This window comes from Tursiops truncatus, chromosome 3, assembly GCF_011762595.2.
Source record: "Tursiops truncatus isolate mTurTru1 chromosome 3, mTurTru1.mat.Y, whole genome shotgun sequence".
Classification (NCBI taxonomy): Eukaryota; Metazoa; Chordata; class Mammalia; order Artiodactyla; family Delphinidae; genus Tursiops; species Tursiops truncatus.
In genome coordinates this window covers 57965775-58037863 of record NC_047036.1, presented here as the reverse complement: position 1 = coordinate 58037863, position 72089 = coordinate 57965775, and the positions used below count along the sequence as shown (strand labels likewise).

The following is a 72089-nucleotide window of genomic DNA, read 5'->3' as shown; positions in this document are numbered from 1 at the left end:
AACCCATTTTAAAATTGGGTTATTTGTATTTTTATTAGTGAATTATAAGAGGTTTTAATATATTCTAGACACAAGCCCATTATTAAATATATGATTTGCAAATATTTTCTCCCATTCAGTGGAGTTCTCTTAATTTTCATGATGGTATCTCTTGAAGCACAAAAGTCTTAAATTTTGATGTAGTACAATTTATCTAATTTTTCTTTTTGCCACTGGTGCTTTTGATATCATATCTAAGAAGGCTTTGCCTAACCCAAGGTCACAGAGATCTTCTCCAATATTTCCTTCTAAGAGTTTTATAGTTTTAGCTTTTAAATTTAGGTCTGTGATCCATTTTGAGTTAATTTTTTGTGTATGGTATGAGGAAGGGGATTTAACATCATTCTTTTGCATACGAATATCCAGTTTTCTCAGCAATATTTGTTGAAAAGACTGTTCTTTTCCCAGTGAATCATCTTGGCACTCTTGTCAAAAGATAATTGACTGTAAATGTGAAGGTGTTATTTCTTGACTCTCAATTCTGTCCCACTGATGAGTATGTCTATCTTTATGCCATAACCACACTGTTTTGTAGCTTTGTAGTGAGTTTCAGAATCAGAAAGTATGAGTCTTTCCACTTTGTTCTTCTTTTTCAAGATTGTTTTGGCTATTCTGAGTCCCTTGAATTTCCATGTGAATTTTAAGACTGGCTTGTCAATTTCTGCACAGAAGCCAGCTGGGATTTTGATAGAGGCTGCCTTGAATTTGTAGATTGATTTGGGGAGTATTGCCATTTTAATGATATTAAGTTTTCAGGTCCTTCAACGTGTGATGTCTTTCCATTTATTTAGTTCTTTAATTTCTTTCAGTAATGTGTAGTTTTCAGAGTATAAGTTTTGTACTTTTGTTAAATTTATTATTAAGTATTTTATTTTGTTTTAAGATGCTATATAACTGGGTCAAGGATTTTCTTTAAAAAGCAATGGAAGTCATTGAAGGGTTTTAAGCAGGAATGGGCATGACCATGATTGAATTTTTAAAGATCCCTCTGGCCTCTGTGTTGAAAATTCATTTAAGGGGGTAAGAGTAGATGAAGGAAGACCAATTAAGAGGCTGCTGCAGTGGTCCAAGTGAGAGATGGTGGTAGCTAGACAAGGATGGTGAATCAGACATGGTAAAATGTAGACAGACTCAAGATGCCTTTAAAGGAAATTCAATAGAATATAGTGATGGATTGGATTTGAGGGCATGAGAAAGGGAAGTATCAAGGCTTTTATCTTGTGTAACAGAATGGGTGGTGGGGCCATTCATTATGATAAGGAAAACAGGAAAAGAACCAATATATGGTCTTTAAATACCACCTTACCTTAGAGATAATTCAATCCAACCCACATATTATCTCAGTTGATTTTTCTAAGACTTTTATGAGGTAGGTAGGATAAGCATTAATGTCCTCAAGTGCTGAGTGATAAAACTGAGGCCACCATGGGAAAGAGCACTGATTAGAAGTCAGAAAGCATGGGATTTGGCCCAGGCTATGTTCAATATTGCTGGGTTCCCTTGGTCATAACAGTTAACTCCTGGAACGGTTGGCTTCTTTATCTATCAAACGTGGGACTTGGTGAAGTTATCCCTAAACTCCCTTCTGATCTGCCTTCGTTCACTGTTACCATTCATTCAGAAATACATGTGGGGTTGAGGTACACGGGCAGAAACACATCTGATGATGGAATTGGGATGTGAACTCATCTCCCAATTTCTAGTCCTCTCATTTATTTTTTTCCCCCACTCATATTTTATGAGAAAAATGGATGTCTCCACCTTGCTCTGGGCAAGATACTGGGCAGTGTGGTTTATACTTGGGTCAATACATCTAATTTTAAGCTTTGGCAACAGGGACACATTAGTTAAGAATCCCTTGAAGCTGTGATTGTGTTTATGATTGTCTTTAATATGTTTGTAAGACTTGTGCTTCAGGCATTTACACTTCTAGTCCCACTGTGACTTTAAGCCCTTGCCAAATTTAGAAGTACTCTCTTTTCTCTCCTCCTGTGGTGCCCACTCAGAAACTTTCTCAATCAAGAATGACTCATGGGTTGCTGCCCACAGACCAGACCTTAGGTATTCACTCTGGAGTGTGTCAGGAGTAGTTCTTAATCTCTTATGAAATCTGGTACACGGTAGCAGAAGTCCACCTATGGGGTGGGAAAAGTAAATACCAAAAAAGTGTTGCTGTACTTGAAAAAGGATCCGTGAGTTTTCCCAGGTGATGAAGAGGGAGATTATTGCCCCCAAACCCAGGCCCTCACCACCAAGCACCACCCGCTCAGGACTCTGAGAGGGTGAGGAGAAGACTCGCTCTGTGCTCAGCTGGTTCTAGGCTCAGGCTTCCTCCTCGGTGGCCTTTGTAACCTGAATAAGGAAGAGGGAGGAGGGATTCTCTTCAGGACGAGCCTTTGAATTGGCCGCCTGGATGAAGGCCCAGGACACACCTGATCTAGTCAGTTTCCAGCAGCTTCTTTCAAACAACAAACAAGCTCAGCATTTACGCAGTGTATATACATTTCCATCACAATAGCTGCCCTGCTTTTATGGAACCAGGAACAATTTGATAGTGCAGATAAAGGGGGAACGCTTTGAAAGAGGATACCCACTGAAATAACACCTCTGTCAAAGGGGCATGTTTCCTCCACACATGATCCCTTTGGACGAGTGTCACGTCGCAGAGAAACAGGATAGCGACTCCAAACGGTCATTTCTGCACATTTGATGATGACTTTTACAGAGTTGACTGCAGAGCTGTCGGGCTGACAGAACTTGCCCACCAGCTGGGCGATGAGCCCCGTCCTTGGCTGTGAACAGGAACGCGGAGGTGGAACGTGTGCAGCCGAGCGGGGGAGACATCTCAACGTGTCACTTCCCTTCGGAGGGAAAACAAGGCTTCCAGAGAGTCTGAGAGTCCACAAGTTTTAAGAAAACCAGCTCATGTCTGAAATGGGAAGAAAAGCTAATTATATGCTCTGGAGCGATGAGTCCCCAGTGTGACTACGTAGCAGAATTGCCAGGAACACTTGGAGAAAGATAAATTCCTAAGCACCTGCCTGGACTTATTGAATCAGAGTCACCCTCCTTCCCCTACTCCCCCATGAGGGAATGGGGGAGCAGGAATCTGAATACGTTCACACCCCAAACCATTCGGACGAGATGACTGACGAAACTCCACTCTGAGAGCATTCATCCACAGGGCAACCTTGAATCACTGCTCTCGCCACAGTCAGAGGAGGACCATAGCCAGCACTTTGCTGTCTGTGAGGCGAATATGTTAACAGGACAATAAAGGTCACGATTTCAGAGGAATTGAGAGGACAATCTGAATGAGAGAGGATTTTGAAAAATAAAATGAGTAAAAGTACAGCTTCCTGTTTTTTTAAAATTATTTAACATCTTTATTGGAGTATAATTGCTTTACAACGGTGTGTTAGTTTCTGCTTTATAACAAAGTGAATCAGCTGTACATATACATATATCCCCATATCTCCTCCCTCTTGCGTCTCCCTCCCACCTTCCCTATCCCACCCCTCTAGGTGGTCACAAAGCACCGAGCTGACCTCCCTGTGCCATGCGGCTGCTTCCCACTAGCTATCGATTTTACATTTGGTAGTGTATATATGTCCATGCCACTCTCTTACTTCCTCCCAGCTTACCCTTCCCCCTCCCTGTGTTCTCAAGTCCATTCTCTAGTAGGTCTGTGTCTTTATTCCTGTCCTGCCCCTAGGTTCTTCAGAACCCCTTTTTTTTTTTTTTAGGTTCCATATATATGTTTTAGCATACGGTATTTATTTTTCTCTTTCTGACTTACTTCACTCTAGAACAGTCTCTAGGTCCATCCACCTCGCTACAAATAACTCAATTTTGTTTCTTTTTATGGCTGAGTAATATTCCATCGTATATATGTGCCACGTCTTCTTTATCCATTCATCTGTCGGTGGACACTTAGGTTGCTTCCATGTCCTGCTATTGTAAATAGAGCTGCAGTGAACACTGTGGTATGTCTCATTATATGTATATGTGCCACATCTTCTTTATCCATTCATCTGTCGGTGGACACTGAGGTTGCCTCCACGTCCTGGCTACTGTAAATAGAGCTGCAATGAACTGGAACTGCTTGCCAGCTCTTCGCAGCTGAGCAATACCAAGCCTGCTGGGTGAGTCACTAACATTTGAGGTCCTGCATTCCCAGAGGAGAAGTGATGGGACCAATAAAGTGGACCACCAGAGTAAACTGGAAGCACTCTCCCCTCTCCTGGTGGGGCTTCTGCCATCTTTGCCGCTGCTGCTTCTGCTGCTTTTCTAATGTTTCCGTGTCAGGCGGGGATTGGGGAGGAGGCTGAGATGGGTACAGGCAGGGGACTCCAAGCTTTGGGTGAGGGGAATGGAGAGGGCAGGAGTTGTGGGGTGGGGTGGAAGGACGAAGAAACCTTATAGAAGATCAGTTCACCAAGAAGGGAAAAGAGTTGGTGATTTACTCTGTTCTGAAGGTTCTCTTCTGAGATCCGAGGGCAGAGCTCACATACAAGGGACAAGGATGCACGCCGGCCCCCGTGTCGGCCTCCCAGCCCCTCGAGCTTTACAGCAGCTTTCAGCCACCGGAGGCTAGGGCTCAGAGTTTGCCTCCGCTGGGTCTGTATGGAGACTGGTACACAGTTCTGCTTCCTTCAACAAGGTCTCTCACCCTTGAGCTCCCACCCAGAGCTCCTTTGCCTCTTGTCTAAATGTATGTTTCTACTGTACCTTAGAAGAAGGTCTCTCCTTTAGAGTTAGGAATTTCCATTTCCCTTAGTACCTTAGGTGGTTGAGATGATAATTCTATGTGATCTCTTTATAAAGCTGGCCGAATTGGGCTTCCCTCTAGCCTGAGGGTCCTCTGTGACCTATTGTTAACCTCTAGGTCTACCCCTCTGCCCCCCACCTCTACTTCACATGTATGGACTGTTTACCCCACTGGACCATAACCTTCCGGAGGGCAGGGAATAGGGATCGTTCATCTTCGGATCCCAGCACCTAGCATGCGGCTCGGCACTCAGGGGCTAGTGGCTCATGCTGGATAAAATTGAAGTTAAGTTAATCTGATAATGTGTTATGTGTCCCGTAACATATACACCACCTTGCCAGCCCGTGTCAGAAAGATCTAGGTCAAAAGATCTTGTTCTGCCGATATTAGGGATGTGTTAAAAAATTCTTTTTTGGACAGTTCAGATATTCAGCAAAAGTCTGCAGATCATTGCCATAAACAATGTCAAGTGCACGCTTGCATTCCCCTCAAAATGCCCGGCCCCCTCAGCCTCTGAGGACTGAGGCAGCTCCCCATGAGGTGGGCGTGAAGAGTGAGGCCCACAGCCCTGGCCATGCTGCTGGGGCGTCCCAAGCTGGAGGTTCCCAGGCTGCTGCAGGATGGGCTCCGTGCTGGCTTCCAACCTCCAGCAGCTCAGGTTGCCGGCTCAACCCCTCCAGATTCAAAGGCCTTTGGCCTCATCTGGAACTGTCCCCTATGGCCCATGGGTCTTTAGGATGCTTTATCATTTCATTTCCTGAGTGAGTGGTACCTTCCTGCACTTCCAGTCTGCCTCCTGAGGAGTGTATGGTTGGTGGTCATTTGCATACACGGGGGACATCCTTCTTCTGAGCCTGACATCTTGGTGGCTTTTTTTCTCTGTCCAGGAAGGTGGCTGCCCCACTGCTGTGTGTCACCACTGCTTCTCTGGCAGCTCATTCAGGGTCTGAGAGGCTCAGCCTCCCTCTTATATCAAGGTTTCCAATATATTAAATAAAAATGCCGAAACAGGCTAACAAGAATTGTGACTTTCTTTTTATAGTTATGTTCAAGAAAATGATGCTTTTAATATGAAATGTCACATTTTGTTCATTTTTATACATGACAAAAGTATAGTTTAAAAATATCTGACTGGGGCTTCCCTGGTGGCGCAGTGGTTGAGAGTCCGCCTGCCGATGCAGGGGACACGGGTTCGTGCCCCGGTCCGTGAGGATCCCACGTGCCGCGGAGCGGCTGGGCCCGTGGGCCATGGCAGCTGGGCCTGTGCATCCGGAAAAAAAAAAAAAGATACAAAAATATCTGACTGATGTGAAATATCAAAAGTTTTATAGCAAAACAATGTAACTTTAAACATTGATAATCATGACTATTAGAAGGATGTCGTGACTTATGAGAATGTCATGACTGTCATGATTTAAATCATTGCTACATTCTATTCATAATCTATTGATTACATTCTAAAAAGAGACAAAAATGTCCCATCACAGAAGGAAGTGTCACATAATATAAAGTTGCTAATTACAAGATAATTATAGGAAATATAGAAAATATTAATTTATAGTGCCTTAGAGACAGCCTGGGTCTGGGAAATTAAAATTAAATGATGATATCTTTCCGCTCTCTCACTTTATATTTGCTAGCAGCAAAAGTTTAAAATTGAGGCTCTTTATGACTGTGTGACATAAGATAAATGCACTCCCCGACTCCCCTCTCCTCCTCTGCCAGCACCCTGCCTGGTCCCCTACAGTGCTGCAGCCGAGGCCCAGTTGGGCAGTCCCGGGATGCAGAAGGCCTATAGCTTTATGACTGTGTCTGTGGCAGGGGTACGTCCCAGTGGAGAAGCCTGGGCACCACATCGTCTCTGGGTCCCCACCATTTGCAGGCACGTGGCTCTCAGTCTGCTTTCTTCCCAGCAGCCAATCCCTGTTTCTCTTTGCTTTCCCTCAGACTAATGGAACAATTTGCCAGCAGAGTGGGGGGGTGGGGGGGGTGGGGGGTGGGGAATAGCTGGGAATTTACATCTCCCTGGGGGGCAATCCCTGGGGGGCCAATGAACTGACTGGTTCAGAGGTATAAATACCCCAGCTCTCTTGCCCCTGATTGGATCAACTCTGAGACTAATATTGTCTTCAGGGCTTACTTTCCTTGACATCGCACCTTTACTTGGCCTACTTTCCTTCCTGGTCCCACTTCTCTACTCTATTACCACTTTGCCTAAGAATCTCTCCTAATAAAGTACTTTCACCTGCATCTTCTCACTGCTTCTGGAGATCTCAATCTATGACAGGAACTTACCTCATAAATGACTGTGTGACTTTGGACAAGTTACTCGTCCCATATGAATCTGTTTCTTTATCTGCAAAATTGAGATAGACACACCAACCTTATAGTGCCATTGGAAGCATTAGAGACCATGTATATAAAGTATCTGGCACAGAGGCAGTTCCAGTAGATGCCAGCACTATCATGGCCTATTTTCTCAAGGCCATTAGGCTCGTTCCCCCCGGACACTGACAATATTCTCTATGGTTGGAGCAAGCTGGGACTATAAGAAGTGAGTCCAGTTAATTATTGTCCTAGGACTGAGCCCACGTCCCCCGTCAGCTTAAATGGGTCTGAGCAATTCAACTGTATGCTTTTAAAACCCTTAGCACAAAAGAACATGATTTGGAGTGTGGATGCTGGGAGAGGATTCAGGGTTTGATCTTAATCCCTCTCAGGGTTGTATCCTGACCATGGAAATCTTGAGGGGTTTTGATACAGGGTTTACTCTGATGAGAGAGACCCTGCCTCATTTAGGTCTACTGCTGTGTTTTGGAGCCCGTTTGGAGCTGGGCGTTGGTGCCAGGCTGTCTGGGCAGGGTTCCCTCCGGGGAGGCTAGGCCAGAATGAGAATCAAATGATCCCATATACAGGAAGTTACCAGCACTTCCATGTTATGTGCACTATCAGGTAGGCAAATCCGAGTAAGTCATTTCCTTTGTCAAGCCAGAGAGTTGTAGGGACCTAATACTGTGACATCCACTCTCATGCTCCTGTCCCCTGCTGTTTCGTTTTCTCTACTTCATTTCCCTCACCTCATTCTTCCTAAACATAGACTATAATTCTCGCAGGTTAACTGCCCGGAAGCGTCTATTCCCTGAGGTCTTACACATCCGCTTTGGGTGGCTGCCCCAACTCCCAAAGAAGACCCCTTTGCTGTTAACTGTAAACGCACGTGACATACACAACAATTTAAATGGGACTTCCCGGGCAGTCTAGCGGTTAAGACGCCACGTTTCCACGGCAAAGGGCGTGGGTTCAATCCCTAGTAGGGGAACTAAGACCCTGTATGCCGTGTGGCATGGCCAAAAAATTAAATAAAATGAAATGAGTCAGAGATGGCCTGATAAAATCATATGCACTGGCCCGAGGAGATGGTGCTCAGGAAGGAGGCTGGCTGGGGTGGGGAGGGTTCCCTGGGCGTGAGAGGTGAGGACGGCAGGGCGGTGTGCCTGAGCGTAGAGAGTTGTCTCAGCGACGGTCCTGGCTGGATTCTGGGGGCAGAGCCTGGAGAGCACACGCACACTTTGTGGCCTTGCACGCAAAGCTTAGGGGAGATGACCCTTGCTGGCCTGCGAGTGAGCAGTGAGAAGCAGCAGTAGTGGGAAGTGGGGTCTGACTCCAAGACTGTCACCGTGAACAAGGGGTCCTCTGCCAGCACAGCTTCCTCTTGGGAACAAAGTTCCATGTTTTAGAAGTCTCCTGGGAGGAAGTCTCCAGGTAAACAGGAGTTGGCAGGGATGGTACAGCGAACTCCTCCCACCTAGAATTCTCCTTTTAGGAAGTGCTCTGTGAGAAGTTGTAAGGACTCTATCGTGAGCCCCCCAAATTCCCCTCACCCTAGTAAGGTAGGTTTGTCCTCCAAGGAGGGGTATGCCGGATGATGCCCTGTGGCAAAGGGAACCTGCAGATGAGTGTAGGGATAGAGCTTCAGTCACAAGTCTAAGCAGAGCATGCCGAGGACCAACGCACCGGGAGCCATTTGTTTAGAGCAGCGAGGACGTGCCCCCATCCCCCAGACCTCGACATCTGAGGCTCCGCCTCCCGAGACAGGTTACAACCCGCGGCGTGCGTCTCCTTCCTGCGCTCCGCGAAGATGAAGCATTCAGTTTCAGGTCATAACTGCGAAAGTGCACCCGAGATACGCACCACCTTGCCATGATTGACTTGGGGCAAAGGGTCAATGAAAGCAGTCAAAACCAGGAGAGGACTCCTATTTCCTCCAGGGACATTAATAAAGGGAGCGCTGTTGCCAAAGGATATAATAATGAACGCCAATCAGTCCTGGAAGCACATCTCAGGTCACTAAGCCTGAAGCGGATGGAGGCCATCACAGCCCCGTCCACACAACACGCACCACACCTGTCCAGTCACCCTGTTTGCCCAAAACACTAACTGGCCCTTCCTTGGTTCCTCTTCCTCATGCCTAATCCTGTGCATTGCACATGTACAGTCAGGCCCTGCCCTGCTTTATCTCCAGGGGCACGTGTTTGTTGTTACTAAATCATGTTTTTCATGGAAACATGGGCAGGCACGGATTACTTCCTGTTTCCCAAACTTCCATGCATCCACCTGGCAGTGCTGGTTCTGCTCTGAGCCCCCTTCTTCTCACTCACATGAAGCCACCAGATTGGTTAACAGCATGTCTGGGCAAATCATTCTTCTCCATTAGCTGAGTGTTTTCAGACGCACCCTTGTTGTCCTCAGACTGAGGGACTGGTTACCTTTAGGAGGGAGGTACAGCTGCCGAACAACAGGGTCTCTACAAAGAGGCCCCAGTGTTTATTTTATGCCCAGGTCCACAGTGAGCAGAAAGTTGACAGAGTACAGGGCTGCGAAATCAGTGTCTCCGTTAGTTACCCTGGGGCGGAGGCTGCTACTGGGCAGAGTTCTTTCCTTCGGCATCCTCTGGAGAAGGCCTGGGCTCTCTCCAACGCTTGCTGGGATGTGGCCCTCAGGGCAGGAAGTGGACAGCCCTGCTCCAGCATCCACTCCATGAGCACTCGTCCTACAGCTGCTGGTGGAGGCCAAGGCGATGGGATGGGTTCCATGGGATGCTGTTCAGGGAAAATCTTCGGGGATGAGCTGGTCTGTATTCTGAGGTGTCCGCATGAGCTCAGTTCAGGGCAAAGACAGTCTCAAAATGACTTGGCGTCCCTTTTTAAGTCTCTCCATCGTGGACTCTCCCGGTGATGCTGTGTTGGATTGGCTGACTGTGGCCTTTTCCCAACTCTGTTCTGCTGGGGCTGCTGGCCGTCTTTGAGGACGGGGTTTGGGGAGTTGTCCAGGGGCCTCCATGGCCCTTCCTTGGCCACTTTGTGATAGTCCTATGCTGGGTTTACAGAAACCAGACGGGGAAAGATGAAGGAATCTGCTGTGCGAGCATCTCCCAGGCCAGGCCTTTGTGGCTACTGCTGCTTCCTGGGAACTTGCAGCTCTGGCAATGGTGTCTGCAAGAGCGGGTGCTGAGGGACCCCTACAGCATCTTATCAAACCCATGCTAGATTCTATAGGGTCCCTTTATGAGATGGGAAAATGGGTGGGAAATATATACAGTGTGTGCTTTACACCTAAACTGACTCCTAGAAATGGCATCCTAAGACATCCTGGCACCAACTGATGGAATGGAAATTCGCTCCCCACGAGAGCAGCGTTATCTTTGAGAGGTATAGCCCTGAATAAAGACTTGGATAAAGTGCAGCTCTAGTGACCTGTGTGTCTTGCAACACCCTTTGAAATCAGCACTCACTTGTTCCTAGTGCCATCTTCCTACTTTGCTCTGTTGTTCCTTACACCAGCACCTGGCCTGACTCCCCTTTTCTTTATCCTACAGATTCTGCTTACTGATGACTTTCATTTACTCTGGTGTCCATCTCAGATGGTTCTTACTATCTCAGGACTTCTATGTATTGTTTTCCCTGTGTGTCTTTACATATTTACCAACTACTGTCAACTCCCAAGTCTTCTCTCTCTTTCTCTCTCTCTTGAGTCTAGATGTTCCCAGAGAATCTCCTGGGACCAGTTAGCCATCATCTTTCTTCTTGACATGTCTAGTTTAGAGACTTTCAGCCAATTTAAAGTTTGCTGTTAGCTATTCTTAGGTCAGGTTCCTGATTTATTACTATTGGTTAAAACAGTGGAACTCATTTGGGGTGATTTTGGCTGAAGTAACCCATTAGAAGGATACTGTGGGTTTGTCAGGCCTCTGAGGTTTGGTGTGACCAATACACTAATTCCTCCTTTCAACAGGCTGACTCAAAGCCTTATTAACATGCTTCTAGCACAGTACACACTTCACTGGAAACTGATGCAATCAAATTGCCCTTTGAGAGGATTGTTACATGAGACAATGGCCAGGACAGGCACAGTTGACTAGGACCCGAAAAAATTAATAGGGCAGAGAGAATGCAAAACTTGGGAAACTAGAGGAAGGCAGGTAACTAAATCATGTGTGTAACCCAACTGTTCTGGTTATATATTGCTACCACGCAAATCATCCCAAAAGTCAGTGGCATCCAGCAACCCCCATTTTATGATACTCACAGATTCTGTGGGGCAGGAATTTGGATAGGAGACAGTGGGGCATGGCTTGTGTCTGCTCTATAATATCTGGGGCCTCATCGGAGATTGATTAACACAGCTGGGGATAGGAATCACCTGGAGATTTCATGTAAATGACTGGTGCCTGGGCTGGGATGACTGGAAGGATGGGCTCAGCTGGGACTGTCAACCAGAGCACTTATGCAAGGCTTGCCTGTCTGCAAGGCTCAGGATTCCAAGAGTAAGCCAGCAAGCAAGGCAGAATCCCATGACATTGCATGACCTAACCTTGGAAGTCATGTAACATCCCTTCCACCATACTCCATTGGTCAGAGCAGCACAAGCCCACTCAGATTCATGGGGAGCAGACATAAACCCCACTTCTCAATGGGAGGAATGTCAAGAAATTGGTGGCCTTGTCTTAAGAAGGCCACACCAAGGATCGATTTTCTCTTTCCCTTAAGGATTGCCTCCCTCTGGTATTCTTGAGAAAGGGAAGTTCTCTCAATTCAGGTCCCAAATCGTCCACAAAACAACCAGCTGCTCCTCCATAAAGTGTGTCTTTTCCAGCTCCCCTGAAGGTCACTGCTCCCCTTGCTGAGGATCTTGGTGTCCAATAATGGATTGTGGTTTCAATGTTGTAATTCCGCTACCTCCACAACGGCCTACGTGGAGAGGGAAGGCAACATAGGGTAGGCCCTGTCTCTTACATCCCTTGGCAAAAGCATGATCCGCATTTGTGTGGATTCATCATATTTTGTGAAACACTGAGAGAACCAAAAGGAACGACAATATATGAAGAAAGTCATTTAAAACTACATTATGGGCCTGACTCAGCCCAGATTACAAAGGAAAAGTCTCCAAAGGGATAACAGGGAGTAGATCACATGTGTCTGCCCTCCTGTCTTCCCTCATCTCTCTGAGAACCTCCTTTATAAAATCTGTGTTATAATCTTCATTTGCTTTTTGAGAAATTCCAACTCTACCCATGAAGTTGTTTTGAGTTTGAACTCGAACTGAAGAGATTGAGTTCTCTTTCTCTAATAGTATATTTCCTTAAGTTGGAGTTATTCAGTCCATAGTGATACCCCAGGGAACTCCAGAGGGCTAGTCCACCACTATCACCAGAGTGGGCTTGGGCTCTCCAGATTCTTTCCATTGGTGTTCTGAGTCTCAGAGACACATTCGGGAGTGATTCATCCAGTCTACATGGAGGCATCCCCCATCAGTGTGAGTTAGAGAGCCATCTCGTATTTTTCTTATTGTCTTGCTGGTAATTGTTTGAACACACACATAGGTCTTTCAAGAATAAATAGTTATTCTTAAAGGCATTTGAGGTTAAAAGCCTAAGAAGAGGAAATATTGCCCTAATTGTCCCAGAATTTGCATGACCTCTCTGAGTATAGGGATTAGATTTCATTTCCTATCCTTTCCTCACTCTCCTATCCAAGTTGTGTTCTCCGAGCCTCCAGGAAATTAGAAATTGACCTGTTGCTGACCATGTACAGTTTTATACATAAGACTTGGCTGAAACTTTGAAATTATGCTTTTAAAGTCTCAAATAAACCCTCAGAAAAGGGCAAATTCTCAGTCAGCTTCTGTTAGGGAGCAGGGAGTGGAGAAGGTTCGAGGTGAGGCTGGCTTCATTCCTTAGAGTCTGAAGGAGTTAGCTCGCAGCAGTGCCAGGGGCCTCGCAGTTCAGCTCTGTAGCATGAAGCTGGCTGGTGGCAACAGATCTCGGCCCAGATTCATAGCCTGACCTGAAAAGCCAGTTGTGCTCTAGGCAAGAAGGCCATTCATGAGCAGATTCAAGAGCCCTGTTCTTCCAGAAATATTGACTTTATATGTCACCAAACCAGGAACCCAACCCTACAGAGTCTAGTGTTGAGGAGAGTAGTATAGGTTCTCCTAACCCTGCTCTTTGTTCCCCTTAGGCACAGCAGACCCCGGCCTCCCCAGTGAGAATTCCTCTCCTTTCTCAGTGCTTTTATTTCTCTCTGTCTGCCTGGAGACAGTCCCTGACCAGAGCAGCTGGGTTTGAGCCTCCCCATGTCTGCGTCCTCCCGAGTCACCTCCCTCTGTGGTCTTGTCAATTCAGTTCTGATTTCCCATTTGTCTCCTCCCTTTCCACTTCCTAAAACATAACTTCTGTATTTGCTGCTTGCTTCAACTCTGTTCTTCTAGTACTTAAGCCAATACTTTGAGTTCCATTCCAAGTCTCCAAACTCCTTTCCTTCCATCCAAGTCTCCAGAGTCACATGTCCTCCGGCTTTTAGAATGTTTTTAGCACATAATCAGTGTTATCATTCATTTATTAGATTTTGAAGTTTCTAGTTGGCTATTGAACCAGCATGAACATTAATGGTCAAAAGCAACTATAATTACTGAGATTCCCACTATGGTCCTAGCAAGATGTCCCAAGTTGTTAGGTTGTAAGAACCATACTGACTTTTAATGAATTGAATACATTACAGTATGTTCAAGGTAAACCTCCTGAGATTAATTTACTCATTAACTTATTTTCATTTCATGCTTAAACCATAAATAATGTCAATCTTAGAGAACCACATTTTGATAGTTAGAGCTTTTGTTGGAAATGAAAGAGCTTTCATCTTCAGTAAATGGGATAGACTTCCATGTGAATATAAAATGTGATAATCATATTTATATATATTTTTGACATGCTAACACTCTCAATCATTTTTATTATAGCTTAGGTGTAGTAAAAAAAATAAACATTCCCCAAAATGAGCTTGAAGAAACATTCTTCGGTGACTCTCTTCTGAAATCTGAATCATGCTGCACTCCTGCTTGTTTTCCAGCTTCTGGAAGAGTCTGTTCCCCTTTGGAGACTGCTTTTTTCCATCTCTCTTTGCCTGGCCAACTCCTGGCCATCTCCTGGGACTCAAGATACCTGACATTCTCAGGTAGACTTTTCTGACGTACCCCACTCCTCCCCTAAGGCTTGATATCATAATACCTTGTACGTTATAGCAACGATTATGGTTGTGATTGAACATGAGGGCAAGGACTGTGCCCGCTGCTGCTGCTCAGCCCTGTATTCCCAGTGCCTAGACCAGCACCTGGAAAAGAGCACAAACAAATATATATTGAATGATTTAGATGAATAATTAAATGACCCAGCTGATATTTGAATGAATGAGTGCATAGACGGGAACTGTAAGAAATGATTATAAGAAAGGTCATGGCTTAAACCAATTCTCATTGAAAACAAGCTTATCTCATTTGCTGCACATAATCATTATAATGAACATCATTTGATTTCTTTTTTTTTAAAATAAGGTATTTGGTTGATAACTTATGTAACTTTCAATTTGTAACCATGAAATTGGGTCTTCAACTTTAGGCTACGTAACAGTGTCCCATACAAAAACCACAAATAATACTGAACTTCCCTACTGACCTTTAACAGTCCAGATTTCTACTTTTATTTCTACCTATGTGGGTGCAAATCTCTGTCATCCATGTGGGCAGTAGCAGAGGTCCTAGGTGAGGTTGCAGGCCTCGTCACCTAGAGCTGACTTAACTGCTGCTCTTGCTTGGGTCAATGGCATTTCTGCTAATGGATTCCCTGTTGACCCAACCTCATTCCCAAGACCCTTCTCTCCCACCCATCTCCATGCTAAAGAATGGAAAAGTTATCTACCTGCTTTCTCAGCCTCCCTCAAAGCCAGTCTTTGCTTTGAGGCTGAGCTGGGAGAATGAGATACAAGAAGACCTTTTGTTGGTTGTTAGCATTCCTGACAAAAGGGACCAATGTTTCTAATGGCAACATCTTTTTTTTTTTTTTTGCCTTGAATGTGGACATGACGGGTAGAGACGTAGCAAACATCTTGCAATAGTGGGGCAATAAGCTAATGCTCTAAGGATAGTGGAGCAGATGGTAAAAAGAGCCTGGGTTCTTAACATAGTGATCAGCTCTGGACATTATCACATAATAAGAAATCCTAAGGTAGGCAAGGTAAATCCCTGCTTGTTTAAGCCTGCATTAGTTGGTCTTGCTATTAATTGCAGCCCAAAGCATACCTCACTGATAGAGCTAAATAGGCTATTTTTAGTCTGCTTCTTAATCTAAATCTAACTATACCCTTTATCTAAATCTAATCTTAGTCTAAATCTAAACTTAATTTAAATATAAATGCTTTAAGAAGGGGCCCTTCTGATGAGATCACAAACAGCCATTTATGAAGACACTATTCGAGATATTTATAAATCTAAGAATGACTTGGCCCTTTCATCTTACTTCGTGGCAAAAAAATAAGCCTCCTGCTATGTCTCTCAGATTTTATCACATAAAAAACTTTCAGGAATGTGACTCATTTTTCAGAAAAGGAGAAATAACTCTTTTCTCAACTTCTAGTTGGTCTAAAACCTAGGCACTACCTCCACTTTAATGTCAAAGTTATTTTGGAATTAACTAATTAATAACATATATATCAGCAAACAATGTTTAACATTCAGGCACCTATGCTGGGATTATATAACACGTGGGATGTGTAGAACAGCAAATCTTTTGGCCCATTATACAACTTTAAATGAACTCATTCAGACTATGGTTATTAAATACTAAATGAAAATGCAGAAATACTTCCAAATTCACTTTATGCAAAGCCTCCGAAACGCTTAGCTCTTTTCATCTCTAGGAATTAGGGGAGCCTAAAGCTTAGACTCAAACTCACGGAGTGAGTCCTTCCTCCTCAGCCTCTTCTCTCTCCTTGCCTTTTCCCTCAAAGCCCAATGTTAATAGGTTGCACATGCCATTAACTGAGCCTCTGTTCCTACCCAGTCAGCACTGCCAAGATGCCTTGACTTTCAGCGTGTCTCCCCAGTTCCTGGCTTTGGTTTCACGTGCTCTGCTCTGAAGCACTCTCACATGAAACCAGGATGATCTGCAGGGCAGCACTGTGGAAAATGTGAAACATCAGGCATACGATAGATTTTTCAAATCTGGACTCAAATCAAAACTTGGCTTGTTTGCTGTCTGGCTGATAAGGATGGATGAGAGATGAAGACTTTGCTTTGCTGTTTCCACCGCAGAATCTGAGCATTCATCTTAAAAGGGACATTTCAGATGAAAGAGGTAATTAAGCTGGACAGTCTTTTGTTTTCTACCCTGCTGGGAATCACTGCTAACGTAGGAGCTGCCTGGATGATTAGATGGGCCGGGGGCTGGAGATGGGGAGGAGGCAGGCGCAGAGCAGCTGGATCTCAGTCTCCAAACCTGTCAAGGCCTTGGGAAAGTACTGACTGCACTCTGTCTGTGGCAGGGAAACCGTGCCTGTCAGTGGTGGCTGCCTCCCTCGAGAGGGAAGGGAGTGATTCAGCTGAAAACTGGCCTCATCTGTCTTGAGCAAGCCTACTGTTCTTAGGCCGCTCACAGCTGGTTTTTTGGTCAGAAAAATTCTTGCATTTGAACTTTCAAGATGTGTAGGGTTGTATAGGGTATTTTCATGAGTTTGTGGTGTGTCTGCTTTGCCTCTGCAGAGGCAAGATGTCACATCTGTCATGTCTGTTTAGGGTTTTACAGTCTCTTATTGATTATTCTTTACAGACCCCAGGAGGGAACTGGGCTCTCTAAGCATGAACTGGCAAGCTCACGCTCATTTAGCTCACCTGAGTGCATTGGGGCTTTTTTGATTCTGACATTCTTTCCTTTGTATAGTTTGGGGGTGACTGATTTTACCAGATTCTGTTTTGGTGGCCCATTCATATCTAACAGTATTTTGGAAATCACTAATTCTGACCATGACCCTTAAAAAGAGATACAATTTATATCACAACCTAGAACCTCTTCTAAACCTTTTTACGTGCAGTGTACTCTGATAGTTTCTGCTTTATTCCATTTTATTTTTTTAAAATGCCGATCGTGACTACTAAATTTATTTCATGATTAAGTTACACGTTGCAGTTTATTTATTTTAATTTTTGTTGGCTTAGAGTTGATTTACAGTGCTGTGTTACTTTCAGCTGTACAGCAAAGTGAATCAGTCATACATCTCCACATCTCCACTCTTTTTGAGATTCTTTTCCCATGTAGGTCATTACACAGTATTGAGTAGAGTTCCCTGTGCTCTACCGTAGGTCCTTATTAGTTATCTATTTTATATATAGTAGCAACTTGCAGTTTAAAAAACGTTGGGATATCATAACCAATTTCAAAGGACAAACGGCGTCTACCATGCTGAAAGGAACGGTGTAACTCTAAATTCATTGGTGTTAAAAATTATCCATGCTACCTGTGGTAGACAAAGCTCTAGGATGGCCCCCAGTGATTCCTGCCTCCTGGTAGTCTGAATATAGACTGGGCCCACTGACTTGAAACTGCTTAATAGAATACGGTAAAAGTGACGGGATGTCATTTTTGTGGTTGGCTTACAGAAGACTGCGACTACCTTCTTGCTCACCCTTACTCTCGTGCTAGCACTCTCTCTCTGGCTCTTCCCACAGGCTTTCTCTAATCAATTAATTTGGAGAGGTCCATGCGGCAAGGAACTGAGGTGGCTTCTGACCAGTTGCAGATCATGCCCCAGTTGAACCTTTAGATGAGACCACAGTCCCAACCCACACCTTGATTGCAGTCTTGTGTGAGACCCAGCTAAAAGTACCTGAATTCCTGGCCTGCAGGAACTGTAAGATAATGAATAGTTGTTGTAAGCAACTAAGTTTGGGGGGCAATTTGTTAGGCAGCTATAGATAACTAATACACTATCTCTTAGTGAAACATAAGATTGGCATCTGCACTCTTGGTTTTGTAACAGTGTCCACTTGCCATCATGTACACAATGAAAAAGACATTTAGAGCTCTGTCTTTGCTTTGATATACAACACTAGCCTAGTCATTGACAAAGAAGCTTTTGAAACTTGCTTCTGAAAGCCAGTGATTAAAGACTCCTTCAGCACCAACAAGATGGAAAACTTTAGAGTTATTGTCATCTTAGTGTTAAGCACTATTTTATTACAGGAGCACTCTAGTTGAGAATATTTGGAGAAAGACCATGTTAAATTGCTTGATTTGACAAGAGAGGGTTTTCTGAACTATGCAGGACGAGACATTTACAAATAACCCCTTTGTCCAGAGTTGTATCGTGTACATACTTCCAAATGCTAAAAAATGCCACAGGGCTCAGTCCTCAGGTACCTTCTCTTTTCCACCTACGTTCACTACCTGAGTGATCTCAGTCAGTCTCATGGGTCTAAATATCATCGAAATGCTGATAAAAACCTAAAAATATGTCTCAAGCTTCAACTTTTCCCTTGAATCCCAGATTTCTCTCTCCAACTGCCTACTCAACATCTCCATTTGGACGTCTAATAGGCATCTCACACTTAACACATCCATCTTCAAATCCTCACCCCCTTCTCACTTTCTTTCCTCTCAAAAAATGACAGTTCCACCCTTTGGTTCTTATGCCAAAAAATCTTAGAGTTATTCTTGTCTCTTGTCTTTCTCTCACAACCTACATCTAATCCTTTAGCAAGTTCCATTAGTTCTTCCTTGAAAATAATCCAGGACCTGGCTGCTTCTCAGACCTCCGGTCCAAGTCTTTAAAGAGCCTTCCTAGATGGTTTTCCCACTTCTGCCTTTGCCCCATATAGCCCGTTCTTAACATGGCATCCAAGGGGATGTAATTAAAACAGAAGTTGGGTCCTGCACCCCTGCTCAAAACATGGCAATGGCTCTATCTCACTTGGAGTAGAAGCCCAAGTCCTTACAAATGGCCCGTGGTGCCTGATTTAAACTGCCCCTCCTTTCTCTCAGGCCTTAACTGCTGCCACTCTGCCCTCTCCCTAGCTGCAGTCATGCTGGCCTCTTCTTTGCAAGTTTCCATTGTTGCCGTGAATGCTTTTTTCTTCAGATATCCACATGGATCGTATTTTCAGTTCTTTCGGGTCTTTGCTCAAATACTAGTAGGTCTACCTTGACCACCTTTTTATAAATTGTAGTCACCTGTCCTGTGCTCCCAGAATCCGCTATCCATCTTCCTCATTGTATTTTATTTTTCCATATCACGTCCACCTGCCATAACACACACTTTACCTTCAAACGCCACACACACCTACATTATTGTCTGTTTCCCAGCACTACAACCTGAGCTCCATGCGGGCAAACATTGTCTGTATCCTCAGAGCCTAGAAGAGTACTTGGTTCAGACTAGACATCACTAACTGTTCGCTGAATGGATGGATGAAGCTCTTTTCTCCCAGCCATTCTTTGCTTTTCTATTCACATTACAGGTATTCATCTGGTACTCCGCGAGCACCAAATGCTCAAGGGAATCCAGCGTAGAGACTGGTCATGGAGAGAAGAGTTACACATTTTGTCTTTAATTGCACATCACACTTGTGTGAAGTCTGATTTCCTGTAGGCATGGCCTTATTTCTTTCAGCTTTGGCCTTATGCACTGGTGATAGTTTAAGCAACTGTAAGGGGAAAAAAACCACATCTGGGGTCGCAATGGTCTAAAAGAAGAATATTGAATTCAATGGAGATCTAGTCCGTGATTAATAAGAGCAATATTTCTGCATGCAGGAGGCATGAATACACATTAGAAGCAAGTTAGTCAGAATAAGGAATAATAAACCGTTGAGAACTGGGATTTAGAATCTTTTTCGTTTCTGACTCATCCTTAGACTTTGAACAAAAATCTCATGACACCCCATCATTAGCACATAGTGACAGTCTTAAAATATGTATATGCCTTTTCCCCCTAGACAGGACTGTTTATAAATACTAGAATTGATTAATATCAAAAGACCTGCCCACATAATGGAAAGGAATGCTGCAGAGAGAAGCCAGAAGCCATGGACACTGCAGCTTGCATTCTTTTCTGAAGGCATCATGCTTTAGGGGAGGAACAAAGGCCCGTTTGCTGAATTAGGGTTGGGGTGGCAGTCAGAACTTCAAATTTCTTGGCATTCGCTAGTTTGAGGCGTAACTTTCTGAATACTTGAACGCAATTACATGTGGTTTCTTAAAAGAGCTTCAAACAAAGCAAATTATTTAAGGAATGTCTGTCCTAAAGGACATATCATTTAGACAAACTATGCTTTAGTCCCTCCAGACCTGAATATACCTGATGCTTTAGTCCCTCCAGACCTGAATATGCCATGAAAGAGACTTTTTCATGAATTGCTGGAATTTTCAACAACACAAAAGACAATAATCCTGGGAACTCAAATTTCTGCTGACTCATGGTATCCAAACTGCCCCAAATGTTCCTTACTAATAGTTCTCTTAAATGCATCATTTCAAAGCAAAAATCGGCTTTGAAAACATGCAACCAGACCTCATTTACCAGGGAGTCTGCAAGAAAGCACGTGGGGCCAGTGTGCAGGCGTGGTGAGCATATTTTAGGACATTTTCGTAAAAGGAGATGTGTAATAGTACAGTATTTCATGTATGTAATCACTTGGAAAGGGGCTAATTTGGGTGTTTAGAAATGTATAGATTTTCTTTTCCAACCTGTGCCTCATTCTTAATAATATTAATATCTAATATCTATTGAGCACTTTATACATCTAGGTAAAGTGCTTTAGACAGATTACCTCACTAATTCTTACGGCAGCTCTATGAGATAGAAATATTATTATTCCTATTTTGCATGAGGAAAATGGGGAGTAGAAGATTAAGTCATTGCCCAATTTAGTCTACTTTGTAGTCTGTGGGACCAGTTCGTACTCTGGTCTATATGACTGGAGTCCCTGCTGCTCAAGTCCCAGCAAGCCCCCTTGGGCCCACTGCCCTCTCTGTCATCCAAGATAATTGCGTTGAGCTACTTAATGGCACTGCTGCAGCCCCCTCTCTCCCAGGAGGGTCTGGCTGGAGCCAATTCTGTGAGGTTCCACCGTCAGGAAATTGTTGGTGGTCCATCTCCAAGTGCACCTCTTTGCTGTACCTTTAACCTGATGATATGGCCGGCAGCCGGCTTTAAAAAGTGGGGCCGGAGCCAACACTTGTCAGAGGCCTATATGGTTTGGGAATACTGTTTCTGAGGATGAGATTAGATCCTTAAGGATTTATTCTAATACTTTGCTTTCCCAAAGCACAGTCCTGTGGTTTCATACCCCTTTCTACTTCCCCAGAGGTCATTCCTTTTCTACTGTTTGTGGCCCACATGGGTTATGGGCTGACTCGGGGGCTTAGAACAGTAGTGGAAGGCCGGCTGGGTGGGTCCACGTGGCTGGACGGAGTGTGGCCTGAACCTCTCTGACTACAGGAAGGAGGAACAGAGGAGAGAGTGGCTTTCTACCTCTAGCTCCACCCTCTTGGCCCACACCCTCTCCAGAGCTGTCATTGCTGTGGCTTTTCTCTCCCCTCTGAAGTTGTGGTCACTCTGACGCGCAGTTAAGGGCAGCCAACAAGAGCCCCAAAATTTAGCCAAACCAATTCTGTCTCCTTCAGAAAATTAGCTACTGGCAGTTTCAAAGCTGCACTCCTGCTCTTACAGAGCTCTGATTTATTCCCGAGTGTCTCTTCCAACCAGCTATAGGAAATACCTCTTCTTTCAAGTCATGGTCTGCGTGGAGGACAAGAGGCCAGGGATGCCCTCCGGGAGAATTGGAGGGCTCCGGCAAGGGGTCAGCCTCTTTCCCTGTGACACAGAGGGCTGCCGAGGCATTTACACAGTTCTCTGGGGTGGTTCCATCTGAGTTAGAATGCCTTGACAGGGCAGGTGGCAAAAGCATTTCTTGCTTCAAGAAATATTCAATCCAGATAAGGTAGAAGGAACTACCCCCAGAAGCAAAATATAAGCAGGTGAAAAAATGCAGTGCCTCTTCCCAATCTATCCCACGTGGGAGCCAGGGAGCAGAGGACACTCTCTCCCCTCATTTACAAGGCTTCAGACGCACAAGGATTAAAGTCCTGGCTGACAAAAGCAGCGGGATTAGGTGCTTCCTCGGGAATCCTTCTTTGAGCATTTAACAGCCAATCTGGTTTTATTTTCCCATGATGGGGCTTAAATGCAATACAGAAGGCAAGGCTGCAGTCCACAGACCTCCACCTATGGCTCCTCTCACATCTGAGGCATTACTTGCTTGTGTGTTACACCTAATCTCACGTCAGCAGAAGAAAGTACATCTCTGAGGCAAGACTCAGATGGTGCACTGAATGACTGAGCCGGCCCCGCACCCATCAACGTCACCCTTATCCTCTCTCAGCCTGGGTGACCACACTTCGAGCAGAGCCAGCCCTCGCAGACACGGAAGCATGAGGAGCTTAAGGCCAGCTGGGTGGGGCAGTCCTCAGAAAGGGCATGGCCAATGACAAAGAAACGCCACACGCCTCCACTTCCAGAAGAGAGAAACAACACAGCCTGCAACTGATGTCCTAGTAGAACCGTATGCAAAAACATCAACGTCAAAGGGGGAAATAATGTCCTTCTATGTCTTCTTTAGGTGGGAAAGAAGACCACCATTACTGTACCCTTGTGACTTGTGACCTGCCCCTCACTGAGTGGTGGTGCTGGGACGTGAGGGAAGGTCCGCAGCATGGCACTCTCTTGCCGCCGCACAGATTCCTGGCTTCAGGTTCAAACTCTGGAACATCCACCTCGACCTTCCTCTTTTTTGGCAGAAACAATTGGGCCTCTCTTTTCTGGCATAACAAGTTCCACGCTCCCCTTTTCACCCCAATCCCTGCCCTTGGAGGGAGTCCCTGCAGACTTCCTGACTCCAGTGGTACCAGGACTGGACTAAAGGGCCCCTCCCTTGGCAGCCTCAGGGACTCCCTCAGCTAGGCGGGGTCCCTTCATTTCTCGAAGCGTCTCCATCAGTGAGGGCCAACTGGGCTGGAGCTGCACTGAGGGGTGGAGATCCAGTCTTTCTGGGTCATTACCTCATTGCTTCAGGTGAGGAGTTACTTCATGGGTCTGCAACCCAAGGCTGCACATTGGAGTAGCCTGGGGAGCTTTTCAAAGCTACCATTGCCTGAGCCCCGGCCAGCCCTTTTCAATCAGAATATCTGGAGCTCCAGCTGGGAAAGGTGGTTTGTAAATGCTCTCCAGGTGATTCTAAAGTTCAGCCAGCGTTGAGAACCAATGATTTACTCTCTTCTCATCCACACCATCTTGTTCAATCTGTTAGGACACAGGGGTTGAGCTTACTCATCCACTCTCTGGCTTCAGATGCTAAAATAAGTAATAAATTTACCAAGGGGGAGCCCAGCCAGGAGACACAGTAAGGTGGGAAGGGAGGAAGAGTTATGCTCCCACAGCTTCACCCTCCCGTGGCCAGACCTACTTAACTGAGAGGGTCTGCTCCTGTAGGCATTTTCTTTTATCCTGGAAATATCTGACGTTTGCAGGATATCCTCCAACCTCATGCATTCAGTTCTCCCTGCAAACCCTTTGAAAAATCAATCTTCTTAAAAAGAAAAAAGCCACCCCACTTGGACTAGCTTCTTACCCCGTGACTCATCCAGAGGGACAGGCACCCATCAGTTCAGGAGACTGGGCAGGAGCTGCCACGGGTAAAGTGACATCAGGGCCGCCTCTTCCTTTGCTCACAAGCTGCTTGGATCGAACAGATTCTCCCAGAAGACATCCAGAGGGGTGGGCCATGGTCCCCGGAGTGGTTCTAGCCTTAACCTCTGCTGTGACATCTCCAGGAGTGTCTCCAATCTACCGCAGGGGAGGAAAGCATCCTTCTTTTAAACGGTATAAGAGGCACAGTGAGAACCCGATTCCAATAACGCAAAGAATCAAATTGGTTGAAACTCGGATCGGTGCTCATTAAACTTGCTCCGACTCTTAGACAACCACAGATAATATCAGACCAATGTTACTCTGTTTTTCTTTATCCTCCTCAACCCCAAGTCTCTTCGCTGAGACAACTGTTCCCAAGAAATAAGGTCATGCTGAATTTCAGTGGAGCATTTAGATTCTGTGGGCTTTAAAAGTGCCCCCAGATCTCTTGAATGAATCCAGTTTATCTGGCCACATGTTTTCGGGCTGAGTTCGTGAAATCACAGCAAACTTCATCCTGAATTCTGTAATCTCGTTGTCTGGAGCTTCCAATTCTGATAAAGCTCATCACTGTCATTCGCTAGCAATGCTGGTGCCGGGTCACAGCAATTATGGGCAAATGTCAGTTTCCAAGTCTGCCAGCGCGGGTTAAATTGTACGTGGTTGAAAATAACAGCAAGGCACCTGTTCTTTCCCTTGGGGTGGGGACCCACCCACGGGGGCATGTGTGGCTGCAGGGAAGTGGGTGCTGCCTGATGGGGTCTGACCCCAGAAACGCTCACCCGGCTAAAGATGCTGGAAGAGCCGCAGTCCCTTGAAGCCAGGGACTGAGGCACCCACCTCTGGCAGGTGTTCTCACTCAAAACTTCGTCAGAAAGGACTAGTTTCAGAATTTAAGAATGGACTGTGTGTTCGTTTGCTAGGGCTGCCATAACAAAGTACCGCGGATTGGGTGGCTTCAACAACAGAAACAGTCTTGCAGTTCTAGAGGCCAGAGGTCCAAGTTCTAGGTCTCCACGGGCTCGTTTCCTTCTGAGGGCTGTGAGGGGGCATCTGTTCCAGGTCACTCTCCTTGGCCTTAGATGGACGCTTCCTCCTATGTTTCTTCACATCCCTTTTCTCTATGGGTGTCTGTCCCTGTGTCCAGATTTCCCCTTTTTATAAGGACACCAGTCGTATTGGACTAGGGCCCGCCCTCATGACCTCATTTTAACTTGATGACCTCTGTAAGGACTATCTCCAAATAGGGTCTTATTCTGAGGTGCTGGGATTAAGGCTACAACACATCTTTTTGGTGTGTGTAAGGGGGGGGCACAATTCAACCCATCACAGACAACGACTAAACTGGAATCCAATAAGAAAAGCTCACATTCCCTGAGCATTTCTGCTCTGCATGCGGCATTGCTCCGAGCGCTTTATGCCGATTAATTATAGGGCCGTGAGAATTCAATTCAGTACCATTTGAATCCAAATTTTAGAACTGAAGAAACTGAGTCATGACAGAGTTCAGCACTGTGCCCAAGCTGGCACTGCTCAAAGCAGAGGCAGAACTCAAAAACTGGTTCCAGGCTGGGTCCTGGCAACTACTCCTGTGCAGCCACCGTGTTTGGTGTTCGTGGTGGCCAGGAGAACGTGCCTCACTGACCTCCCTCTGGAGGGAATGTAACTGACCAAGGGCCCAGCTGCTGCCCTCTGAGATCCTGCCCCACCTTTGCACTGAGGTCACGCTTCCCCCTGGCGCCCTGGTCAGTGCCCATTCCCTGGCGTCGTTTGACTCCGGTGGCAGCCAGAGTGGGGCTTGTGGCCTCCCCACCAGACCTTCCTTATGCCACCTGCCCCCTGCCTGCCCCTCTCCTGCCCTCAGGGTCAGGCCTGCATCATCGTCTGACCGCGGTGTTCCCAGCTGTCTCCAGCTACCCCCTCATAGGTCCTGGCGTGTCTGGTCCTGTCTTGGAGGTCCTGGATGAACACAATATCTAATTCAAAAGCTTCAGAAAGTATAGCTTCAAATTCATTTAGCTCGTCTGTGGTTTTAAAACTATAACATTAATTATGTATAGCTGATTCACTTTGTTATACAGCAGAAACTAACACACCATTGGAAAGCAATTATACTCAATAAAGATGTTAAAAAAATAAAAATAATCCAATAGAGGGACTTCCCTGTGGTGCAGTGGATTAGACCCCGTGCTCCCAATGCAGGGGGCCCGGGTTTGATCCCTGGTCGGGGAACTAGATCCCACATGCATGCTGCAACTAAGAGTCCACACACGACAACTAAGAGTTCACATGCCACAACTAAGGAGCCAGTGAGCCACAACTAAGGAGCCCGCCTGCTGTGACTAAGACCCAGCACAACCAAATAAATATTAAAAAAAAAAACTATAACACAAAAAAATCAATAAACCCACTGTGTTTTTCACAGTTAGTGATGCTGTCAGATGCATTTCTGTTTAGGGTTCAGGAAATTGATGTCATTTATGCAGTTTTAATGTGGTTCCATTTTGTCCTTGCCGAAACACAGAGTCCCCAGGACCCAGCACAGAGTAAGCCCTCAGCAGTGGACTGACTGACTGACCTCGGGGGTTGAAGACCTTTTTGTCCCCTGACGTTCTCTACAATGAGCTTGGCTGCAGGAGGGAAGCAGACCCTCCAAGGCAGGAGGTGGGAGGAGAAAGCAGACCAGGGTGACGGTGAGGCCCTGGCTGTGTTACCTGCACACCTGCCCCTTCCTGAAAGCCGGGCACCAGCCCAATGCGTCTGGTTGCACTTGGAGACGGCAGAGGTTCTTGTGGATTCAGAAGGAGGTCGGTTAAGTCTTAGAGGCAGGAACACTGGTCCCTGGTAACCTTTTAGCCTGGGTGGTTATATTATTAAATAATGAATCACACCCCTTTTCTCTTTTCTTTTTACCAGCTGAACCATTCACCTTGCTAGTAACCCCCTCATGCTAGGTCAGGGCCTTTGGTTAGCTAGTTAGCTGTCCAGCGGGCATTGAATTTCTCTAGGCCTCAGGCTCCCCTTTTGCAGTTAAACTGAACTGAATTCCAGATGAGAAGGTAGGGATGAGTGATCTCTAGGGTCCTTCTCTGGGCGAATGGTCTCTGAAGTGCCCATCTTGGCACGAATACTGATCAGCCCAGATAAATCTATAGGGTGTCCACAGGATAGAGAATGTCTTCCAGCAGTGCATCATTTCTGCTATTTTCTACCCCAGAAAAACCACACAGTGAACCCCTTACTCTCTGGGCTATTCCCACCACAAGTGGGGATATTTGACCCAGAGAAGAGAGGTAATATCCATTTCTTTATGAGCTTCGTGGCGGATCTCACCTTACTGGCTGGTTGGGCTAATGCAGGTGTTTATCATAAATACTGTTGTTTAAAATTTCAGAAGGAATACCTTGAGGAGCAGTATATCTGAAACTCTAGATTCATATAATCTGTTATTATAGTGTCCTGTTGAATCTTCCCTCTGTGTGTTTTTTTTTTTTTTTTTTGCGGTACGCGGGCCTCTCGCTGTTGTGGCCTCTCCCGTTGCAGAACACAGGCTCCAGACGCGCAGGCTCAGCGGCCATGGCTCACGGGCCCAGCCGCTCCGCGGCATGTGGGATCTTCCCAGACCGGGACACGAACCCGTGTCCCCTGCATCAGCAGGTGGACTCTCAACCACTGCGCCACCAGGGAAGCCCTTCCCTCTGTGTTTAAAAACTTAATCTAGCAGTGGCTTTTTGAGTTCATGAGACCATGAGACCATCTCAGGAGTTTTTAAAGCAGGGCACGAAGCTGCTAGAAACTGGCTCCCTGACCACCATGAACATATGTGGGGCAGCTTTGATGTGACTGATGGGATAGTGTTTGCTGATAGGGCCTGCTAATGTTCCAGAGAGATGATGTCATTCTTGGCAGGGCCCAGAAAGAGCAACAAGAGGCCAACAGCTCCCCTTGGCTGCGAAAAGCCCCTTTAGGGCTCCTTGACTTCGCTGTTGCTGAGCAGATGAGATTGCAAAGTTCTGTGAGCCCAGCTGAGACACCTTACAGCCTGGGGATGGGAGTTTTTGTCAGGAAAGCTTGGGTCACTAGCTGGTTTACATAAATCCCTGAGAAAGGTTTACACTGCCTTTGAAACTACTCCCTGGAGTGGAGGTTTAGCATAGAGCTCGGAGAGAATTAACTCCTGGGGAGACAGTCCTTTGAGCTAGAATTGCCTCACCCCCGTGGGGAGAGATTGAAGCTCTTCTAACTCTTCAAGTCTCTCCTGATTTTGGATGGCCAAGGAAGGGGTAGGCACAGCACTCGGGGAGGGGAAGAGGAAACGTCATGGTACTTTCTAGAACTATAAAACAAACTCTACGCTCTTTCATAGAATGCATCCTTTTTTCCCCCTTTAATTTCTTGGATTCGCTTAAGCCAACCACCCAGGGAATCCTCATGTTTCCAAGTGAAGTTACTAACCAGTGGTCTCCCCTAACACAGTCTGGTCCTGGTGATACATGCCACCAGGGTCAGCAGACAACCCCCCAACTGGTCTGGCACCTCCCGTGTGCCTGCAGCCCAAACTCTTTGACCCTTTAAGGCAGATGCTTGCCCTGCTGTAATAACCCCATAGAGCCCTATCTGTGCTTGCTGGGGAAGCCCCGAGGAAAATTTGGTTCCTTGGTGAACAGCATTCACCACAGAATGGAGGACCCAGGCTGCAAGGAACTTGGTGAAAGCTGGGCTACTTTGACCATGATATTGCAAGTTGTTGGACTTTCTTCGAGGGGGTAGTAGTCTCTATGTTGGCTCCAAAAAGTGACTTATTTACCAAATTGCCTAGGAATGCAGGCCACTTGTACAATGACAAAACACACTCTTTACAGAATCGCTGGAGCATAAGAGGCTTTTATGTAGCTGGCGACATGCTTAGTGATCATTCTGCAGAAATTTTGCCAGTAAGGATACTTTTTTTTTTTTTTTTTTTGCCGTATGCGGGCCTCTCACTATTGTGGCCTCTCCTGTTGTGGAGCACAGGCTCCGGACGCGCAGGCTCAGCGGCCATGGCTCACGGGCCCAGCTGCTCCACGGCATGTGGGATCCTCCCGGACCGGGGCACGAACCCGTGTCCCCTGCATCGGCAGGCAGACTCTCAACCACTGCGCCACCAGAGAAGCCCAAGGATACTTCTTGACTGATGGAATAGATGCTGTTTAGCAGGCTTGGAAGTAGAGCAAATGCTGGTAAAGCAGATAATGTTTTCCAGTTGACTTTTATGATAATCAAGGCTCTGTTGCCATGGAAAAAATTCACCGGGATGCTGCCGTTGAATACCTTTGGGGAGAAGACTGATGGTTAGTTCCAGCTCCATAGAGAGCAGCATTCATCCAGTCCCCAGATACTCAGGGAGAGGCTACCGTGTGCCCCACAGTGTCTTAGGAGCAGTGAGCACAGAGAACACAATTCTCTACTCTCACATTTTGGGAGGGAGAGATAGGCAATGACAGAAAATAGATAAACTATAGACTATGTCAGTTGGTGACAAATGCTACGGGGAAAACTAAAGCAGGGAATGGGGAGAGGGAGAGCTGAGGGGAGGTAGGAGAGGGCAGGGAAGTCTTCTCTGAAGGTGCCATTCAGACAAGGACCTGAAGGAAGGGAGGGCATATCCTCGTGGATACTGGGGATGGATAATCTGGGAAGAGATAGCAGCAAGTGCAAAGGCCCTGAGACAAACGTCTGGGGAGGGGGAGAAAGTATATAGGCCGGTGGGGCTGGCCTGTGATAAGCAATGGAGAGACGGGTGGGGAAGAGGTCAGAGGCAGCCAGACGCCAGGCTCTACAGGCCTCCTAGGGCCAGGCACCATCTACTTCCCCTTCCCTTCCCTTTGTGGTACAAACATCCATAATCCACCATCCTATAGACCCAGCTTCTCTTTCAAGCCATTGCTGACTCCTTTGGCCACAGCCATTCCTGAAGCCCCTTCCTGACATGGAGCCCTCATTACTTCCTAATTCTTCTGGTGCCGCCGCAATGAATTGTATCGTTTCCTGTGTATGTCTTCACCTCCCATCTAGATTCTTGCTCAGTCATGGTAAAGCCATGGGTAGCATTTTCCTTTATTTCCTATAACAGTTGGCACAGTCTTAGGTACCTTGGCAAGTGCAAAGAAAATACTTGTGACATGGAAACTCTGGCTCTACATTCAGAGCTTCAAGAACTTAAGTAGTGTTTTTCCTTTTTCCTGTCTGACTCAGAGAATGCTGTTTAGGGATTGTTTCTTCTTGTCTCCTAATCAATATTCTTGTTTTAAGTACAGTGGTCTAACACAAGGAATATTTCACCCTTAAATCCCAATATTACAGAGTTTTCGAAGTTTGCTACATTTGCCCTTCCTTGCTAAGTTATCATTGGAAAACAGTGCAAGTTTTTTCAAATAGTTCTCAATTTTCTCTGTGCTTAAAATATGAAATAGATTTTTACTCTACAAGTAGCTTTCCAACCAAAAAGATAATATTCTAAAGTTCTTGGGTACTGACTCTTAGTTTAGTGCAAGAGTGGGCAACTTTTCTGACGTGGAGTACCACATTCTGTACAGAGACCTCTTTTTTTTTTTTTTACATCTTTATTGGAGTATAATTGCTTTCCAATGGTGTGTTAGTTTCTGCTTTATAACAAAGTGAATCAGCTATACGTATACATATATCCCGATATCCCCTCCCTCTTGCGTCTCCCTCCCACCCTCCCTATCCCACCCCTCTAGGTGGTCACAAAGCACCGAGCTGATCTCCCTGTGCTATGCGGCAGCTTCCCTCTAGCTATCTATTTTACGTTTGGTAGTGTATATATGTCCATGCCTCTCTCTAGCTTTGTCACAGGTTACCCTTCCCCCTCCCCATATCCTCAAGTCCATTCTCTAGTAGGTGTACGGAGACCTCTTGACAAGCTTCCTGAAGGCAAGCATCTCACCTTGTTCACTGGGGATCCCCACTGTTCAGAGACCCAGGAAGGGCCCAGTAAATGTCACTCTATACGTTCTTATTATCACCCCCATTTTGTAGGTGAGAAAGTTATAATTTAAGGTGGTAATTTGCTGAAGGTCACACAGATAATTAGTGGCAGATTCGAGACAATGGGTGCCAAAAGTTGATTTGAATCAGTGTTCAGATTTACTGTTGGCAATCAGCATTTTGAACTGCAGAACAGGAGGTAAGACATTGTATCTAAACAACACGGCTCTTTGCCCTTTGTAAATTTGTCACATAACTCTGAGGGGGCAAATGGGGAAGCTTTGTGGCTCCCTGTCTGGTGGAGATCCTGAGCAGAGAGCAAGAGGGAGCGTACTGGACCGGATCTGGTACTGGGAAAGCACAGTAATGGCAATTAGAGAAAGTGCCTGGGAGGAGGGCAGGTGATGCGGGGCAGGGGGCTTATTTTTCCTGTGGTCAACAAAGTTGCCAGTTACTTCTTTCCTGAGTCCTATAATTTACAAGTATTTGGATGAATCCTGCTAGATGGTAGGATAAAATCTGGATACAAATCAGCCACTTTGGGCTTCCCTGGTGGCGCAGTGGTTGAGAGTCCGCCTGCCGATGCAGGGGACACGGGTTCGTGCCCCGGTCCGGGAAGATCCCACATGCCGCGGAGTGGCTGGGCCTGTGAGCCATGGCCGCTGGGCCTGCGCGTCCGGAGCCTGTGCTCCGCAACGGGAGAGGCCACAGCAGTGAGAGGTCCGCGTACCACAAAAAAAAAAAAAAAAAAAAAAAAAAAAAAAAAATCAGGCATTTTGGTCGAGGCGTAAGTGATTTCTGGTTACTGAGCACTAGGAGAGCACATCGTTACCCAGTCAGGAGCCAGGAGGAGAGATGAGTAGGGAGAAATAGTCCAGAAAGTCCTGCTTCGGGAGCAGCCTTCTCCCGGGAGAGAAGCTGTGTGATCTGGTCTTTGACTGAGGATGGGTAGGTAAGTGATCTTGGTCTTCCTCTCCTAGGAATGGTGACTGGGAAGAGAGGAGGTTTAACATTGGGGTGGTGAGCTCAGCCTGCCATATCCAGTTCCCACCCTGACAAGCCAGTGCCTCACTTTTGGCTGTGCCCTCCTGGGTAGACCATAGGGAAGCTGGAGTATGCAGAGCTGAGTTCTAGCCCTAACTCGGATGCCCTTTTTATGGCCTTGGGCAAACTTTCTACTTCTCTTGCCTTCCGCTTTGTAAAAAGTGGTTTCTTAACAAATGGTTGCTCAGATCTTTCAGCTGAACGCTATGATGCTCTTCCCTAGGGTCACTAATCTTTGTTTGCTGAAGATGAATTTGGATAGCGGAGTAAGAAAGGATGCGTAATTTTGGAAAAGCTGGCATGGGAGGCCAAGGAGTGGGGCTCAAGGTAACTTTAGCATCTCTGCCACAGCAGGTGTTGGATCAGGTAATTTGGGAGCATCTCTTCCTTTAGACCTAGATCCACTGGGGAGAGAAATCTCTCCCCATGGCTTGGAAAGGGATCCAAGCCATGCTGGGAAATGAAGTTCTCTTCCCTTGCCACTAATTAAAACCTACATCCAGGTGACATTTGGTTGTACTTGCACAGCTAACTCGGGCCTCCAACCCACATACCCTTGCCCAGCCTAGAGTGTCCCAATCTTTCACCCCCATTTTAAGGACGAATGGTCCAAGCACTCAGCTGGAATTATCCTGCCCAATACTGCCCACTCTTTGACTCAGAAACCACAATCAAACAAAAGCAACCCAGAATGATGGAAAGGCAAACACACCAGTGGAAAAGTCATGGCCTCCTCCTTAAATAACCTTTTTGAAACCTCTTCAGCTTATAAATAGACTAATTTAACTCCATAAAAAAATTAATTGGCTCTGGGTCAGATCATGTGTGTGTGTCTGCCTGCTGAAGATGAATTGCATAACAGATCCAGCCAAATATTTTAGCCTAGGTATTGGCCCTATTAGAACTGTTGAGCTGAATTTTTCAGAACACAATTCATAACATTCCCCCCACTCCTCTGCTTCTTTTACTGTACAGAACGTGTCTTTTTTTTTTTTTTTCCTGTTTCTTAAAATCCAGACAGGAGCCCCCAGAGTGACCTAACCCTCTTTGTCATATGCAGTTTTCTGATTTATGGGAATCATGAAAGATTACTGTACTCCCTCTGAATGAAGGTCCTCACTGTGAAAGCCTCACAAAGACCACAGGCACGGACACTTGTCTGCTGCAGCTGGACCTCCTGGCCTTTGCAAGGAGCCATGCAATGTGCAGGCAGCAGGCAGCTTGGGCACACCTGGAACTCAGTGGGCTTTTTTTTTGCTAGGACACTTTTCTGGATTAGGGAGCTTTTCTGGGCTCTGTGTAAAGTTCACTGTAAACATTTGCTCTGTCTGTGTATGGTAAACATTTACAAACTCTTAGAGCTGGAGCATGGGAACTGAACAGAGATAGTCCAGAGATGAAGCAGCAGGACGCTCTTGGCAGCCCCCAGTAACTAGGGAGGGGCTGCAACCAACGCTAGGACTTTAACAGCTCAGCTGGAGCCGACTGGGCTCCATGCAGTTCATACGAGAGACACCAGAGCCAGACTCGGTCTGAACCCCCAGTCTGACCACGGCTGGAGTCGAGGCAAATAAAGGTCCAGGCAGAGACCTAATGAGTGTGTACAGGCATGGGGTGTGTTCCCTTGGATGCAATGTTTGCTTCTCCTGGGGGAAGAGAATTTCCTCCTCAGCTTTCTTTTGTTGTCTCTCCATTTCCCTGCTGAGCTTGGAGAGGGAGGGAAAGGAAGCAAGCAGTATGGGGTAGTGGTTCAGAGCACACGCTGTGAGTCCGGCAAGACAGGTGCTTTATTCCACGTCCACCATGGCGTTAACGAGCTTTCGTGGTCACAGGCAATGAGTACTCCTGGCCTCCCTGGGCTAGAGCCTAGCCCAGGTTGAACCAGAGGACTTAATTGTTTTCCTTACTACACTTACAGAACCTTGGCTTTTTTAGGCAGCCCAGAACAAGTGACAAAGCAGAATGGAGAAGAAGGTTCTCAGGAGAGAGAAGCTTTAGGACAGGGAGGCTGAGCTGAAAAACAGTGTGGTTCACTTGAGGTCTCTTGTGTTTGACATTTTTTTCTTGGACTTTTTTTTCTGCATTGTAATTCCCTTCTCCCCCCACCCACCCCCAGAACTTTAGCAGTGTCTGCTTTTCAGGATACCTTAGTGAGTGGTGTCTTGAGGGATGAAGGAAGAGTAGATGGGTTCAGAGTTGGCAGAAGTGGTACCGAGTGAGGACAGCAGCTTCAGGAGACAAGAATGATGCCTGGGAGCCAGGAGACAGCAAAGAACGAGGGCACGGTGTGAACTATCTCAGGACCGAGTGGGATATCAACCCCCTTCTAGAAAGGATACTGGAGAAAATAAGGAAGGGGTTACGGGGTGGATCTGGGCTGCCACAGTAAGTTAGGTGTGGAAAGATCAAGCCAATGCATCTGAACATTAAGGACCTCAGAAAACTAGACGACCTGGCAGTTATCAGGGAGGCAGATACTTGGGTTGCATTATTAGCGCATGACCTGGTGATTAGATGTTCTTAGAGCTTCTCCTTAGGATGTTGGGTCAAAGGTTATGGAAATTCCTTGCATCTTTTTCGTGCCTGCCCAAGGAAGGGCGTGGCCCCCGAGATCCGTGTAGTCTTTTCAAGGTCCTCAGGGGCAGTCACGCTGTCAGAGTCCATTCTGAGCCATTCCCAGCCACTCCTCCCGGGCCTCCCCCAACTACTCAACCACTGTCATCTCTTCCTCAAGCCACTATACCTGGTTCTAGAACACGTTAAGTGGAGCATATGGTGTATCCCAGGGAACCCCCATTCCCACATCCTGGTCCAGCTCCCAAGTTTGCCCCGTGGCATTTTGAAACTCCAACCACTCTATGTCTGCACTCTCCGAGACAGAGCATGAAGTGGATCAAGGGAGAGGTATGCGAGGACCAAATAAAAGGCTCCCTGAGGAGAGCTTGCCTCCACACCCTGCCTGTGTCATTCTGATCGCTTCACCTGGAGAGAGAAGAAAAATCCAGTTCCGGGGACCTCTGGATGCTGGTTCCTTTCACAATCCTCCTTGGGAGCTAGGAGAGTTAGCAACTGCCAGGTAACGGACCTTATGCAGCCTTGTGCTCTAGTGCGCAGCAGCAGCAGAGGTCAGCAGCGGCAAGGAAAGGCGAGGTGGTCCCCAGGAGCTACTCACTTCACTCTGCAGTCCCATGGCTTAGATCTGCTCCTGGAACATATGGTAATTGCCCAGAGGGGAGGCGTGTGTACAATCACCCAGAGGAAAAAAATCAAGGCCAGCTGGGACAATCGACCTTGGTCTAGTCTAAGTGATTAGCATACAGGACGCACCTCGAAGGTGCTCCAGGCTACTTGCTTGAGTGAAAATGGACAACAAGCCTCTAACCCGGCTTAAGGTGTAGACAAGCACTGGCAAAGGTGTTCACCTCTTCTTCCTTCGGCTCGTGTGTTGTTTAACACATGGAAAAGCAGTGCCGTTCCCTGGAGAAACAAAAGCAGCTCAGCTTGCTGGGTTGACACCCAAATGGACAATTTTGTAAATTCGCTTGAAAATTGGCTCGCTCTTTCCTGACTTTTTCATAGGGATAGTGTTACAACAGGGCCATTCAACACAGAGTCAACCCTTTAAAAGGGCTTCAGGGAAGAGCCACTCATTTTCGTTTTTAATCATTACTTTATGGAGACTTAAAAGGGACAGGCCTCCTAGGGATGCTCCGGAACAACCTGTGATGAGAGCTCAGCTCCAGCACAGCCCCGTTGATTCATACTCTGGGCTCCAATCACCCTGTTGATGGACTGAAATGCGCGCAAAATACAACACAGAATGGGCTGTCAGCTGGGGTATACCCATCTTCGTGTTGTAGGCAATACATTGTATTTGCAAAGCTTGTAGCTGTAACCAAAGTTCCCCCCAAAATAAAAAGGTGAAATTATCTGAATTTCCCTCACACGCAACATCTTATCTATCCGTAGACTCTGTAGCCTTGCCTTCAAAACAGCCCCAGTCACTGTCATCGTTAGGCTGACTTTTGCAAAAGCCTCCCCGCCTCCACACTTGCCCCAACCAAATCAGTAGATTCTCCAACAGGAGCCAGAATAAACTTCGACAATGTAAGTCAGCCCGCGTCCCTCTTCTGTTCAGAACCCACCAATAGCTTCGCATCTCACTCAGTAAAATCCAAAGCCCTTAGTTGGGCCCATGAGGCCTAGCTAACTCTGACCTTCTCTCTTACTGGTCTGGCCTCATTGGCTTCCTGACAAGTCCTTGAATATGAACAAGTCTACCCCAGGGCCTTGGCACTTGCCGTGCTTTCTCACTAGCATGGCTCCATTATTTCCTTGTAGTCTCTGGTAAAATGGCATTTTTGTCATGGAGGCCTTTGATACCCCCAGTCACTCCTTATCCATCCTGCCCTGTTTTCTTTATATTATTTATCATCACTTGACATATTGCATGAGTTTGTTCATTTGTTTATTGTCAGCCTTTCTGTGTGAGCAGGGAGTTTTCTTTTGCCCACAGTGTCCCTAGTACCTAAAACAATTCCTGGCCCAGAGCTGGAGCTCACCAAATATTGATTGGATGGAGTAAATTCCTGGGTCTTCCTGTCCTTACCATCAGCTGGAAACAATGCCCAGTAAGGCGGTAAGTGATGAAGGGTTTGCTATTAAGAAGAAATGATCAAGACGGTCAGAGGTTTTTACAGAATAAACAAACCTAAGAGAAACATTAATAAAAAATTAAGGAAAAAAGAAAATAAGCAGAAAGAGATCCTGGATCTGGTGCACCCATTGACTGGGCCAGAGCCAGGCCAGATTTGTTCACTTCAGTTGCTGAAATCTGGTTCATGTCACAAGCCAACCTAGACATCTATTTTGATACACATATTATATGTCTCTTGGCATGCAGAGTACTCATATCACTTACCAGATTTATTATGGAAAGTAGTGTGAAATGCCTCCTGCCATATGGGAAAAGAGGTGAAAATGCTGACATTTGTCTCTGAGCCAATTTCACAAAAGTTTAGAGTTTCAGACTTTTTTTTCCTCCTGGGCGTGGTGGCTCTCTCTTATCAAACTTCTATTCCCCGAGTAGCCGTAAAGACACGTCTGTGTATCTGGAGGTATTTTAATACTCAAAGCACCATATTCTGATGTGTATAAAACTTGACATTTTGGTCCAGCTGTGACGAGAAGAATTGAAAAGGCTCTCTTTGCCCTGTTAATTGCCTGTCTTCCATAGTTCGCTTTATTTAGCTTCAGTGGGCTTAGGGATGGGCTTGGGGGGAGGGGTGGGGGCCTGACCCATTCAATATACAATCATGGAGCCCACCATGAGCCCAGCCCAGGCCCCGCACAGGGAGGCCGTCGTAGCAATTGCTGCTTCTACCAGCCGCTGTCCTGCGACCTTAGGAAAGTCTCAGTCTCTCTAAGCCTCACCACCCACTCTGCTAGCTACCATCCTCTCACCTAAACTGCCGCAGGAGCCTTCCACCTGTCTCCCAGTCTCCCCAGCTGCCAGTGGAGAGCTCATAGTACCTTCCGCATGGGGCCATGGAGTTTAGAGGAGATGGTCCATTGAGGTGCTTTAACGTTGTGCTAGCCCAGAAGTTCTCTATAAAGTTTTACTGGGGATTATCATTACCTTTTATTATGATTAGAGCTCATGCTCCAGTGGGCCTCTTTTATTGGGAGTTGACAGATCTCTTCCCCCTAGATGGAGTTCTTCTCGAGATTCTTTTTTTTTTTTTTTGCGGTACGCGGGCCTCTCACTGCTGTGGCCTCTCCCGTTACGGAGCAACAGGCTCCGGATGCGCAGGCTCAGAGGCCATGGCTCATGGGCCCAGTCGCTCCGCGGCATGTGGGATCTTCCCGGACCGGGGCACGAACCCGTGTCCCCTGCATCGGCAGGCGGACTCTCAACCACTGCGCCACCAGGGAAGCCCGAGATTCTATTTTTGATTTAAGTGAGTCACTGTGGCTAGGGAAGTCGTCATTCTGAACTGCATGTTACGTGCATTTTTTAGGTGGTACTTGTACCCAATGCTGCCTGACAGGGATGTTGGGGAAACACATCCCCATGCTGTGCAATGGGCCTGAATCTCAAACATTTTTCTTTCCAAATTGTCTCACAGCTACTGTCACGAGGTCAGATCAGCAGAAATGAGCAGCTGCTTCTCAAACCCATATCTCACCTTCAGCCCCCAAGCGCAGCCTAGATTTCCTGCAGCAGAACGTGGTCTCAGCCCTCGGAAGAGTGTGTGTGTTGTGCCTAATGCTATTGAGGAAAAGAACTTAGTAAACATCTTTGGAGAGGACCTTCGTTTCGTTTGTGCTAACCTGACATTAGACCACCATCCCAAACTCAGCACCAACACTTCCACAACGCCAAAGGCTTAGGTAGTTTCTTCAGAGATGGCCATCTTAACATACCCATTCTGACCCCTACAGATGGAAAAGCTCACAGGACTGAAGGTGCCCGAGACCCCACCTGTACTCCTCACCCTTCCAAAGGATGTAGGACGGAAATGTATCTTTATCTGTTCTCTCCTGTTTACTGGGCACCCATGGTGTACGAGGCACATGTGGGTTTGCTCCACACTGAGACCTACAGGAATACAGCTTGTGCTCCTGGTGTCGCAGCCTCGTCAATAACCAGCAGGCTTTCCAAGTGGTCATTACACACATGGATTCTATCCCTTCATCTATCCCCAGGTGGTGGTTTGCTTTTGTTTACTCTCATGCAGATACCTCCAGCCTTCTTCCGCTTGCAGTGGTAACTATGTTCAGAAGGAAAATGCCCTCCTTAGCACGAAGCAAGAGTCTGTAATTTTTCCAGAAAAGTCTTGTTCATCTTCAGTGATGTTATAGGTAATTAGAACCATGTAGTCATCACAAAACCACTAGAGTTTGCAGAAGGTAATTGTTTATGAAGAACAGTGCAGTTTTGTCTCTTTTATACAGATAGGATCAATCGGTGCTAAAGTTTTCCATGTATATGTGTTGTTGGGTTATCCTAAGACTTCAGGTCCAAAATATACATCTTAACCATTATTTTGAAAAAACTGACTTTAAAGATTTCATATGCCTTGACTTTCTTTTTTTTAATCTAGTGACTGAACATATTTCAGCTTCTTCTCGATGACTCAGTGTCATCAACGTCAGCGTGTATAATTTTACCGCATGACGGATAAAGCAATGACGTCAGGGCCTGGGGAGTTATGAGCTGCGCTGGGAAAATTCCTAGGTAAATGTCTTGGGGGTCTTAGATTTATTGAGCTCTACCAGTTTTTCTAATGATTTCCTAGATGTCAGACCTTTCCATGTCCCTGTCTTGCTGTATTTGTCTCTAAAAACCTTCCCCCACTCCCATCCTCTTATTCAAGGACGACTTTTGAGCGTTCACTACATGCCCGCGGGGGGGTAAGAGCTGGTCGCATGCAGCCGCCATGCTAGCAGAAGAGGCAAATAATAAACAAGGTCACAATTCTAATTTGCTTTGGTCTGGGAGAGTGAATAATCATACTTAGGGGAGTGACACATCAATTAAGGAGAAACAGGATTTCAGAACATTGCACGCTCAGTCCACCTCTGTTCACTTCCGAGTGACCCCCAAGCACTGGGATTGTTGCTTTCATGGCTCTCTGAAAAGGTGGAGTTTCTGTATTCTCACAGGACACTGAGGATAATATGGAAAATGACTCAACATCACTAGAACTTGTTTTCTGACATTCTGCCGAAGGGCCCTTTGCCTACAACTTAAAATTGAAGACAGCATGGCTGGCATCTGAGAGTCTAGAGATTCCAAACACGCCTCCGGGCCTGCTCTGCCGTCCTCCTCAGATTTGCTCTAACTGCCGAGCCCCCTCTCCACGTGGATGCCTCATAGCATCTGAAGTTTAACTTTCCACTCCGCCCCTCACCCTTGCCTCCCCCAACACTCTCTTCTTCTCGTATTCCCCATCTTACCAAGTAGTGCTGTGAGCAGATTTGTTCTGTCTATTGGAGAGCAAGCTAAGACGTTGAGATGCCACGGTTTAGGCAACAACCAAGAGGACTGCAGAACAAGATTCACAGCTGCCTCCGCAAAGGCAAGGGACTACGGGTATTTATAGAATAACGAATAAAGAAGCAGTGTGGGCTCAGGCGTGGGGACCTTGGGGAGAGGTGCAATAATATCACTCTGCTCAGGGGTAACTAAGCTCCAGGCCTCTGCAGGTTCTAAATGGAGGTGCTTAGCACGCCCTGAGGGTGGAGTTTTCAGCCTCGTTTCAGTTTCTGACGTCAGAAGGTCACGGAGCGGACATTCACACATGCCCAGTTGGAGGGTCGTGGTCCTCTCCAGTCTTATTCAGCTCAGCTCCAACCAGACACAGCTGACTCCAATTCCTGGAAAACAACTCAGGCAAACATTTTCTTGTCTAGGCCACCTGCCTCTTGGAGGACAGGCAAGTCTTCAAAGGAACTTGATTAGTGAAAGCAGGGGAAATGGATTTGACTAATTATTACCCATTGTTTCATAATCTTCCAAAAGTCAAGGAATTATTCTCAAGTTCTCTCCTCATACCCCACTTGCTGAAGCCCTACCCCACATCCAATTCACCAACTAAGCCTGGGAATTTTTATCTCAAAAACATGTCCCAGGGGCTTCCCTGGTGGCGCAGTGGTTGAGAGTCCGCCTGCCGAAATTTCCTTAAAAGGGGGGGAGAAGGAAATTATATGTAATTTCTATCATATTTTGTCATAAAAAAGTAACTGTTGGGGCTTCCCTGGTGGCGCAGTGGTTGAGAGTCCGCCTGCCGATGCAGGGAACGCGGGTTCGTGCCCCGGTCCGGGAGGATCCCACATGCCGCGGAGCGGTTGGGGCCCGTGAGCCATGGCCGCTGAGCCTGCGCGTCCGGAGCCTGTGCTCCGCAACGGGAGAGGCCACAACAGTGAGAGGCTCACGTACCGCAAAAAAAAACATGTCCCAAATCTGAATCAGATCATGATTCTTCCCTGCTTGAAGACTATCCGGCGTCTTGTTCTGCTCTCAAAAAAAAAATCCAAGCTCCCAACAATGCTTTCAAGGAAGGATAGGCTCCGTCTTGAATGATAGATCAGCCTCCTGTTTATGATTTTCACTGCTCTTACCATCTGCCCCTCTCCTGCCAGGCTCCAACCACACTGGCCTTCTTTCTATTCTCCCCACTTATGTCTTGGGCCAATAAACTGTATTTCCTGTGCTTGATGGCTCAGCCCCTGACCAGCCAGATAGCAGGTGCCTTCTTTTTATCACTGAGGTCTTGGCTTTAATGTTGCATCCTGTCCTTTTTCAGTAGGTTGGGCTGGGAACTGACATTCTACATCTCCAGCAAGCTCCCAGGTGATGCTGCTACTGCTGGCCTGTGGACCACACTGAATCCTGGTAGGCAACCAATAAATATTTGTTGTTGAATATGTCTTCCTTTCCTCCCACTCCCAGCTCTCAGGGGCATGGAAGAGCTAAGTTTCCAGCTTTGGGTGAGAGCAAGCCAGCTAGCATTGGAAGGTATTTCTGTTTCAAGAATTAAGGTTTGATGAGGCCTTCATTCTTTATCAAAATGCCCAAAGAGTGATAGTCTAGTCTATCTGAAATGACTGATGACAAGATCAGTTACTGTTTTCAAGTGGGGTTTGGTTTGTTTGTTTGTTTTTAAAGTTCTCCTGATTTAGAGTTTACATCATTCCTTGAAGTAAACCTTTTCAAATACGATACTGGTTGGAATTGAGAGGAACAAGGGCTTCCCAGCCAACTCTTTATTTACTGTAGCTACCTTCCCCATAAACACAGCCTCAGAACATGGGTGTTATGCCAGTGAGAGTTCAGACACTAAATCTGAGCTTGTTCTTCAACTTTCTGTTTTGTAAATCTACATGAAAAACTAAACAGATCACAGCTGGGGATACAGCTTTCTTTGTGAATGAAACAGAGACCATACCTTCCTTTTATGAGATGGCTATGCAATATTGTCACAAATGCTTGATACGTGCCTACTATATGCAAGGATTTTAAGACAAGGCCACTGCCTTTTGAGGTTATTACAATTTAGGTGAAAGGCACAGATATCCATACCAAGTTGATAAATCAAAGCAATATAGAATTAATAACCTACCATTTTGAAGGCAAGGACCTAGAGCATCTGAACTAAGGATCTTTCCAAGTCCATGATATGCCACTCCGCGTTCAGCACTAAATGAATGGTATAGACCAGTGCATGTCAAACTTTAAGGTGCAAAGAATGCCCTTATTAAAAAATAAATTCAGATTCAGTGGACCTGGGTGGCACCATAGTACTTGTAGTTCTAACAGGCTCCCAGGTGATAGCAATGCTGGTGGTATGGGGACCACACTTTTCATTGCAAGGGGATAGAACAGTGCTACTCAAAGTGTGGTCACCAGATACTCAGGTGCCTCCCCAGACCCACTGAATCCGAATTCATGGGGAACGGGGCTCAAGAATGGTGTTTTAACCAACTCTCCAGGTAATTCTTATGCATTCTAAAGATTGAGAAGTCTTGGTTACAGACATTAAGTGCTTAGGGGCCAGATGTGTTGAATTCAGGATACAGGTCCTTTCCCCAGCAATTAGCCCCTAGGATGGTATGAGGCCTCGGACTTTTCAGGGACTGTTAATTCAGTACCAAGTGGCCTGGTTTGGCTTTTCCAACATAAGCAGGCAGAAGACTGGCCAGCAGCCCTCACTAGAGACTGATGCACCCTAACGTGTGGTTAGGTACAGACTAGATCAGACCAGAGAATAGTGGCCAGAAAGAAGCTGTGATTTAGCCAGATTGATGACTATTCTTATTGTAATACTCATGAGAAACAGAGACTGTAATGGATTTAGCAGATGTGGACACCCTAATGCCAGAGAGTCTCTCTGCCTGAAAGGGAATTGTAATCATCCAATATATTTCCCCATCCTCTGGCCTGAGATTGAGTTGTCACAGGCTCCCAGACACTGCACGAGGCGCCCCAGATGGTACTGGCTGACACACTCTGAGCGTGTCATTATGAACACATGCAAACCACATGAGGGCAACTAGCTTCTGGAGGCAAGATGCAAGGCACCACCCCTCCCCCAAGGTCCCAAAGACACTGCTGGGAGGAAGAGAGATCAGTGGGACCTCAGGTGCTGGGAGGTCTTGGGAAAATGAGGACCCATGGGAAACCCCTAGGGAGAGGGAGGTAGGCAGGCATTGGGAAATTTCTCTAACAATGAATTAATGTGAGAGCAAAATGTATTCAAGTTCTGGTACTTTCTCTTTTTCTCTCAAATTCAACACCCTCTGACTGTTTGGTTTAGGAAGCATTGTTTTTGGAATTAGAGTAGAACCATTAAGTTTTTATTTTAGCAGAAAATTAAAATACTTTTATTTGTTTGTTTGTTTATTTATTTAGCAATGGTATAATGATTTTGTCCAGCTAGTAAAAATAAAACAAAGACTAGCTTGGAATCAATAGACTCCTTGGACAATTAATTTTCTTTGATCTAATTGATTTCGCACGTCTAAGAAGCTCATTAATCAGGATTCGTCGCCGACCCTGACTTTGGAAACTGAGCCTGACTTTGGAACTGAAATCCAGTTCTGGAAGATTAACAACAAGCATGTCTGCATCATGTCAGAATTATCCTGACTCCTTGAATGAAGAGCGGCCCTTTCTACTCTCTGACTTGCTATGAATTCTACTGTTGTAGCTTCAGTTTAAAGTTCGGAATTCCATTAAGATACAAATAGCTCTAGAATGGGTGACACCTTTAAATGTCCCAAGTGAGGCCTTTTGCTAGGAGGAAGGGAGAAATCACAAGGGCCCAAGGGGCCCACGGGCACCATGACAGAAGAATAGCGCTCAGAAGTCTTGAGACAAACCTAGTTTTTCTATTTCCAGACTGACTGTTGCTAGGAAGGTGTATGACTTTAGGAAAGTTACTTAATGCCTCTTAGGAATGAAGTTTCTCCTCTGACAGATCATGATAATACTTATCCTACATCTTATCCCCCAATCAAGGCCACTGAGAGAATAGAGGGGAATCATAGATTTGAAAGTATTTTGAAAACCCAAGACTCTTACAAATCTGAGCTGTTATTTTCTAAGGTAATTTTCTTGTCTTGTGCAAGGTAGAGCTGACCTTTTGAGGATGAACAAGTACCAACCAGTAAACTGGAAGTGAACTGATGCTTTTAAAAGGCAGAGTGTTGTCTACAAACAGTACATGCATTCTTGGGAGATCTTGTCTCCTTTAAGACACAACAAAACCCAGTGGTTAAACTGCCAATCATCCAGGAAACTGAGTGACTCTGGGTTTGCACTAACAGCTGCTTCAGATAGAAGACGTTCTGTGGCACTGTCCCAGTAGCCCACACTAGCCCACTGATAGCCTTGAGTTATTTTGGTTTGTTTGAGTCTTGGCTTTTATGGGATCTTAACTGGCTTCCTTTCCAGAACTTCTTCACTGTGTGCAAAAAGCTTTTCCTTTAAATTGCCTATTGAATTATTTCAGGTGTCAGAATCAGAGGGAGACAGCCCTGGAAATGATAAAGATTAAAAAAAAAAGTCTTTGATCGCGTTAGCCATTGCCCCCCAGACCTTGTGAAGATGGATTTATGAGACTCCAAATTCCCCCAGTCAGACCATGGATTATATGTGCAAACGGAGGACAGGGCATGAAGAGTACAAGAAGCATGTCTAACAGAAAGATATTTCCACCTGGAAGAATGGCTGTGTTCCAGCCTATTCCTCTTGGATTTGTTGATTGGATTTGCTCTTGCATTTAAGGCAAATCAGCATATATGCTAGTTAGTGGTGTCAGGCGCCTCAGAATTGGAATACTGCTCGAGGAAAGGTTGGCCAAGAAATAAAAGCACCTTCTCGAGGGGTTTAGTCCTACTGGACTGAAAGAACATTTACATGTTCAGCAGAGCCAGAAAAGAAAGTGAAAGCTCTATATGTCTAAATTTCACTACTAGGATGGGAGATTCAGATATTTAAGCATTTCCACACACCAAAGAGACCCTGGGCTCAGGAGCTCTTTGGAAAAAGTACCTGCATACAAAGGTGTGTGGCCACAAATCCAGCACCTCTGGTCCCACCTGAACACAATAGACATGGAATAATCTTCCCAGATAAATCATACAGCTGCCCTACTTATTAGAAGGTGGCGCCCCTGGCATTGCCATTAGTGAGTGTGGGTGGGCCCGCCAGCCCCTGTCGGGAAGACTTCTTTCCACACTGCACGTGCCAAGATCGTGCTTCCATTTGTAGCTCTAGCTGTTATTGCAGGGCCAGTGCAGCTGGTGGCATGAAAGTGTGTCTGGGGTCGCCTAGCATTTGGGAAAAGTCACCTAACCCTGGAGGGCCTGACAGGACCTGGGTAAGGGCCAGTGGAGAGGAGGCATGCAGTGGACAGCTAAGGACCACTGCTCTAGACCGGGGATGGTCAACTGAAAAGGCTACGGAGCTCAATGTGATGCGGAATCCCAGATTGGATCCTGGAACAGAAAAGTGGAAGAAATGGTGAAATCCGAATCAAGTCTGCAGTCTAGTTAATAGTCTTACACCAATGTTAAGGTCTTAGTTTTGACGAAGGCATGGCAGTTACGGAAGCTGTTAACACCAGGGGGAGCTGAGTGAAGAGGGTATGGGAAATCTCTGACCTATTGCTGCAATTTTTCTTTAAGTATAAAATTGCTGTAACCCTAAATGTTAAAAGTCTTTGGGGGCTAGCATGTAACTTGGAGGGATGAAATGGGCCAAACTGGGACAGTCACAAACTGGCCAGCTATTGTCTCTAGGAATGCCCACTGGTCACCTCTAGCCAGTTGTTGCCAGGTGGAAATGCAGGCCCCAGTTTATAGATTTTCTGAGTTTTCAAAAGCATCCAAAAAATCTGTGTGTGTGTGTGTGTGTGTGTGTGTGTGTGTGTTCCTGATTTTAAAACAATGGCAAAAATGTAAAAACACTTTAGGGACAAAGTAAATACAGCTGCTGTGTGAGGAGAGCAGCCCCCGTGTGTGACCTCTCTTCTGGGCACCAGAGGAGTAAGTGTACAAGAGAATGAGCCCAGGAGCTTTACAAATGCAGATTCCTAGGGCCCAGCTTAGAGGTTCTGATTATGTAGATTTAGGGTCAAACCCAGGACTCTGCATTTTTATTAAAACCAAAATGTATCATAGGTGATTTTGACACAGAAAATTTGTAGGTTACACTCCGAGAAATTTTTTTTGTTTTTAAGTCTTATTGGATTTGTTACAATATTGCTTCTGTTTTATGTTTTGGTTTTTTGGCCCCGGAGGCATGCAGGATCTTAGCTCCCCACCAGGGATCAAACCCGCATCCCCTGCATTGGAAGGCGAAGTCTCAACCACTGGACCACCAGGGAAGTCCCTGAGAAACATTTCTTAAAGGAATGAAATTCCTTTTCCTTAGCTTCTTCACTCTTTTAATTCAACCTCTTATACTTTCTGTCTTCAGTGATACAACTTCAAGGCCAGCATTAAAATGTAGTCCCAGAACTGTGCTGTCTGGGACTACAAGTGGCCAGTGAGTACTTGAAATGCAGGTTCTAGGTGGAAAATACACACAGGACTTCAAAGACTTAATACAAATTTTAAAATGTAAAAGATCTTATTAATAAATGTTTAACATTGATTAAATGTTGAGATGGTAATATTTTAGATATATTGGATTAAGCAAAACATCAAAATCAATTTCAGCTGCTACTAGGAAATACAGTTGCATATGGGGCTCACATTTATGACTCACATTATATTTCTAATGGATGGTGCAGGTCTAGGAAACTGGGGTGAAGAGGGATGTTTTCCCCTCAAGCCCAAGTGCATGGACAGAAGGAGGGCTTAGTGTTCATATGTCCATAGCTCTGCCCAAATCAGCAGGACCAGGGATTTCACATTTGGAGACAGAGCTCTAGGCCAACGCTGTTCATGCCTCAGCATCCCTGCCTAGAAAGACAGGGGGAGGCAGCCAGCTGAGATTTGGGGCCCTTGGGTCCTGCCCATCTCTGCCTCTGCCACCAGACGCATGACCAAAAGCCACTCCCATAATCAGTGTATCACAGAAGGATGGGGCAAGTGCAGTTCATTGCAGGTACCATTTCTAAGCGATACGGGGAAAGCTACAAATTCTGGTAGGTGTTAAGCTGGGCAGAGATTAAGGCAATGTCCCTGATCTAGTCTCAGATTAAGAAATGGTATTTTCAGAAGACACCTATGAGGAAGTTTTAAAAACTTTTCAGGCTGATGTTAGAGTGAGTCATTCAGTGAAGAAAAGGTAACAAAATATGGTCACTGAGGGAGAACAGGAATCTCACCCCCAAAATGACAAAGTAGGATTACAAAATCCCGTTAGTGGTTTGGGTTGAGCAGAAGGGCTCAAACCCTATTTTCCATTTCTTTTCTTCATCAGATGGCCAAATGCATTGCGTCAGCGCTTTCCAGTCTTAATTCTTTAAAAACATCTATGTGCTTCAAGACAAATTTTATCATGTGTTTCTGATTCATTTATATGTAACAAATCAAAATGCCATTTTGTAAGAACCATTTGATGTCCCAAAGTACTCTTGATCTCCATTAATAATCCTGTTTTCTTCCAACCTGAAGGTCCTGTCGGGTCTATACAGAAACCTGGATTCGGGTCTAAGTCAGAACTCACACAGTTCAAATAGTCTTACAGCTTGGCACGATGAATTTTACTGATTCAGTTTTAAAGAGATGCCCCAGAACCTACACCTACCTGCTCGGTGGGGATCCTTTTCCTGCTCTTACCTGCCTGAGTCATGTGTATCGATCTTTGTTGATTTTTTTTATTAGTATCTCTATCCAGCATCTTTTTTCCTTTGGCAATTACTTCTCCCTTCCCTATCTGAAACTTTTCTCTGCAAGCCCTCAAGCCCCAGCTTCTGTTCTCAGTCTCCAGAGCTCTAGCCATTCTCTGCTCCTCTGCTCTACCTGCTTCTCATGACATTCAGCCTTCACTTCAAGTTAACTTCCTGCTTGTAAATTTCTGCCTCTACCCCAGGGTAGCTTCCCATCTGCCTCGATTTTGTTGCCCAAGGTTTTGCACATGTCCTTCAGGTTATCCTTCCTTTTATTCCTCTCCATTCTATCCACGAGACCTCAAGGGTGGGAAATCTACAGAGGACCTATATTTCTGACCTGGATATCCCACACTTGCAACAATCAGCCCCCTTGCAAAAAGGGCTGCGTGTTACTAGAAATAGACATGAGCCTGGACCCTGGACCTACTGACCTGGCAGCACATTCTGATAGCTTGGTCTCTTTCTCTTCATTTGTTAATGAGAAGGAAACAAAAAATAATGCACCAGTAATAAGTACTGCTTTGATGACCTTGAATTATGAGGACAATTCAGGAAACGTCATTTTTATCAGACAGAAGTGCGAGTAGTCGATATAGTCTCAGTTAGACCTGATGGTTTTAACAGACACCGGATTACAAGTTTGTCTTCAGGATTTCCATTGCTTACCACATTGGTCCATTTGGTCTCTCAGTCTCCCTATTCAGAGGACAATTTTCCCAAGACGCTTAGAACTCTGCACTGCAGCCTCTTGCAGGTGGTCCCAAACCCTATCTATATACACACGATTCCCAACTTGCTCCCTCGGGACCTGCCTTGGAGGAGATGAGAGCTCACCTGAGCCTAAGAGTCAGGAAGGTCAAGCATTGAGGCTTGGATGCCTCAGCTCACTTCTACAACTAACCATTTACAAATGAAGACACATGTATTAGAACCATGAAAATAAACAGGTCAAAGACTAGAAATTAGAAGGGAGAGGAGAGAAGCACATTTCCTCACAGCAATCAGAGGAGAAAGAGAGAGATGTTGAGTTTTATAGTTTTCAGTGTCTGACCAGGGCAGCTTGTGAGTTCTTTGGTAGAGACCTGTTTTCTCCTGACAATAAACTCTCAGGGGTTTTTGTTGAATTGATTTTTATATAAATGACAAGACAGAATGAAAGTGCCTTATAGAAGATGTAGAAATGATTTTCTTATAGCCGTTTCTTCCACTGACCTGCAATAGACACCAAGGGCAAGCTGTTTATTAAATCGTAACTCAGTGAAGATATTTCTTTGGGGAGTTTCGCTAATGTGGTCCAGACCCGTAACTTTCAGGTGATTTATCTTGACATACAGCTAGAGCTCAGACAGCCTAGAGGAATGGGTGGTTAGCACGACTCAGAGACGCTCACTCTGAAGAACTCGTTTTTTCTGCTGACCTTTACGTAGAACCTTGGAGACTGGTCCACGTGTTGGAAAGCAAAGCGAGCCATATGCTCTGATGTTCAGGTGTTAAGGCTGAAGTCTTATCATGAGATAAACATTTCTTCATTGTGAAGGTAGGAATATCCTACCTTTCCCTGGTTTTAGGCTAAAAATCCCACCTATGTATACAGTTAGGGCCAGAATTTATATTGGGCAAATAATTATCTAAAAAATTATCCCATTGAAGCTTGAGGCTTCCCACATAAAATGAGGTTGGATCAACTCTGGTCTGGAAATTTTTAAAGGCAGGTATCTGTTGCAACCATAAAATAACAGTCCTATGGTACACTCAAAGGGAGCATATTGAGCTACGAAATGTACTCTCATTTATTTATGTCTTTTAGATGGAGACCTCTTCAGCGACAGAAATGGTAGAGAAAAGCCAGTCTGCATAGCCCAAAGGAAAGGCTCAATGACAGAAATTACACCAAATAATGCCTTTCCTTTGAAATCACGGCCCAGAATAAAGGGTTAACGTCAAAGAAGACCTTTCTAGCTATTATCTCAGCTCACGAAGATTCCAGTCCCTGGGTAGCACTGTTGGTATCAGCCTGTATCAGGCTGTGTATCATGTTGGTCGATAGCAGCCTCCATTTCTCGAGCACGGATGAGTTAGGTGAGCTTGTCACAGCGCGTCAGCAGCCTAGGAGCCAGTGTTTGACATTGGAAATAATCACCAAGGTTCGGGAGAGAGACGACACCATAATCTCAGGGCTCCATGTGGAACCGCAAATCTGGTTACTTCTCTAGGTGTTACTTCTCCAGGTGCCAAAGCAGTTGCCAGTGTCTGGCCTAGAGCAGTGAATATTTGTGGAGTCAATAAATAAATAAATGCCAACGAGCATAAGATCAAGCGGAAATTCTGCGGCTGGACCCAGTGATACCAGCTTGATAACCGTGCTAACAGGAGGTAGGGTGTGATCCATGACTACAGAAAACAGGGGAAGACTGAACGAAATGGGGTTCTGGAATTCTGAGAACCTTGAGATCCTCATGACAAGAAGACAGAACCAAACCAATGGGTGGGACCTGTGCACAGGCCAGTCAGGTGGAGGTGCTCCTGCTTGTAGGACCAGAAGAAGCCAATGGCCCTTCAGCCATTCTACTTTCTCTTCCCAGCAAGGCTTGCCAGGGTGCCCTCCTTGTCCTATTTGGGAGTGTTTTCCCCCTTCCACTGTCATCCATAAGTCAGGTGAACAAGGGAAGGGTGTGAGAGACCCTCCGAGCCCAGTGGTTCTCAGAGCTTTAAGAAAATACCAGTGCCCAGTTCTCACGCCAGAGGTTCAGATTTAATTGGTCTGGGTGACCCACCAGCATTGGTATTTCTTTTTCTTTTCTTTTCTTTCTTTCCTTTTTTTGTCGTACGCGGGCCTCTCACTATTGTGGTCTCTCCCGTTGCGGAGCACAGGGTCCGGACACGCAGGCTCAGCAGCCATGGCTCACGGGCCCAGCCGCTCCGTGGCATGTGGGATCTTCCCAGACCGGGGCACGAACCCGTGTCCCCTGCATCGGCAGGTGGATTCTCAACCACTGCGCCACCAGGGAAGCCAGGTATTTCTTTTTTAAAGGTCTCCAGATTATTTTAAAGTGCAGCTGGTGTTGAGAACCATGCTGGTCAAACATTAAACCCTCACCATCCTCCAGCACGTACTGACTTCTTCACATGAGGGGTTTAGGTGCACGTGAGCCGTCTCATCTCCCTCCTTTGAGAAATCAGAAGGGTTCTGTTCTCACTTACCCTATTCACTTGGAAGGATTGCAGAAGATTGCAATACTATACACAGGATGACTGAGGGATGACTTAGCTGCTGCAAAGGATGTTTCCAGTGATAAGATAGCATAATTTCAAAAGAACACTATGACTTGACAAAGATGTTTTCATGCAATATTGTTACACAACTGTAAATTAATGCCTTAAGCCAGTTAATACTCTCACCACCCAAATATAAACAGGAACAAATGATAACTACCTAAAACTAAAGCTAAAAGAACAATGAACACTCACGAGTTATCAGTGAGACTGCTGTGGTCTCACCATGGACTCAGGCCTGACCACGCTGCTCCAGCCCACAGATCATACCTCCATCCTGTGCCATGCCCAGCATCAAATCATCCCTCTGTTATTTCAATGGGGTGATATTTTTTAAATGGCTGAACATTTAAAAAAATCCTTATAGAATAATTCTGGGGGTTACATGCTTTTGGGGTAAGGCAAATTAAAGAAGTAGGGAGAGGGCTCTTTCTCCCCAGCAGTGACGAGAAGGGGAATTGGGACACTTCCCAGTCTTTTTCCCAGATCAGATAGTTCCAGATTTTTTGTGTGTGATTGTATTCCCACCCTGTCTTCATTTGCCCAAAGTGAACAGTCCTCCATCCTTCAGTCCATTAAAAACCTCTCATCTGCAATTGTGTCATCCTTGACCATCTTCCCTAAATGTGCTAAACAGGGGATGGTCAGTGGTAGGCTTGCTCAATTAATATTTCCAAACAGTACAACCAAATTCTAAGAATACACCCAAAGCAAGAAACGTGCACTCACATTTGGAACACGAACTGGTTTCTCCAGGAAATTTTGGATGGGTTCATTCGAAAGATATAATATGGATAAGCATTTATCTTCTTTGGTAGCTGCAGAACATGACTATGTTCCTTGATACGATGTTTTTAGATGAGAGAGGTTTGAGTTCAGAGACCACAACCTCCCTCAAGTATATTCAGTAAAAGCCGGTAATCCATGGTTGGTCTCTAGGTCCTGTCTGGCTGGCAGCCTCTGCGTTGCTCTTTGCCCCCCACCTGCAGGACCAGTTCAGAGATGAGACAGACTGAATGAGCTAAGGCCCCCAGCTAGAACATTCAGTGGCATTACATTGGTTGGTGGAGAACATCCTTTACATGACTGAATTATAATACCCATAATTCTGCTTGCTCCCCTGTACCTGAGTGTGGCAGAGACTGGCTAGCTGGCCGCCATACCTGTTTCTTCTTCCTCCTGGACACATAGCTAGCTGGATACATGGCTAGATTTGCTGAGTTAATGGGGCCATGTGATCAATTCCTGACCAGTGGATTTTAGGCAGAAGCCATGCATCCCTTTCAGGTCTTGCCCATTACAAGCCTCCCGTGTGTGATTCTCTATGCTTTCCCCTCTCATCAGTGACCTTAAAAGTCATGTTTGATGATGGCAGAGACACAAGTTGGACAGTGCCTGGGTCACTGAGTCACTACTTGGAGGGGAGCTGCCTACCAATTAAGAATACTTGGTTCGACATGTAGGAGAGCAATAATAGATAAACTCTTACGAGTTGCATCGCTGTGACTCGGAGATTTATTACATCAGCAAGAGTTATCCTAAACATTACATTGAATTCTTTTCTGGTAATCTGTTGGGTTTCTCCAAGTCTCTAAGGACTAGGCCCCAGCATTGCTGTTACCACTGTCCCCTTGGACTTGGAGACCTTTCCTTACCCCAAGCTGGGTGACCTGAGCCTTGAGGTCTCCTATCCCTCTGCTAAACCCCCATTGGCCTGCCGAGAACCTCTTCCTTCAGGTTTCCTCATCACTGGTGTGAGCTGCCTTAGCAGATGTGATAGCTCAGTGCTTGTTCATCTTCTTTCCAGATTCTCCACTCATTTTTGCTACCTGACTTCCCCTGTCAAGTTGTGTCTCCTTGATCCCTGGATGCTTCTAATTCCAGGCTCTGACATCACCCAGTTGACTTCCTTTAATCACTGATGGGCATCACCTGCCCAAGCTCTAGGTCAGTGGTTCTCAAAGTGTGGTCAACAACAGCAACATCTTGGAGCTTGGGAGAAACTCATATTCTCAGGCTCCACCCCAGATCTACTCCAAATAACTCCAAGGGTGGAGCCCATGTTTTAACAAAGCCTCCAGGTGATTCAGGTGCACGTTCACGTGTGAGAACCACAGATCTAGAATCTGACTCTGAAGCATGGACCTTAGTCTTGTCCCCCCCAGGACCAGAGTTATCAAGAGGCTGCCCTGTCATGTTTTTACCAACAGCGGAACATGTCTGGAAGTTTCCCAGATAATCAGTGGGGCTCTTCGGATATCTCTTTGAAATCAAACCTATAATCCCTGTACCAAGACAGAGCATTTTGATTAAGTGCATGGCCCTAAGTTGAAGTGCTTTCCCAACATGAAACAAGGCTCTTCAAATCCTTTTTGTGTGTGTGTGTGTGTGTGTGTGTGTGTGTGTGTGTGTGTGTGTGCGTTTTAATACAGCCATCAGAGTTAGATCACTGCTAGAAAGCCGAGAGCCAGATCCATATTTTCTGGAAGAATATGCTGAACTTAAATCTCAGTGGGTTGCTGATGAGGTCACCTTCCATCTCTAAAGGGGATTTGATACTGACTAAAAAATGATGTTTAAGGTTGGAGAACTGACCCTGAAAACACCAATTTTCCTTTTTAAAACGTTTTTGTCAAACAGTGGTCCCAGGGGATAATAATTCAATGATGAACATCTTGGTTCCTTCAAAAAGGTCAACACAGTACAGAGTGGGCTGCCTTTGAGACTGGTTTTCTTACTAGAGAAGCTGACAACTTGGTGAAGATGAGATGCTACCATCTCCTTTCACGGCCTTAATTACTACAGGATGAGTTTATGCTGAGAGTTTGCAAGATTAGAAGCCACCTGGAGAAAACGATATCTGAACGCTAGCTAATCTCTGAAAGCAAGCTGTGAAGAAACTAAAAATAAATGTATTTTTAAATACACGAAAAAGTTGACAGACTCAAAGTGGAGAAAACTAGTCCACATTCTCACACACGTGGAAGAGTTGGATTTTCAATTGTGTTTTTTTAATTATTATTATTTTTTGCGGTACGCGGGCCTCTCACTGTTGTGGCCTCTCCCGTTGCGGAGCACAGGCTCCAGATGCGCAGGCTCAGTAGCCATGGCTCACGGGCCCAGCCGCTCCGCGGCATGTGGGATCTTCCCGGACCGGGGCATGAACCCGTGTTCCCTGCATCGGCAGGCGGACTCTCAACCACTGCGCCACCAAGGAAGCCTCAATTGTGTTTTAATGTTTGATAATAATTTCTAAATTATAATTTCTAACACGCAACAAAGCACAAAGCAAATGTTACTTTGTCTTTTTGTGGGTTACAGCCAGTGTTCAAAGTGTAGCCGGGGCCTCTCCATGGAGGTTACAGCCCCAAACAAGCCCCTCCACCCTGAGTCCCAGACTTTGCCTCTGTTGATGGTGCAGCGTTTAGCACACAGGGAGTTATAACATGTTCGACACTCGTTTCCCAGCTCTAACTGTATGACAAGAGCTGAGAAGTAAATATGGTTAGACCCGAGGGCTGGTGTTTTTGCACATGTTGGAGTGATGATACAGATTCCTATGAAAAGAAATCAAATAAACAACAAAGGTAAGCACAAAGAAAGACAGATAATGTCCAGCTTCTTTAAGACCTGCTCAGCAAATCTCAACCAGCCTCTTTAGATTTCTTTTTGGACAGGAGCATGGGGCTAGTTCTTATTTACACGACTAGCTCGCAGCCTATCCAGATGTGCGTATCTCCAAGAACCGTCCAGGTTCCTCCAAGGAAAAAACTGAGATCGCTGTCCTCAGCAGCAGCAGCACCAATCAGTGTGAGATGCTTATGCTCCCTTCTAGTTCAACTGATCCTTTGGAAAGTGTAGCCACATTTTTTTTTTTTTTAACATTGTGCTTTTGTCTGTTTCCAAAATGCCTACACCTCCTGAAGGAAGAAACCCCAGCCATGAAGCCATATTGAAACCTCTACTCTTTTTTGTTTGTTTGTTTGTTTGTTTTTGCGGTACACGGGCCTCTCACTGCTGTGGCCTCTCCCATTGCGGAGCACAGGCTCCGGACGCGCAGGCTCAGCGGCCGTGGCTCACGGGCCCAGCCGCTCCGCGGCATGTGGGATCTTCCCGGACTGGGGCACGAACCCGTGTCCCCTGCATCAGCAGGCGGACTCTCAACAACTGCGCCACCAGGGAAGCCTGAAACCTCTACTCTTGCTCAAAAGCCATCTCCGTATCTGTCACTAAAGTTGCTGATAAGTTATCATCATCAGTGAAACTCATTTTTAAACACCCTGTTTATAGGAAGCTCTGTGCTATATAACAGAGAAATTAGCAGTACAGAAACAGTTATATTTCTAACAGCTTTAAACCTGAGATAGCACTCATAGCTAAGATGGGCAGTAGAGAAATATATACTAGCAGGCAAACCATATTTGGACACAAACATAAACAAACATCTATAAAAATATTAACATTATGAACAAGCAAAACTCGTACATGTTGTGGTATAAGGAGCAGTGGTAGGTATTACAAGCTTCCAAAAGAACAATCTCTTTAGAACTAATACACACAAACAAACACACACGTGCGTGCACATTCCTGGTCTTAACACTCCATTGAGACCCTCTTTATGGGGAGGAAGGTGGCCCATGTGTTCCACTTTCTTCCCCACCAGGCTGGCCCTCAGGGATGTATTACTCCCTCTTTAGTTCAAAGTTCCATTAGGGAGAGCCTCTTTCCAACCAATGAGTATTTAAAGGCTTCTCCCATGGGCGGGGCTTCAAAATGGTACCAGGACAGAGGATGCTGATTTTTGTAAAATAACCATGAGCCCTTGAGTTAGAGAAACAGAGAGCCACTATATCCCTGAGTGACAGTCAATATTTTGCAGAACATATTAGAAAGAAGCGGAATCTTCTGTATAAATCAATTCAAAAAGACATAGTCTTCAAAACCTGCATTTTGACAAATTATAAGCCAAAAGTAAAATTTAATTATGAGGACACTGAAACAAGAAGCAGACATTCCACACAGACAAGGTTGCTCCAGACAAGATCACCATGGAACGTCTAAGAGGCTCCAGCTAGACCTACACAAAGATGGCTCCCTTAGCCACATGGGTGAAAAGTTGCCTCTGGCCTCAGTAAGAAACGATTCGGGACTGATATAGGACTCAGGGGGCACATTTTCGTTAATTGCATAATATCTAAATTACATTGGCTTGTACTTTGGAGTATGGGTCCAATCACTCTCAAGTCTTTTTATCATAAAGTCCTAAGTTAAAAAAAAAATAAAACAGGGGTGAGGGACTATCGGTTTTACTATTTGAATTGTTACAGTGGGTATCTACCTTCATAATTCAAAAACCTGAAATAAAATGTCTTAATCATAAACAAAAGAAGGGAAAACACTATTATAGGAATAAACATAGAGAGACACCAAGGTTAAGCCGTCCCTTAACTACTACAGCAAAGATATGAGCGAAGAAGGGAGAAGCCAGGTGAACAGCCCCATCACAGATGCCTACCTGGCTGGGCCATAGATTTCATCACTACCCAAATAGTCTTCTTGCTTCTTGGCTCATATGTTCATAGAGAGACTGCCATCTGATTTCCTGCTCTCTGGGAATGGCCTCCCCATCCCCTGTCTCCTCCATGGCGAGACGAGGTCCCTCTTTTTCAGTTGCTTGAGTAGCCATCTCTTCTAGTCACCTCCATCCCACCTCCCCCTGCCCTGATCCAAGCTGTATGCCCACCTCTGCGTGCCTTAGGAGAATGGCCAATTGCAGCAAATTACCCCTCCCCCTCTGGTGAGACTCTGCCCCTTCCTCTTGCAGAGCCCAAGTGAAACAATGCTTTAGACGTGAAACAAACACATCACTCATTCAGCAAGTATTGCTCATATGTTCTAACAGCAATTTGGCCACCAAGCTTATCTGGCTCATCCCTGGGGTTGGTGAACACAAGCTGTACAGCACAGAGATGGAATGGTAAACAGGAAAGGAAAAAGGCATTTCAGACTCAGCACACAGCCTCAGGGAAAGTTTGGAGTTTCGTTCATTCATTCAACAAATATTAAATGTATATTCTCTATCAGGCACCGTGCTAATCAATGGGGATAGATACAGGGAAATACAGATACAACAAAACAGTGTCTCTTCAACCAATGATGCTGGAACAACTGAACAACCACATACAAAAATGTGAATCTAGGCTTAGACCTCACATCCTTCTCCAAAATTAACTCAAAATGGATCATACACCTAAATGTAAAATGCAAAAACTATAAAACTCCTAGAAGTTAGCCTAGGAGAAAACCTAGATGACCATGGGTATGGTGATGACTTTTTAGATACATCACCAAAGCACAATCCATGAAGGAAATAATTGATAAGCTGGATGTCATTCAATTAAAAGCTTCTGCTCTGTGAAAGACAATATCAAGAGAATGAAAAGACAAGCTATAGACTGGGAGAAAACATTTGCAAAGGACACATCTGATAAAATGTTGTTATCCAAAATACACAAAGAACCTTTAAAACTCAATATTGTTGAGTTAATTGGGGTTGTAATTGGGTTGTTTAAAACAACCCAATTGAAAAACGGGTCAGAGACCTTAACAGACATCTCACCAAAGAAGATATGCAGATGACAAATAAGCATAGGAAAGGATGCTCCACATATGTCATCAGGGAAATGTAACAATGTGAAACAACTACATACCTATTAGAATGGCCAAAATCTGGACCAACAACAACATTAAATGTTGGAGAGTAGGCAGAGCAACAGAAACACTCATTCATTGCTGGTGGGATTGCAAAATTGTACAGCCACTTTGGGAGAAGGTTTGGCAGATCCTTACAAAACTAAATATAGGGGCTTCCCTGGTGGCGCAGTGGTTGAGAGTCCGCCTGCCGATGCAGGGGACACGGGTTCGTGCCCCGGTCCGGGAAGATCCCACATGCCACGGAACGGCTGGGCCCATGAGCCATGGCCGCTGAGCCTGCGCGTCCGGAGCCTGTGCTCCGCAACGGGAGAGGCCACAACAGCGAGAGGCCCGCGTGCCGGAAAAAAAAAACCAAACAAACTAAATATACTTTTACCATACAATCCAGCAATCAAGTTATTTAGTATTTACCCAAAGTAGTTGAAAACTTCTGTCCACACAAAAAGCCTGCACATAGATATTTGAAGCAGATTTATTCTTGATTGCTAAAACTTAAAAGAAACCAAGATGTCCTTCAGTAGGTAAATGGATAAGTAAGCTGTGGTATACCCTTATTGGATGGACAATGGAATACTATTTAGTGCTAAAAGGAAATAAGCTATCAATTCATGAAAAGACATGCATATTAAATGTATGTTCCTAAGTGAAAGAAGCCAATCTGAAAAGACTTCATACTGTATGATTCCAACTTTATGACATGGTCGAAAAGGCAACCTATGGAAACAGGAAAAAGATCAGTGGTTGCCAGGGACCATTAGAGCCCAAAGAGGCAACACTTACTCAATCCACTAAGGATTAATTAGACAAGAGAGCTAACGAACACAGAGAGAGATTGGGAAATGGTCCAGGTGAGAATTCCCTATGGCCTTGACAAGTGGTTCTTAATCATTTTTCTGATGCAATAATACATCTAACAGATGGCACTCATAATGGGCTATGACCAGCTACATAAGATAACATTAATTTATATCAGGAAACACCAAATAACAATGGCTTAAACAAGAACCTCTCTGCCTCCGTCTTGATCTAGATCTCTATGTCTATTTCTAGAGTTCAGGGCTGGAATAAAGCTCCATGGTCATCACTAACCCAGGGTTCATCTGTCTTTACACTCTACCATCCTGAAGTGTGGCTTCTCGTCTAAGGTCACCTCATGATCCCAAATGGCTGCTGGAGATCCAACCATTGCATCCACAATGCAGACAAGAGGAAGAAGGAATCCAAAGTAGGACCCAAGAGTTCCTTCTCAGCTAAGTCAGCTCCCTTTAAGCAACCTTTCTGGAAGTCCCAGGCACTATTTTCCCTTCTTTTTCATTAGCCAGAACTTAGTCCTTTGGCCATACTTTGCTGGAAGAGAGGCTGGGCATATTGCCACCCCAAATAAAACAGAAGTTTTACCTGAAGAAGAGAAACTGGGGAAGCAGCTAGGTCTGTTTCTGCCAGGGTTATACATAATTCCCAAAGCACTAACACCAACTCTACCTCTTTCTCTCTCCCTCAAGTAGGGCATGAATCTAACAGGAACATTATTATAGGGCCAACCTTGAATGGGCTTCAGTTGACCTTGAATCTGTGATTTAAAAATCAGCCATTTGCAAACTTTGGGGCTTTATGTTCTATTTTCTGGATGTACATCAGAATCCACTGTAACTGACCGAGGTGTGTTGACGTTAAGTCTGAGAGCACTGCCTGTATAAAGTAGGTAGCTGTGTCTATGAAAGGAGAAAGGGGGCTGAGAAGATGTGAAGGACAAAGTGACAGGATGGATTTTTACAGCCAAATATCTATCTTTTAGACACAAAAAGATATAAGTAAAGAAAACTGTTTTGTGGCTCCTTCTAGGAATGCCAGCAATGCGCTGTGGCGACTGTAATGGAAAAGTTTTAGCTAAATGCTGTTGGTTTGGGGGCCTCTCACACACGGGACAGCACCGACCACGGCAGTCTGTTGCTTTAATTGCCCACAGCAAAGCACGCCTCCTGGAACTCATGCCTTTGCGTGTTCCCCTCCCGTGAATCTGGGCTGCCCTGTGACGGCTTTAACCAAAGTGAAACTGTACCAGCGGCCAGACTAGTTTTAAGAGGGCCTGGAAGTTTCTGCTTTTGCTTCTTGACCATCTCGAGCTGCCATGGAAGAAGTCCGGCCACTCTGCCGGAGAAACCATGTGCGGAGATTCCGTGGAGAGCCCACGTCGAGAAAGAAAAGCCCCGAGACTCCCTGAAGCCTGAGAAGGAGTCCAGCAGTCTCAGCATTCAGCAGAGACCAGATCCCAGCGTCCCTGCCGGCTGAATGCAGCCACACAGGGACCACAGGCAAGCCCAGATGGAATCACGAGCAAATGAGATGGTTGTTGTTTTAAGCCACTACGTTTTGAGGTGGTTCGTACTTAGCAATAAATAACCAAACGCCAGGACCGCCCCCAGCACATCTACAGGCTTGAGCTGGGACCCTGGCCAGTGTGGCCACCACATTTTGTGCTGCTACTGTGGTAGCTGCCGTGACAGCCTCAGCTACTGCAGCCGAGGGAGTCAGTGCCCTCTGGGTCCCTCCAGCCTCCCGTGAGGACCACTCTCCAGCCCCACAGCCTTGAACTCCACCTTCTTCCAGATCCCTCCTCCTGACTCAGTCAAGCCTACTGGGAGCGTGTCTGACACGAGCACCCCTCGCCCTTTCCAGTTTCCCAACAGGAATTTGTGCCACCCCTACTCCGCCTCGGGAAGCCCATCAAGAAAGCCAGTCCAGTGTGTGTGTGTGTGTGCGAGTCCTCACTGCAAATGGGTCAAGTCTTGTTTGGGAACTGTAGCCAGAAAAATGAGCTCTGGCATCTCCCACTGGAATCTGGAACACATTTTTCCATAAAAGCAGTATTATAGATGATTTTAGGTTCTGTAATACTATTGGAACTGGAGTTCAGCTACATCGCTAGTTAAATAAACATTTAAGGGCTGCTCTGGGAACATAATTACCTTTTATAACATTCTCCTAATGGGAAACAAGATCCAAATATCTGACTTAAGAATGAACTTTTGGAAGCAACCTGGTTATAAATTAGAAACTCTTCTCCTATGTTGAATACCAATTATACAGCAGATGCTGTGGGGTAAGTAGGAGAAAAAACTATGATTGTGCGTCTTCCCAAGAAGTTATACTTTGGGAGAGAGACAAAAACAGAAGAAACAACAAACAGGCAAGGCAGTGTATGAGCAAATCTGAACTTGTGTGAGATTGACCAGTAAGTGCTTCAGAGTTGTAAAAGCAAGCCTGGAAGTTCTTTTTCATTGTTTATTTACATCAGCTCCCAGACACCTGTTTCCAGAGGTCTCATGGACACATGCTGTTCACAATTACCCAGGAGCTGTTTTCTGTTAACCGGAAAGGGGTGGGCATGTATAGGAGGCATCTGTATTCACCTGGCTGTCCAGTAACAAGAATAGGTGGGTTCTGGGCTTAGGAATTAACTACAGGAGGGCGACAGCCAGGTGGCTAGATACAAAACTATTGACAAATAGTCGGCCAGTTGTTTCTACAGCAAAATGGGTTTATTAAGGATCAGCAAAGAATGGCAATTCAGGGTCTGTACCCATGGTGAGCCCCCAAGTCCCCATGCCGCAAGGAGAGGGCTCTTATATAGAGGGGAAAGGAAGCTGGGAGGGCTAGTAAACAGAGTCCATTGGAGGAACTGAGAGTTAGAAGAATAGTGGCTTTTCACTGGCTGAGCTGTGACAGCCTCTCATTGGCTGAGCTCTTGCCAGGCAAGAAAGGGAAGTCTTTCTTCTTCCTGCTGGGTTCTGCTATAGTCACAGGGCATGAGAGCTCCCCCTTCTGACCTCCCAACTTTAATTTAGTTGAGGTTTCTGCTTATTTTCACAAAACCCAGGGGTCCTTACCACTGGCCTCACGAAAGGCCACCAGAGAGGCCCCATCACGATGTTTCTCAGCGTGTGATCTGAGAACACCTGCATCAGAATCACGTGGGGGGCCTACTAAAAATGCTGATTCTTGGGCTGCACCCTGGATCTTGGGGTGCGGCTTGGGAATCTGCATTAGTGATCAACTCCCCTGCTGATGGTTATGCTGATGAAAGTTTGAAATTGCTGTTGCCAACAGAGCCACCCCAAAGAAGAGTCCCGCTAAGATCGTTAGGAGGGTTTCCCTTGGAAAACTGAGGGGGATCCAGAAACAAGTCTACCACACCCCACTTTGGTAACCTGGCTGCCACAAGCCAAGTTTCTAGGAGAAAACAAACACGTTCGAAGAGCCAGGCATGGTGTAGGGGCCTTCACGCATGCTCTCAACACTTTTGGCTCCGTTTCCATCCCAGCCAGCACACCACACACACACTGCAAAAATGTCTAAGGCATCTGGACTGAAAGTCAGCATCTGTTGCAAGAGAAATGAGGTTTCCAAGCAGGGCCCCTTTGAAGTGGGACAGTGCCAAGTGGGATGGGGCCTCCCAGGTAGATTGCATCACGTGGAAACATACAAGCAAATTTCCCCAGGACTAGAAAATGTGCTCTGAGCAAGATGCCAGGACTCGTACGAGAGCACGTTCACTCCATGCTTGGGTCTCCTGCCTCAGACTCCTGTCGTCAGGACCATCCTGCTGCCCTCCAGGGCCTGTGGGCTCCTTACCGCCCACGTGTGGGCACCCCAGTGCAAATACCACTGCACACGGGGCAGCGTGCTGGTTTTTATCACTCAGGGTGAAATAACTTTAGAAATAATTTTTAGTTATCCCCCGTGGGGTGGATCATTTTGAGGTAATTGCTGCCTCTCCTGGCTTCCCCACACTCGCCCATCTCTGCAATGTTTGAGCACCTAGGTATCTTGTCTCTGGTGCCTCTCGGCTGGCCAAGCAAGGATGACAGAGGCACCAAACTCCTGACTTCTCCCTCTCAGAAGCCTAGGCCCAGGACACAGACAAAAGATTTGGATAAATATGTAATTAGTTAGAGCTATTTTCTATTCCCTCCAGTGCCACCCCTTATTCCCAGGACTACGGAAAGTGGCCCAGACGGAGGGAAGGAAGATGCCAATCCAGTGGGTCACTGTGGGGTCCCTTCCCCACCACTGCTCAAGTCCCAGCTGAGTTTGAGGATCTCAGTGGACATGGGGGCTGTGCCCTGGTCCCTGGGAAAGCACAGGGAAAGCAAAGGAAATAATGAAGGGCCTCGAGCAGCCCCACCATCTCTCAGGCCCCCGATATTGTGGGAGAACAGCCACATATGTCCAGGAGCAGGAAATGGCTGAGAAGTGAACTGTCTGGATGGATGTCAGATGTTTGGATGGGACAGCATACATCTCAGAGAATGTCAGCCTGAAGAGAGGACTCAGACTCACTTCTCCATCCCCCAAGGCCTTAGGACGGCGATCACCTGGGACCTAGACAGAATCCCAGGACAGGGGACAGGAAACCTGAATTGCCTGAGATGCGGATTTTGCCACTTCCTGGAATGAGGGTTCAACATGGATATGAAGCTCAGAGAGGTTCAGAAAGGTTGAAGAAGGAGAAAATGTTTACATTTCTAGGATGTTATTACGAGCTTTAGAAAGTTTCTAAGCAGCACACAGTTCATGTTAAAAAGTAATTGGGGCCAAGGTGCTGAGGTTGGCAAACCCTTCTGTCCGAGGTCTCCTAGGGCCCCTTCAGTTCAGAGCACCAGCCTGCCTCTTCGGTTCTTAGAGAAACCCAGAGGAGGAACCAGCAATCACATCCGTCTCAGATTCCTGGTAACGTGCCATCTGGTGGCATGGCTGATTTGCTCAAGGGCTTTGGATGAGTTGGATAACTGTTAACTCCTCTCCCCATCAGAAAGGGACTTGTAGAATCTTGTTAATGTCAGTATGAAATGACCTCATCCTGCACAAAGAGCGTTTTGATTCTTTTTTTCTCCTTCTACTTTCTTTTTTTTTTAAAGAAGATGTTGGGGGTAGGAGTTTATTAACTAATTAATTTATTTTTGCTGTGTTGGGTCTTCGTTTCTGTGCGAGGGCTTTCTCTAGGTGTGGCAAGCAGGGGCCACTCTTCATCGCGGTGCACGGGCCTCTCACTATCGCGGCCTCTCTTGTTGCGGAGCACAGGCTCCAGATGCGCAGGCTTAGTAGTTGTGGCTCACGGGTCTAGTTGCTCCGCGGCATGTGGGAGCTTCCCAGACCAGGGCTCGAACCCGTGTCCCCTGCATTAGCAGGCAGATTCTCAACCACTGCGCCACCAGGGAAGCCCCCATCTCCTCTACTTCCTTATTGGTATATTTCTCATTTTCACTGTCTACATAATTCTTTTCCTCTCCTCCTTATTTACTTCTATTATTTTCTATACTATTTTACTTTTCCTCCTCACACCAATTCTCTTCTTTTTCTCTCTCTTTTCCTTCCGTTGACTTCCCCCTATATGTTTTATATTTTAAAATATATTTATTAATATATTTATATTTTCTCTTTACCTCTCCTTTTTTTGTCCATCCTTAATCCCGCTGCTCCATAATAATAGTAACTAGCATTTACTGAGCACTTAGTATATGCCATGCTTTCTGCTAGGTGTTTTACTTGTCGTGGTACCATATTTTAGAGGAGAAAAATGAGACTCAGAGAAATTGAGTGACCTGCCCAAGTTACACAGCTTGGAAAGGGGAAGCTAGGGCTCAGATGGACGCACTTGCTGCTGGAGCCCAGGCCCCCATTCTGTATCTCCTCCAATCACACCCATTGTCCCACTCTTTCTTCTACATCCTGACCCCCTTTCGCCTGTGCCACCCCTGTCTGTACCTCCACCTCCCTCTTCGCCTCGCTCTTCACACCCACATTATGCCCCAGAACACATGTTTAAGTTCTCCCCTCTGCCTTGGTCTATGGTACCCTCCCGTGGGGGGCGGGTGGCTGACAAGGACAGACACTATCCTCCTCATTCCCCTACCTCATGTCTATCTGGGTAACATGCTCAAATGCCCCCTTTCAGGCCATCCTTTGGGCCAGTGACCTTCCTTTTTTCCTACGTTATTGCAATTCAGAGCCCATTTTTTGTTTCCAATGGTCAGAATTTTTCCACAGTGGCATTCTGATGTTTCTTCCCTCTTCCGTATATGATTCCGTGCGTAGGAGTTTGCGTGTCTGTGTTTGTGCACGCAGTACAGTGCACTGGTTTCAGTTTTTTCAGAGCGCCTTCTTTGAAAAAGAAAATGACCTCTTTGATCACGGCTAAGTCTATCAAAACGGAATGGCCTCAGCGGGTCTTTCGTGCTGCCTGGCGGTTATATCGTTTTCCCCAATCCTGTCATTCTCCCCCTCTATGAAATGAACACACTCCACCATCCTCACCCTCAGATGATAGCCGAGCAAATGGAAACAAGCAAAAGAGAACTTCCGAGACTCTCGGCATTGCGTCACCCGCACTTCCCAGCGTCCCGCCCCTGTAACCCTCCTTCCACGGGTCACTGTGCAGGAAGCGCGCATGCTCGGCTGCACCGACCGCCGCTGGGCACCTCGTCCCATCCCCCCCACCTACCCTGAGGCACTGCTCCTCCAAGCCTCCCCTTCTCGCCCGAATTCTCACTTTCCGCCTCTGTACCTGATCGGTTTCAACATCATGAAAATATACTATTACAGCTCCCTTCTTAAAAACAAGGTAATCTCTTTCTTAACTCCACTTCTGCTCTCCGGACACTGCTCATTGCTTTCCTTACCCTTTGAGGCAAAGCTCCTCCAAAGACCTGTTTCCATGGTCTCCAGTCCACCCACCCACCCGTCCCCACACGCATCCTCTTTAACTCCATGGAGTCATCCAGTCAGGCTTGTGTCCACACACATCTCCCCCAAAACGTCACCAGCGGACGTCACCAGTGGCCTCGCACTGTTGAACCCACTGGACAGTGCACAAGAGCATGTGATGCTGTGGGCCGCTCTCTTCTGCATGTTTCCAAAACTCCACAAACTCTGCTTTTCCTTCTCCTTTCTGGCTGGTTCTCGTCAGATTCCTTCTAGCTCCCTAATTTCTAACTCTGCAATTCTCCACATTTAATAGGCAGAAGAATCACCTGGAGGGCTTGTTAAAACCTGCAGTGGGGCTTCCCTGGTGGTGCAGTGGTTAAGAATCCGCCTGCCAATGCAGGGGACACAGGTTCAAGCCGTGGTCTGGGAAGATCCCACGTGCCACAGAGCAACTAAGCCCGTGTGCCACAACTACTGAGCCCATGTGCCACAACTACTGAAGCCTGCGTGCCTACAGCCCGTGCTCCGCAACAAGAGAAGCCACCAAAATGAGAAGCCTGCGCACTGCAATGAAGAGTAGCCCCCGCTCGCCGCAACTAGAGAAAGCCCACGTGCAGCAACGAAGACCCAATGCAGCCAAAAATAAATAAATAAAATAAATTTATTAAAAAACCCACAAAACTGCAGTGAAGGACCCCACCCCAGGAGTTTCTGATTCAATAGGTGTAGGTGGGCCCAGAAATTTGCGTATCTAACAAGGTGATGCTGATGTTAATCAGTGGATCCTATTTTGAGTAGCATTGCCTAAACTTTTCTATCACTATTCACTTTAGTGATGACAGCATGCACTTTCAGTTTCCAATATTTCTACATGCCAAAAAGGACCAAATTTATATCTTCAGGCAGGGCTTCTCCCCTGACCTCCAGAGTTATGTATCTAACTTCCTAGCTTACCTCCTCATTTGGTTGGCTAAAATAGGCAACTCAGCGTTAATATATTCAACCCTGAGCTCCCGAGAATCCCTTTCAAAGCCTGCCCCTTCCATGGTTTTCTCCTCAGTCAGTGGCAACTTCAGCCTTCTAATTGCTCAGGTCCCAAATCTGGGAGTCATTTGGGATTTCTCTTTTAATTTTATACCCCACTTCAATCCTTCAAATAACCCTACTGGCTTTAATGTAAAAAATTTCTGGAATTCAACCGTTTCTTACCATCTCCAGTGCTGCCACATTGCTCCAAGCCAGCATCATCTCCTTACTGAATTATTATAATCCTTTCTTCACTGGTCTTTCACCTTCCACATTCTCTACAGTCTGTTCTTAGTGAAGCAATTAGCAATTAGAATGATCGGGTGGGCCGGAGCCCTTTTGCTCCATCAAATGGTTCAGCATCATCATTTGTACATCCTGCCTTAAGCTTTTGCTGCAACTTCATTTGTAGACAGTGTTTTTTTGTTTTTTCTTAAATTTATAACGAGTGACCATTATGTGAATAATGGATTCGATATATAAAAATAACAAACTCTGTTGTAAAAAGACCAGCAAAGCATAATTCCTATATCATAGCGGTTGAGCTTAGAAATACTTCCTTCAGGCTAGTTTTTAAATGAAACTTCTTCACTATCATAGAATTTGAACTTGGGCCTAGTAGCTAAGAGGGTGTGCTCTGAAGACAGACTGGAGGGTTTGAATCTTTGCTCTGCCACTACCTTGGGCAAGTTACTCTAAGCTAGTTTCTTCATCTGGTTGTAAGGTTAATTCACATAAAGCAGGGGTCCCCAACCCCCAGTACCGGTCCGTGGTCTGCTAGGAACTGGGCCGCACAGCAGGAGGTGAGCACCGGGGAGCTAGTGAAGCTTCGTCTGTATTTATAGCTGCTCTCCGTCGATCTGGTTACTGCCTGAGCTCTGCCTTCTGTCAGCATTATGGTGAGTTGTATAATTATTTCATTATATATTACAATGTAATAATAATAGAAAGAAAGTGCACAATAAATGCAATGCGCTTGAATCATCCTGAAACCTGCCCCCCACCCCCAGTCTGTGGAATAATTGTCTTCCACGAAACTGGTCCCTGGTACCAAAAAGGTTGGGGACCACTGATATAAAGGACTTAGAGCAGTACCCGGCACATAACTGGCCTTGCTCAATTATAGATGTGACGGTTAGCTCTTGTTCAGTTCAGAGTATTACAGAATGACTTGTGCATCTTTTTACACTCGCTGTTTTGCAGACCAGAATTTTTTGCCTCCTTTGGTCATAAGGGGGATTTGTCATGGAACTTAACCATGAAAATGTCAACTCTCTCAAAAGAGGGAGTTTAGGGGCTTCCCTTCCCTGGTGGCGCAGTGGTTGAGAGTCTGCCTGACGATGCAGGGGACACGGGTTCGTGCCCCGGTCCGGGAAGATCCCACATGCCGCGGAGCGGCTGCGCCCGTGAGCCATGGCCGCTGAGCCTGCGCGTCCGGAGCTTGTGCTCCGCAACGGGAGAGGCCACAACAGTGACAGGCCCACGTACTGCAAAGAAAATAAATAAATAAAGAGGGAGTTTACAAGGACAGAAAATTATTTTTAAATGAATTATTGGGTAGGAAACAACAGGTATTCTCTCCTATTTGATACCCTTTCCCACGTATCTTCAAAGGGGAATTCTTGGTGTTTCACAGATTTTCTTCTTTGACAGCTTCCTTTTTTGCCTGCCTGATTTCTGGATAAGGAAGACCATCCTTCTGCCTGAATGATAGCAGTCACTTTATATCCCGGCCAAACATTCAAAAAGCCTGTGCAAACAAACATACCCAGCATAGTCACAACAGTGCGTGGGTATCTGTGTGCACAGAAAGGAGGGCTCAAGCCTGCGAAAGAGGGCTGCTGCTTGAGCAATGCACATTGTCTAAGCACATCTAAGAAGATGTGCTTGGAAAGCGTGTAAACTCACTTGCACAGGCTTGTGGAAAGCCTGAGTCCTTCAAGCCAGACCCTCAAAGTCTGGAGGTTTTGAGGGTGCGTGCTGACACCTCACCTAGGCTCACTTGCTTCCAGCAAAAGTTTGATTGACACTTACTGCCAAGGTGGTTCTTCCCAGAGGATATGTTTGCTTTACAGATTAGCAGTTCAAAGTCACCTCACCCAGCAATGCCGAAGGAGGCTACAGATATAAACGAGAGAACACAAAAAAGGCTTTGCTCCATCCCACGATGGCTAGACCTTCACCCTATCTCTGCTTTTCAAGCGGGAGCTGAGGTCGGATTGCCTTGAGCAGTCGACTTTGGAAAACTCATTTTTCTCTACCTAAAATAGATGAAGCTTCCCTGGCATTTCCAAATCAGACTAAAATCATTGCAGGTACCCCACTGACTGGCTGTCGGGTCAGTGAGAAGTCATAAACCCAGTGCTGGTCTTGGTCAGCAGCTTGCTGGGAAGCCAAGCATCGCAACCCTCCTAGGACCGAGTAGTCTTTTTAGTTTTGCTTTCCTAGACACCACCTTATCCACATCCATAAACATGCCTGAAATATGTAAGGTATATTGTGTCCCATCCAGACCACCAAGTTCATGATGATAATACTAATAGCTCACATTTCTGAGCTCCTGACTCTGCCTCGGGTGTTACCCCAAGGGCTGGTTTATTGGTATGTCGTTAGTACCGTTGTACAGGGTCCCATGCTCAGAAGAGCGCCGTACTTGGGGTTTAACAATCTGCATTTTTTCAAGATTCTTTATAATTTTATCTTTGCATTTTGTAAGTGAAGTCCAATGAGACAAGGACGCATGCACCAGGGTCTTAGAGAATGAGCTCAAACATCTTTCTGCCTCTCACCTTCTCCCTACCTCCCCATCAGTGGGTTCTCACCACCCACTCTCCTGCTCCCTGGTGCCCGGGACACTGCCCCACCTCTCCACTCCCACACGACAACCACTGAGGCCTCCACACCCCTGTCACGAGGAAGGGTGGGGTTCAGTACGCGTAGCTCCGGTGTCTTGGGCTGGGGCATGGCAGCAACCAACCCCACTGCCACTTGAAGCCCCACGAGCATTCATCAGGTGACTCTGCTGGGGAGAGTTTCTTGCCCACCTCTGATGCGGGTACTAATTGAGTCCCTTCAAAGAGGTTGCAGTGCCTTAGGGAATCACCTGTCTGCAGTGAGCTGACCAGAAGGCCCATGAGAAGGGAGGATGCCTGGTCCGATTTCCTCCCCTCCAGCTGACAGTTGGCAACCAGTGGGCCATGGGTGGGTGCCAGAGCACAGGGAGGAGCCCTCAGACATCTCTGAGAGCCTATGGTTGCCTACCACATATCTATAACTACACAACCATAGCTGAGTGAGGCCAGTCATGTACCAGGTACTGCTCTAAGTCCTTCAAGTGAATTAACTCACCACCTTACAACCAGACGAGGAAACTAGCATAATTTGCCCAAGGTAATGCTCAAAAACCACAGGAGAAAGGAAACATGTTTATATTTTAGTGCCTTTAGTGACACTTCTTTCCTGCTTTTTGAACAAGGGGTCCTGCATTTTAATTTTGCATTGAGTCCTGTAAATTGTGTAACCAGCCCTGTTCCTTTTAATGTGACTCGTGGTCACAAAGCCACCAGCAATGGAGGTGGTAGACCTACTCGGAACCTGCTGTTAACAACTCTGCTACGTCGCTCTAAAGTCATGGCCCAGTGGGTCGTACAATGGTCCCCTCCGTTGTCTTAACCCTGACTCTTTGCACAGCTTGAAGTGTCTTCTCATTTGAACGCACCATAAAATCTATTCACGTGTCACTGGAAAATGGAAGTAATAGAAGTGAGCATTTGGCAAGGTAGGAAAAGAAATAAGACTGCACTGAAGCCATAGGAATGGATGGGAGAATAAACAAAAAGGCACCATATGCACAGAAAGCAAGAGTGAAAGCTGCTTGGAAGTTGTGGGTCTTTCCAACTGCACCCGAGTGCATTGCCAACTGTCAGCAGCATTGCCTGAGCAGATGGGCAGGTGCAAAATTGTGATGGTGAGGGACATCACGACAGTACTGTGCCAGCCGCATTTTTCTCACAAGGTGTCCTAGTCGTCTGTTAAATAGCTAAGCACTTTTATTAAGCATTTTAGAGATTTTCTAATCTATTCAAAGCATTTAGATTTTACATTTCTAAACAGATGGTGAAAATGGCGCGCATGTGTATGTTTCTGGAAATGTGTGAGGAGGCCAGGTGTCGGTGATGAAGCAAAGGAGATTTTATGACATGGAGAGGAAGAACGAGAGGTGCGGCAGCGAAGGACCAGCTTTTCTTGCCCACCTCTTGCTTCACTTATGCTTTGGCTGTGTTCCATTTTTCAACCTTGTGAAATCCATACGCAACATATAAAAATTTGAGCTCTAACTGCGGATTCCTGAAGATGTTCAGATCCTCACTCTGGAGAACTGCCGATGGACACAAGGATCCTCTTACTTCTGGGTGCTTGGCTTTCTGCACCCTTCATTAGAAAAGCATGGGGTAGAAGAAAGGACGCGAGGCAGGAAGAAGGACTTTCTCGGTCTGTGCTGTCTCACAGCAAGAGGGAGAGGTTGCTTTGGGGGAGATTTTGTGAGACTGATCAGACTAAGCTGATTGGGTTCTCTCGGAAAGTATCAACTGAGCGTGCTGTAGGCTTCTGTTTAACAAGGGCTTAACCAAACTCAACATCTATTTATAATCAAATCTCTCGGCACACTGAAAATAGAAGAAAACTTAATCTGATAAAAAGATCTACAAAATAATCTAGAATTAACATCGTACTTGAGAATGATATACTGAATGCTTCCTTCTAAGATGTAGACCAGGCAAGAACGCCCATCTTCATGATTTCTATTCAAAATTGGACTGGAGATCCTAGTGAATTTATAAGAAATAAAAGGCATGTAGATCAGAAAGGAACAAGTCAGACTTTTTTTCAGATGACATCAATGTTTACATAGAAAATCCTAAGGTATCTATGAAACACCTACTGTATCAATAGGTGAATTTAGCAGATTGCAGGATGTAAGACCGAAATACAAGAATCAATTGTATTTCTACATAATGGCAACAAATAAATGGAAAATGAAATCTAAAAAATGCCATTTATAATAGCATCCAAAAAATTAAATACTCGTAAAAATTTAACAAAAGACATATAATACATTTATATCAAAAACTATAAAACATTGCTATAGAAATTAAAGATGAACTAAATAAATAAAGAGGTATTGGTTCACAAACTGGCCCCCCTACACACAGGGCAAGGAGAGAATGAAGAAAGAGGCACATCATTCCAGACGGGTCGGTGGCAGGATTAATAAGCAAGGGAACTTATATACGAGGCTTGTCTTAGGCAGCCCCAAGATGAGTAGATCTCCACACCCACCCACCAGAACCATAAAAGTTTTTGTAGAGGCCTTAAGGGGTTCAGTCACGTATACCATCCAGGTGATCTTAGCAATACCTTACTCTCTCCTTGAAAATGGAGTCCTTGGTCTCCATTGTCTCCAAGGAGACAATGGTCTCCTTGTGTCCTTGAAAATGGCTCCTGCAGTGGGAATGGTGGGCAGAGGGTACATTCCAAGGACAGGGAAGGGGTGAGGAGCCTCTGATTGCCAAGGTCCAGCTCGAGGGTCAACCCGTAGTCACATCCTCCTGA

The 72089-nt window shown here is 45.9% G+C and overlaps 2 long non-coding RNA genes across 2 annotated transcripts in view; both read left to right on the top strand.

The window, feature by feature from the left end:
* LOC141278289 (uncharacterized) overlaps positions 1 to 3387 on the top strand; it is a 6339-nt gene extending 2952 nt beyond the window's left edge. The window contains exon 3 of the long non-coding RNA XR_012330729.1: positions 2765 to 3387. This is a non-coding gene — a long non-coding RNA (uncharacterized lncRNA). The remainder of the gene's footprint in view (positions 1 to 2764) is intronic.
* A 12833-nt stretch (positions 3388 to 16220) lies between these two features.
* On the top strand, positions 16221 to 54301 carry LOC117311915 (uncharacterized). The gene is made up of 3 exons (XR_004526129.2): positions 16221 to 16493; positions 41220 to 41308; positions 49567 to 54301. It is a non-coding gene; the product is annotated as an uncharacterized lncRNA (long non-coding RNA).
* The last annotated feature ends 17788 nt before the right edge of the window (positions 54302 to 72089 follow it).